Below are 72,089 nucleotides of genomic sequence, written 5' to 3' on the forward strand. Positions count from 1 at the left end.
CTTTTAATTTGAAGGAGTGCAACTTAGAATGGAACTCAAAGACTGGGTTCGAAGAATATTGAGAAACGACTACTAATGATCGATGTTATTGGAACAAGGCTCCGTAAGGAGTTGACAAAGAATTTAAGAAGTGACTGATCGATGTTCTTGGGATAATAAAGAAAGAGGAAGCGGAAGAAGAAGAAAGATCTTGAGTCAGTGTAAGATCAAGATTAAGAGTCTTTGTCTGAGTGAAGGAGAATCCTAGAGGAGAGGAAATTCGAAGAAATGAGAGAATGGGGTTCGATTCAAGAGGTTAAGGAATGAAAGAAAGGGATCGGGAGTGCATGAGAGACAGGGAAACCCTCGGGATCTCAAGATTAGCTTATTAATCCTGAGCTTGCTTGTTCTCAAGTCTTCCTCTTCGTTCCAGAGAGGTTACAAGCGAGAGGGAAGAAGGAGCGAGACCGGTCCAGAGGACTCTCAGAAAGAAGAAAGAGAGGAGAGTGAAGTCACAAAGTTGAAGGTTAGAAGCAGCGTTACCGAGTGAAAGAGGTTAACGAGATAAAAAGAGGAAGACTGAAGGTTGAAGGAGGGGAGGACTCAGAGTCAAGGAGAGAAGGAAGAGTGAAGCAACGAAGCCCTAAAACCATTGTGATTCTCTGAGCCTTGAAAAGGGCAATGCCCAAGATAAGACCTCCGAAACGAAGGGCTAAAGAGCCCTTGTGATTCTCTGAGCCCGGACAAAGGGAAATGGAAAAGATAAGAAAGCGAGGCTTTCATTTTCATCCTATTGGAATGTGTACGGCTAAGATTGTCGTAATATGAATTTCTTCATAGCAGAAGATAGACTCTTGTCCTCTGTTGAGGTGCACTAAGCTCAGTGCTTCTCGGATCTTGAGTCAGAGTTCAGGATCTGAGGAAGAGGCAGAGTAAAGCGCAACAGCTACTATTTTTGACTTTACCGATGAAAGAAAGAGGGGAAGCAGAAGAAGAAGAGGAAGAGTTCCGGATCTCAGGATCAGCTCATTAATCCTGAGCTTTCTTGTTCTCAATCAGAGTCAGAGAATTAAACTACCACGGACCGGTACTCGGGTTTCTATTAAGGAGAGTTGCGAAGTGCGAGACCGAAGATGCTTAGCTCCTTTACTGAGAAAGGAAAGATTAGAATCGACCGATGAAAGAGGTTAAGCAAAGAAGCTCCGTGGATTCAATAAAGGGAAGACTTCAGAACCCAAGGCCTAATGACCCCTACTGATTCTCTGAGATCGGAATAAGGCTCAGGTTAATATGGATACTCCTTCGGACTCCGGACCTCTTTTATCCATAGAAAAATAAGACCTTGTTCACGCAAATTCTTTGCGCCTTTGTTTTTCCACTGATCTTGTGCTAGTGAATATGAGACTAGTCCTTATTCCTTCCTAACTGACATGCTTTGTTGGAATACAGTTTGAGAGTGGGAAAGAAGGACAGATTGCAGGGCATCTCACTTCTTTAACCAATGTGATATAGTTTTGTGTTAAAAGCCCTATTCTGGACGAATCAGCTAGGTTAGTCGCATATCGGTTTTTCACCAATGAGATTGAAATGGCTTGGGGCTCCTGTAGGAAGTCGTCTCAAAGGACAGGCTTGATCCTAGCTTGACTGCTACCCTTTTCCTTAGACCGTTAGGAAAGGAATGATAGAATAGCTCGACTGAACCACAGTAATCAAGTAGCCAACCTACTTCCTCTTTCAAGAAGATAGGTCTTGTCCCGCTTAGTTTCACTTCAAAATAGGAAGGGGTATTTCTGAGATCTTTCCCTAATTGTCAGATTCAGGTCTACATAGTCAGACTGAGTTTCATGAGTCAGATTCAGTAGTTGGATTCCGGATTCACTCCCAACTGGCATTGAATTCGATCGGAAGGGGGAACTCATTTGATTAGGGTAGCTTGAAGGAGACGGTCTCGGATATGCTTTCCCTAGTTTAAAGGTTAGAACTAGCATAAAATTCAAGTCTCAAAGACTGATTCCGTTCATTCATCACAGTTCCAAGGGAATGAATTGAATAAGAGTTCGAGTCGGATCGATAAGAAGAAGAAGAAATCCCGTACGGGAACAAGAGGTAAGGAATTCTCATGAGCCCACTGCCGCTCGGGTGCTTTTCATTCAATCAGAGATCCATGCTACAGAAGTGCTTTCATTCGTATCATGCTTTTTCCTTTGATAATGGAAGTTGCCGAATCCATCCCCAAAGAGTCTTATTTCTTTCTACATCACATAAATAGACATCTTTCGACCAGTCAAGTCCAGAGGACTCATATAACAATGTGGCCCCACTCCTAGGTTAGGCCGACGGAGATCGTTAGGAGATACCGATTTGATCGAACCGCTACGTGGGCGAGAGCATCTTCAACAGACCACCAGTCTTATGCCTCCATGAGGATAGAGTCTGATGAAAGGGCAACTGAGACTGGTCCCTTCCTCACTGGAGAATTTGAACATCTTTTCCCTCGTCACTTTTCAACTCAAATCCCTCTCCCATCGGTCGAGTGATTTCATCCCTCTCCCTCTACACCGCTACGTGGGAAGTTGATGTCAAAAGAAGCAGGAAAACCATGAAAGAGGGACGGGAGGATTTGAACCTCCTAGCTTTAGCGGGCTGCCCACGCCCCTCCTCTCCTTCCTAACCTCACTCGAGTGGCTTTCGCACCTCTCCTTCGTTGGTTAGCATATTGTGTCGAGACTAATCACCTTTGGTGTGTCCTATTCCGGTTCCACTTATTTCATTTATTTCTTCTTACTTCTTCATAGAGGAAAGATCAGAATTTCCATAAAGCAACTTCCCCACCTCTACCGCTACGTGGGCGGGACTGAGGCTTTTGAAGAGAAAGCAGAATCTGTTTTTACAGTAAGGGAGGGATAGGAATGGGATCGACCAAGATGATATGGATCTCAGCGGCTTACATACAAATAAGACGATCCGTGTGAACCGTATCTTTGGATTGGTAACTGTATCGACCTACAACTGAAAGAGGAAGTCAGTTGAATTAGGGAGAGTCGAGTGGCCCGCTCAAGAGTGACGGGTCTAAGATGTAGGATTACTCGTTATTCTGGTATTTTGATGAAGCCCACTACTAGGTATTATAGTATATCAGAAAGAGGGTATATTTCTTTCCCGAGACACAGGATAGGTTACCACTTGACAACAAGAGTCAGAACCATCCGTACTTTTTTCTATTAGTCTCAGGACAGGGGAGAATAGGGTGAATTGGGTTCGTTGCTGGATAAGTTGTAGGACTCATCTCTCACGTCTAATTATAGGACTCAAAATCAAGAGAGAATTTAGTGGAACTTGGACCGCTCCGAATGAGTCTGAAATCCATATGAACCTGTGGTCTCATTGATAAGGACATATTCATATTCCACTTCGGACCAGTGGAATTATCAAGTCTAAGGAATCTAGTGGAACCCCCATAAAAGATAGGGGGGACCGGGAACATGAAAGTGAAAGTGGAATTCAGAAGAGGCTCAAATCTATGGCTTTAGTCTATAGTTTCAAAGAACTTGAGAACATCCATAAATCAGAATTGAATTATTATGCCACTACTTTCAGTGAATAGGTCGGATAGAAGTTTGAGTTCCATGAATGAGTCCGACCAGATATAAAGGTTAGGACTCTGAAAGCGAAGGACTCATAATTCCACTCAAACAAGTCCAGAGGACGTCCTTCGGAGTATATAGCGTAGGAGGCTCAAAGATCAAGGTTAATATGGATAGTCCTTCGGACAGGTTCATATTTCATTGAATGACGACTGTAGGACGGAGGGAGGACTCCTAGAAAGAAGAAGAAAGTACGGATCATGAATTCCATTAAAAGGGGTCTTCTTCTTGTCTTTGAAGCTCTTGTGCTACTTGACTGTTAATAAAAAGCTTACGTAAAAAGGGGAAGACTGAAGTATGTAAGGTAACCCTCTCCTACGCTACTGGGGGACTCTTGCACAGAAAGGCCGAGAGAAGCAAGGTTTCTTAGCGTGCTTTTCAAGTGCTTAGCTTCTGTTAGCTAAGGGCGGCCATCAATTTCAGTTGGAAGCCTAAACCAAGAAGGTACGAACAAAGGGCCCTTTGAGCTCTTTATGAAATGGGTAGGGGCTTGATTTTGATAGTAATTTCTTTCATCTCTCCTTTTCTCTTAGCGTGCATATTACCGACTTTGTACTTGATCTCTCTTGAGGAGTTTCACACTGGCCTAAATTCTGATATTCGAAGACTATTTATGTTAGTGTATAAGCAATTCTTTAGTGGACGGACCGAAAGGGCGGGATAAGACAAGAAGGCGGTGGAGGTTGGTTGAAGATGATCTTACGCGGCATTCAGAACCAGCCTTGAAGTTCATTCATTTGAAAGAAGGAAGAAGTAAGGAAATGAGACAACTCTTTCTTTCACTATATCATAAACGGATCTTCCCCTCCACACCAATCACGAGTTTTTCTCCATTCCTCTCGTATATCGTCGTCACACCCTTAATGCTAGGTTTTGAAAAAGACTTTTCATGTCATTCCCATTTAGGTTCGATTCGGATCCCTCCGTTGTTTCCTTTTCCTCCCGCACCTTTTCCTCGAAATGAGAAAGAAGATGGTACACTCGAATTGTATTATTTAAGTGCTTAATGCTTGCCAACGATCCTACTTCTACAATTGGTAGGTCACCGGGTTATTCAAATAAGTTGTCTTTTCTGTGGTTTTTCCATGTTCAAACTTACGTACCAATTCGGTCGATCCGAAATGGATCGGTTAAACATTCTATTAGGGAGTCTGGTCTTGACTCTTCTGTGTGGTATTCATTCTCGTTCGGCTCTTGGAATCACATCCAGCCGTGGTTGGAACAGCTCGCAAAATCCAACCACTTCACCTATTTCATTGCCCCCAACCCTTTCTCGTACCTCTATTGAAACATAATGGTTTCATGTTCCTTCATAGATTGGTTATTCCTCCCATTTTGTATCTCTTTTTCCAATTTCGATCTCTCTGAGTTTACAAGATTGAATGGCTAATTTTGGACCCTCGATTCGATTCTTTTCCAAGAATGTTGAGCCGGGTATGTAAGCCGTGTATCTGGGAGGAAATGAAAAGAAGGGCTTTCGCTTTAATCAAATCATTAGAATGATAAGACTTTGGGACGACTTCTCCTATTGAAAGGAGGACGAAAGAAAGAGAGTCAAAGGCATAATCCTATCACTCTCTCTTTGTCTAACTTCTTCAAAAGAAAAGAAAGAAAAGAAGGATATACCATTTTTTAGAACAGAAGGACTACGAAGGAGCAGAGCCAAGTTCGGAACTAATGGAGTGGAGAAAAGGCGAACTTTCAATCGCTTCTCTCTTTATTTAATGATCGTCTAGTTCCATCTTTGACTTAGTGGATAAAAGAGCTAGCTAATTTCATGTGACTTCTTCTCTCTCCTTTCAGTCGAGCCTTTGTTTTTTAATAGCTGAGTCCTTCCTCTCCTTTCAGTCGAGACCTCTTGTGAATATGTCCTTATCAATGAGACCACTAAAAGCCTAGAACTGATTTTTGAACATTCTTTGAGCCCGTAGTTAGGATCATAATTAAGCTACTGAGGCCCAAAGAATTTGCGAAGAGAAGCGACTGAAAGTTTGCCTTTTATCATCTGGAGCTTTATTTTAGCTTTCCACTAAAAAACTCCTTCGGAGCAGTCCTCAGTCCTCATTCATTCCACTAAAAGGAGAGTCAGAAAGCAGACAGAAGGGCATTCGATTCCCACTCCACGGTCCCAGCTCTTCCAGTTACAGTGGGTCCAGTTCTTGCTTATCTATGCTCGATCGCCACATATTTCCTCTTTTGATTTTTTGTCTCAATGCTTAGCCTGGGACTTGAATGAGATGATTGAATACGGGATAAATCAATCCCTCAGTCGTAGAGCACGAGGCATCGATCATGGCTTTCCATGAAGCCCTTTCTTTTCATCCAAGAAGGCCAGGGAGATAAGGAAAACAATGAATGGGTGCCCTTTCTAATCAGTCTTGAATTGGAAGGTGAAGGCTCAAGATCCCTTTTCAAGGAAAGATCCTTGGACATCAACGGATGAAACTCTAAATGCCCGACCCATGGAGCGGTAAATCCGGGAGGAAACCTACTACCTCTTTCCTAGCTGACTCATGGAGCAGTTTATCTTGAATTAGATGTAGATGTTGTGTAAAGCGCTATCAAATGAAAGAGAATTGGGGTAAAGACACAGAGGCTAGGCCAGTTTATAGGCGCTAAAGGTGCCATCTTCCTCATTCCAAGGCTGGGATTGAATCCAGACATAGCTCAAAGATCTAAACCTCGAAAACCGATGAAAGCACTTCCTTAGGAGAAAGGAAAGAGTGAGGTTACGAACGAGAGGAGGTCTTCGGGTCCAAGGTTAGGCTTTCCTCGTGTCGAGTTCTTTTAGTCTTCCATTGATCCTCGTTCATATAAAAAAAAAGAGAATCTTATCTTTGAAAGAAGCGACTTCCTAAACTCTTTCCACTTCCATTTCCATGTCTGCCTATTCTCGCTTCCTCATTAACGGAATAATAAGGGTTTGATCCATCTTCTTTCATTACGGAGGATTCTCTCTGCAGCTCAGCTCGATCAGTTAGAAAGGAAGCCACCCAGAAGAGGCCTATTGGTTCGGATTGGGAAGATCCTCCCTCCACACCTTGTTAGTCTTACGATTTGAGGTTAGTCTTTGAATTGTAACCCCCATAAAGACATAATATCGTCAGTCCGATCATGGAACTTGAATGTTCTTAGACTTTAGGCTTTCCTTCCAAATCGACTAAAAAGAGAAAGCCTATGAACTAAAAACAAAGGTCCAGATTAGCTTAATTAGTCGAGGACGCTCCCCATAAATAAGAGGTTAGGAGGCCCTGTTCATTGACTTTATTTCGCTCCTCCGAAAGAAAGGATATGATAAATATCCAGTAGTTGACGGCTGTCTGCTACGCGTAGCTAGGCTTCCGCTCCTGAGAAAGAAAGGAGAAAAATACGGTAGATTAGGTATCAATCCAGAGAGTACTATCACAGAAATATGCAATCAAAAGTAGGACAATGAATGAATATGAAAAGAAAGAAGAAAAATAACTAAAGAAAACCACATCCTCAGGTCGAAAAACCTCCACGGGTACTGGGTCCCCTCCCCTCGTGAACTCGTGTGCCAATTGAAGTAATGAACTATGGCATCGCAGTACCTCATTAAATTAAGAGTTTGCTGGAACCATCATATAGATAGGGATCCCATCCAAACTTCTTGAATTACGAAAGAGAGATCGAACCTATCGATCCAATCCCATTGCAAGAGGAGTCTGGAGATTCTATCTAATGGCTAGTTCACACCTATCCCTTGTACTGACCCTCTTTGGCTCGAGCTCTCTAACCTCGTTCTGGTCGATCTAAGCTCTCATCCTCTGACCTTTTGCAAAGACCGAGGTAACGGTTCATTGAGGGAAGGGGAGAATGAAGCCGATAAAAACCTATGGAATCTTCCCAGACAGTAGAGTAAGCATAGGATTCGATACTTGGAAGGAATTCCTCTTCTTATATCGAGTCAACTCAGCACTCCACTCCGATATAGGTCCTTGCTTCCGATTCCTCTACACCGCTCCTTTGGTCTCAGATTTCATCCTCTTGACTTGAGGCCTAGTCTCCCTCTGCCTTGGGTGCTCGAACCTTTCTATTCCAATGCATAGCCATAATGATAGTGGGGGAGAAGGATCAGAATGGGGAATTGCATCATCATGATGCGCTACTCAATGAAAGTGCCTCTCGACATAATGCGAGAACCTGAATAAGAGAGGTCTTCCATGAGTGGGAGGGAAGAGAATGCGGTGTAACCTTTCATAAAGGGTGGAGTACCCTCTGCGGCTATGTCACTAAAGAGAATAGAAAGCCTTGAGTATGGGGGAAATTCAGCCTGAGCGAGATTGGAAGGGGATGCTTCTAGAAAGCACAGAGGGTCGAATGCCATGACGATGGTCCTCAAGCTAGAGCGCACCCAAAGAATCTTTAGTAAGATCGATGCTTGTGATGATTTCCTTCATCTAAGAAAGGATCCGGAGATAGCACAACTACTGCTAACCAGATATACTACGATAAAAAACCTGTGGGAGGACTCACAGCGCATGAAGATGCAAGGAATATCAACGATGAAGCTACTGATGGACTTTCTAGAAAAGAGAGGAAGGCCAAAGGAGTACACTTTTGAGACCTAAAAACGAAGGCGCAAAGAATTTACGAATTCACTTTTTCTCGATTGGCTGACAACGAACTTTTTGGTCGGCCAATGAAAAGGAGTCTTCGTTTATGGTGAAGCGAGCACACAGAAAACGTTGATGATCAGTTATTGGAAAAGAGTGGTTTCAGAATTTCTTCGGTCGGACAAAGAAAAAACGACTATGCGGGAGCCCCTGATTTCTTTGATCTTTGGGTGATTGATGAGTTCATGGAAGGTAATTCACAAAGCTTATATGAGACAGAGCAGCGCAGCGCATACATGAAGGTGATACTCACTCTACTTGATGGCCAAGAATCTAGGTTGGACGAAAAGTACGAAAAAAGGTTTCTAAAGAAGGCAAATGTATCGATCATTTTGATGATTCCATCTGCCTTCACAAATCTTTCCACTCCCTGGTGGAGTAAGCGAATCATGCCCTTGAGGTTCTACTCCAAAGGAATTGAAAGGAGAAAGGGTTGCAGCTACTATGTATGGATGCATGTGTAGAAGAGCCGAATATGAGTGCATCCTGAGAAATCCCAACCTGAAAGACTCTTCTCTCAAAGGGATAGAAATCAGGGTGAGTGACCCCGAAGGAAGCATTTATTCTCTCTTCGAGATTTAGGGCAGGAAGGAAAGCCTCTTGCTTGACTCGCGGGGAAGGATTTCCCACAGAGTTAAAAAAGAAAGAATTAAGGAAGAAAAAGAAGAGAAGACGAGAGGAGTGGGGAGTGCAGAGGCAAGGAAGAAAATCAAAGCCTGTCCTTCGTAGCCTCAGAGAGTTAAGGAAGAAAGGTCAGACTCCTTCTATGCGGCTGGGCTGGGTTCTTTGACTGATTTTTGTCTATCTCGCCTAAGCCCATCATGAAATTCTTTCTTTCCCCTAAGAAAGCGAAGATTCTTACTTTCGCATAGGCCTCATTCTTCATTTTTCACATCCCACATTCAAAGAAGAATCAGGTTTAGAGTTCATACGACTGGATAGTATGAAATATCTTTAGCGCAATCCATCTGCCAAGCTTAGTCACGAGCCATGAGGAAGAGGAGGTAGGATTCGGTCTTGAATCAGAGTGAAGAGTTAGCAAAGGCTTTGTAACTCCTTCTACCACCCCTAGGTATTCTCTCTTTCATTATGAAGGCGCAAAGCTGCGAGAGCTAAAGGCGAGAGGTTAGACCCAACTCTATCTTCGCATAAAGAGTAGTTGCTCGACTTGAAAGGATGATTGGGCCTAATTCTTCTTATCGTATCTGATATGTTTACTCGAGATCAAAAGTGTATTCTGTATCGAATCGGGAACTGAGTGACACATTATCACTTTTATTCAGTAATGGAATTCAGAACTATTTAGTGGATAAGTCACCTGGACCTTTCTTTTTGCTTCGGACTAGAAATCCATTATTTTGAACTTCTTCCTATGGATTTTCCCTTTTTCTTAGACTTTTCTACTGATTTGACCAAGAAGATTCCCGGTAAGTAAATCAGAATACCTCTTCTAGCTCTAATGTGAACTGAACTTCCCGTGGAATTCTCCTTCTTTGATCTTGTGGAAGGGAGATTGGAAACTCAATTCCCGAGGTGGAATCATAAAGTGAAAGTAATGCTCCATCTTAGAAGAAGAGAGAAAGAAGATAACCTACTAAGAAGAGATAAATAAAGAGTTAAGGAGAAACCTATTTTCGGATTTGGATAGACTATTCAAGCGGACATGCCCTAGGAATGAAGCTGAACCTTCGCTTCGATAATTCTTTGAGCAAGGCATCCTTAATCTTGGTCAGACACCCTTGAATCCCACTCCGCGATAAAGGTAGCTCTTTTCTTCTGTCCGAAGGAGGCTTTCCTTCCTATAAACAAGTCAAAAGGTTTCATTCAAAGTCTAATCTTTCTTTTTTGCACTCCTGTAGTTAGGGGCAAAGAATTTGCGAAAGACTTGTTTTCTCTTCTTAGATAAATGCGCTTCGCTTCGCGCCTTTGTAGATTGCGAGAAGGTTTTATAACCATTCAAATAGGAGACACTGATTTTCTTTCCCATGCCTTCTACGGTGGCTTCGCCCTGAATATTTGCTGACTTCTTCTCCACAAATTCTTTGCGCCTCATACTGACTTGTTCTTTTTGACTTGCCTCTTTTGTAGGGCTTCGCCCCCTTATACTTCCTCTTCCTTAGACTTTCTTACCTCTTCTCAAATTCTTTGCCCCTCAAACTTGTAGTTTCTTTCCTGCCTCTTCTGTAGGGCTTCGTCCCTCATACTTTTCCTTTCTTTCCTGACTGACCAGTGCTCTGAACTCTGACCTGTACTGTAGGGCTTTGCCCCTTTATACCGATTGACTTCCTCTTCCTTATCTCTTCCTTAGACTGACGGGCTTCCTTATGTTCTTGGTGTTGGGGTGTCGTCAAATTCTTTGCCCCCTTCCTTATACTGACTGACTTCCTTATACTGACTTAGACTGATCTCTTCCTTATACTTCCTTATACTGACCTCTGACCTCTTCCTTAGCTTACCTCTTCTTCTTCTTCTTCTTGACTACCATACTTCTTCTTCTTGCTGTTGTCAAATTCTTTGCCCCTTATAAAGACTTCCTTCCTTATACAGACTAACCTCTTGTACTGACTGACTTCCTTATATTGACTGACCTCTTCTCAACTCCTACTCTGCCTCACCTCACACTTGTAGTTTCTTTCCTTCCTCTCACCTAAGACAAACTTGTAGTTTCCCTAACACAGACCTATTCTGTTCTTTCTTTCCTGCCTGTTCTGTAGGGCTTTGCCCCTCACACTTTTCCTTTCTTTCCTGTTCTTGCTCTTGGGTAGAGCCCATCATATTTTCTGAGTTGACTTCTTGCAATATTCTTTGCACCTGCCTCTTCTACTTCTTCTTTCTTTCCTTCCTCACACCTAAGACAGACTTGGACTTTCTTTCTTTCCTTCCTCTTCCACTTGGACTTTCTTTCCTGCCTCTTGTTCTTTTTGTTGTGGTGCCTTCTTGTTCTCGGATCAAAACATGTTCACGCTTTTTGTATGCTACCCGCTCGCTCCCAAAGTACGCTCGGGCTAGCTTCTACACAGCGCAAGATTCTCTTCCTCAAAGATTCCCCACATTCCTCAGTGAATTCATTAAGTGAGAAGTTCTGTCTATGTACTATCGCTCTTGCAATTTCCTTCCCTTGACTCGTGAAACCTATTCTTTCATTCTTGCAAAAAGAAAAAAGAAAGGCTCAAAGAATATTGAGGTACAAACGGATCTTGCAAAAAGAAAGGGATGAGACGGATGTACCGAATCGCTAGATCCTAAGATAAAGAGAATGAGCCCGCTAAACCCAGAGAATGAAAGAATCCACAAGTTAATATCTTTCCTTATCAATGATCTTTGCTCCGAAGGAGGAGCGTAGCGGACAGCCTGAAAACACTTTCTCCTGTCTTTCTCAGGGCAATATTCTTTGTGCCTGTCTTTCTCACTCAGGAGCGGAAGCGTAGCTACACGTAGCGAACAACCGTCAACTACTTTCATTTTATCCTATCCTTTCTTTCTTTTACTGAATCCACTGGACTTCCCAAGATCTGAAACAAGGTCTCCTTCCACACTTCAGCTTGAAATTCGCTAATCTAAGGAATCAAGATGGATGTCTATGCTTTCACCATTTGGCTTGGGAAATCCCGTAAGCAAGTGGATGACTTGGGTATTTCATTTTCAGCGAAGCAAGACTTGCATCGTGTGCTGCCACGGGACATTCTGGTAAGTCGGGTGCTGGTGACCTTAGAATGTAAAGGAACATAGATCTGTGGGTATACCCTTTCTAGCCTAGAAGCTTAGCTTTGGTTTAGCTTCCAAGCTCAGGGAGTTCCCGGGATTGAGTGAAGGATTTCATAGCCTCGTAGCCCACCGCTTATTTATATCAATGTCTACGATACCGAAGCATTCTCGGGTTCTTGCACGCAAATCTATATATCCTCCTCTCTTCATCAAAATCAATATCTCTCCGATTCTAGATTAAAAAAAGATTGCAAAATCCACTTGATCAAGCCAAGGTGTCGAAGCAAGGTTCAATCCAATAAAGGGATTGGTCAGCCGATGTTCTGACTTTTCTAGTTCCTCACAAATGGGAGACCAGCGACCACGAGGGTAGTCTCTTTCATAACCTATCCTGATAAACAGACCACGGTCAATCCGCCAGCTCCGCACCCTAGCAAGAGAGAGATAAGACTATCAGAAAGCAAAGCGCGGAGAAAGGGTCGGATTAGGAGCTCCTGGGAATGAGATGAGGGATTTTGAGTCATAAAGGTCAGGAGAAAGAGTAGGATCGGGTAGAAGTCTCGACCGAGTAGTAGTCCGAAGAAGCATCCGTCTCAAGTCCCATCAGTCCCAGTCTGAGTTAGAAAGTAGACTAGCTCTCCCCTTATTCCATTAAGAGTCATCAGTCTTCTTTCATTCTTTCGCTTCGGGTAGATATGATATAGGACAGAGAGGCGAGCCAGTTGGATATCCTTGACCCGGGGTTAGGAGTCGGATTCGGAAGTGAGAACGATCTTCGTAGGACTAGCCGAAAAGAATAAGACAGTGGGGTCGAGATTAGATCTTGAGGAAAAGTATGGGACAAACAAGGGTAGAAGCCAGCTGAATGGGAATGATCAATTTCCCGAAGCTAGGTAAGAGGTAGACAGAGTCAACTACACCGGCCGAGTTGGCGAGAGATTACCTAGCCTCAAGCAAGAAGTCATCAGACTTTCGAGGAGTTTCTTATGATTTACTCAAGAAAGAGTATAAAGATAGGTTGATAAAAGTCAAAGAGCAAGAGGAAGAAGAAGTTGAGAAAGAGATGAGGCTCAGCAAGGATAACTTCTCCAGCAAGGAGAAGAACAATTAAGCTATCACGGACCGGTGTGAGGCATCCTCCTCTTCCTCAGGTCTTTCCTTTCTCCTTCAATTCCCTTTCAAGAGCTATCAGATCGGTCTCTTTCGAAACTGGGTCGGTTTATTACTTTGCTCCTTTTGCTCCGACCCCTCTCGTCTTCTTCGGTTTCCTCCTCTGGCTTTGCAGACTTCTACCGCTACGTGGGCTTCCTTGTGCTTGGATTCAAAGGTTGAAGGATTAGACAGAATGCTCGAATAGACGGACTGATATCTTTATTGGCTACCGGGTAGTTTTGAGCGTGGAAGTAGCTCCTCGAGCTCTCTCGCACACATGGAAGAGGGTGTAGACTCTTCCTAGAAGAGAATCCTTCTTCAATGATCTACGAGAGCGAGGATAGAGAGAATCAAGGTCGAGATCCGAGATTTAGAAATAGAAATGAGTTTAAGGATGCGAGGGGAACCTGACCCCGAATCAAGGATGTCTTCTTCCAAGCAAGTTCAAGATCCCGGAACCCAAAGCCTTCAATGGGAACCGCGATCCTACTTTCAAATTTCACTTTAGATATGGAAGAATACTTTTAGGCCAGTGGAACCACGCCACGTAGCAGTGAGATTAACCTCCATGCATCTGTCTGATGATGCGAAGGTGAAGGTCGAAAGTGAAGGAGATAAAAAATGTGCAATGTGCCATTGAGACTTGGGAAGACCAATTATAAGGAAAAGGGAGCGGGCTCAGTTCTTCCATCTTGAATTTCTTACAAAAACTGCTCGAACTTAGATATGGGGAAAGGAACTAGGTTAAAGAGTTCATCTTGGACATTCGAGAGATGTCGAAAATGGATCAAGTATTCTACTTTGTAGAGGGGCCGTGGGCCAAGACTAAATTATACTTAGAGAAAGTGAAAGATCTTACCTCTGCTCTTGTTGCCGTAGAGAGGGTCGGCGACATCAGTGGGGATCCTTGGTCCCAAAAAATGTGCCAACATCGAATCTCGGGAAGAGGACAGCCTAATCTCCCAAGTCACTTCGGGAATGAGAAGAAAGCGCAAACCCTAAGCACTGGTACTCGAAGATATCAGTCAAGTTCGAGCTGATGTGCTCCTTCTTATGTAAGGGCCCCCACTGAGGACATCGGGCCTCGTTGACAGCGCTACAAGCCTCAGTGCAGTATTCTATCCGAGGCAGAAATTGAAGTTGAAAAGGAAGACGAGGGCTCGACTGAAAGGTTATGAAATAGCGAGACTGGTCGTCCGAACCCTTGTTTATCCACAGGTTAATATGGTTTTCTGACTCCTTCTACTACGCAAAGTCTTTGACTTTATTCATTGCCTTGTTGGGCTTAAAGAATGAGACGAGAAATAAAGAGCAAGCCTAGGCAAGGCTCAAAGAATTTGAGCTTCTTCCTAAGAAAAAAGCCTAGGTTTCAGTTGTTGAGGAATAGGAAGGAATGCTCTATCAGGAAGTACCACCATAGGGGGAGGCTGAAGCGCATTTACTCTATCTTCGATCTGGCTTAATTCAAAGAAATCTGGAATTCCTTTGACTTTCTTTTTGATTGAGGGCTTTGACCCTCCGTCCGTTGGTCAAAATCGAATCTTTCTTCTCTCAAATTCTTCTCAAATTCTTTGATCCTGAACAGTTCCTTCAATGAGCCTTTGTTCATTGACTCCTTATCAGTCGAGTTTCTTTGAACCTTTCAAATGAATATGGATTCAATTAAGGGTCCATCCGTATGTTATGGAATAACAATTAAGCTACCACAGACCGGTTCAAAGAATTTGAGAGCGAATTCCTTATTCTGCCAATGTTCAGGAGTGCATTATGAAATAACTCGACTCAATAAAAAATAAAGACTCATTGAATAAAGAGAAAGCGAAGTCCTTATCCCTTATTAGGAGCCTCAATGAACAAGGAAGGAGTTGAGAGGTCGAAAGGCCAGCCTAGGGAGGGCTCAAAGTGAGTCAATCCCCCCTCCTATACCAACAAGATTGCCTGGATGGAAAGAGGGATCAGGAATAAGGAAGAAGCCACTGGGTAGACGCCCACCAAGTCTGAGGCTCAAGGGCTGTACATCTTCTTCAATCCCATGTAGCGGTACAGAGAGAAAGGAGTTCTAAAATAATGAGAAATTAGGTTGAATTCAAAATTGAGTGAATATCCTCTAGCTTATCTCATGAAAGACAAAGAGATCAAAGACAAAGCTAAACTACCGATTAGAAAAAGGGATGAATCTATCTCATTTATCCATGATATTTCTTAGTTGTCGGCTCTTGCTAAGTAGTTGAGAAACTGAAAAAGAATGCATGTGTGAAGCAAAAAATCAGCTTGTTCTTAAGCAGAAAGAAAATGGATTTACGCCAGTTCAATTACTTGAAATCAAGTGATTTATTACCATCCCATACCTTCCTTCCTATCGCATCCGAGACTGGAACAAGAAAGAGGTAGCCCAAGAGAGTGGACTCTACCGACGTAACTGGAAAGGTTATGAAATATCGAGAGACCAAAGGTTCGACTCGACCAAAGGTTCTCTTAAGATCGACTGTTGAAGGAGAGAGAAGAGGATCAAGTCATGGTTAGAATTCCTTTGAAGATAGGATATGCTAATGGGAGCAGGTATCATAGGATCGACTGTAGAGTGGCGATATCAGAAGCTTGACTTTTGGGTCCGATCTTCATGTCTTAGAGTACAACCTCGACTTCCATTTTTTCCCCTGAAAAGATGCCATCGGCTCCCTGACTGATGCCTAATCTTCCCCAGTTCCTTTACTGAGTTCTCATTTTCCCAGACTCCTATTAAGCTCAGTTGAATCAGTACTCAAGAGTTCGTGTATGATCCGTAAAGGAAGGCTTGAATCTTTTCGTGAAATTCTTGTGAATCGCTGAGAATTGGGAATGGAATGTGTTAAGCAAATGTCAATGGAAACTTGGAGAGTTTTCAAGGTTTCCCCTCGCAAATTCTTTGCGCCTTTGTTTTTCTCCTTATCAACTCAACTCCTCGCATATTTCATTGCGCCTCTATCTGAATTGGTTCTACGTAGCTTAATTAGTCCGAAGGCTCGACTAAAAGGAGTCCAAGATTCAAGTTGAAAGGTGCAAAGCAACTCGACTAAGAAGGAGAGGCTCGACTGAATGGCGAGGAGTTGATAAGAATTTGAGACAGGAGTGCAACTCAGAATGGAACTCAAAGAAAGATCTCGCGGTAGATAAAGACAAGTTTGCATACGCTTAACATAAGCCTTTCGTACAACTAGCCTTTCAATTAGGTCAGGAAAGAAGCTTCCTCAGTCTTGTCTCAAATTCTTTGAGCCTTTGCTTTCCTACTCATTCGCAAATTCTTTGCTCCTTGCTTCCGATCGGATACTGGGGCTGATGCGACAGATTCTAGAGGCCTCGCTTCCAAACTAGCCATCCTGCGATCCTTCAACTGAGAGTTTCAAGACTAAAGAGCTTCCACGACGGCCTCGTCCCGATTCCTACGGTCAAGATCCGAGATTCTCATTCTGATGAATGAAAGGGAGAAAGCTCATAACGTAGAGATCGATCCCTAATAAGAGATTTGAACCGAGAAACTATAAGTCGATACTGAGCTCAAGACCCGAAAACCCGCTCTCCATGCCTCAATGAACAAGGGTCGACTCAATTAATCTTCGCCTTGATTTGGACAGTCAAAAGATAGGAAAGCCTAGAAGAAAGAGGCAATGGAAGGACCAGCCTTCACCTTAAGAGGAAGACAAGAAATCTTCTTTAACCTATCAAGATATTCTGATCTTTTGATTCCTAGGCTTTCCTCTTTCTTCCTTATATCTTATCTGAAACTGACTGAATTTTCTTCTTGTTGGACTTGTTAAACTCAAAATAATACGAAAGCCTAAGTTCAGTTCCATTAACAAGTCTGAGGCCATAAGTTTGAGTGGAATTCATGATCCTAGGTTTTCTATTACATATTCAGTAGCGGAGTCGTCTTATTCCAGTAGGTTTAGTAGGTTTGGAGAAAGCCTACACTTTCACTTTCTTTTCTTCTGCCCCCTCTTCCTATGGTCGAGCTACTTCTGTCCCTCCTTCGTAGTAGTCTGAAAACCTTTGTGGCTCTTAAGAGATTGAACTTTCAGTGGTTAGAAGGTTGGATATAGGTATAACTATATAGGTCTGAAGGGATACCTTATTTATATAGTAGGAAGTTAAAATAAAGCAGGCCATCTCTATCGAGCCCACTACGCGGTACTTACCCTTGATTGGAAAGTTCTTCCTTATAGCGATGAGCCTTAACGCCCCGGGACGGGAGTGGGGGCCCAAATTCCTCAGCCTGGACTGGCTCGCTAGCAAGATAAAGATGCTCATACTAGCTCCAAGAGCTCAAGCAACTCTATCAGTGGACGGTGCCTTACATCTCCCTGTCTTACTTATCCCGCTTCTCCAATTAGCAAGAAAGTAGGTCTACGAAAGCAAGCATAAGAGCAGATCGATCTATCCTCAACGTAAGGGGAATTGTTTCCTTTCCTTTTTCATCTTCATTCAGAAGGTGAATTCGGTGATCTCTCTATAGAACCTTTCTCACTTCGACTTAGGAAAAGAGGCCAGGTTCGGTATATACCCTCCAAGTCTATTCGCTTGGAAGCTTGAGGAGCCTCAAAAGCCTTGACGAAAGAAGGCTTGTGGCTATGGTTGTCATAACTTCTGTCTATCGGCTGTGAATTTCGTCAGTCCTAAGGGTAGTCAGAAATTAAACTACCACGGATCGGGATTCATAAGTCGTATTAGTTTTTTTTAGCTGTCCCAGGGAAAGGAGTCAGTATTAGCTGTTGGCATGTTCGAGCCTCAATCGGTTGAGGCGGGTAAAGATGGTTGCCTAGCGGTAAAGGACTCCTTTTGTTTAGCAGTCATGGATCGATTTTAGGTGGTTCACTTTTATACCCCTATTCTCAGAGTGAACGTTCTGATCTAGAAAATCGACTTTTCAGATGAGTTCCATAGTTTTGGACAGGACAAGGTGGAGGTCAAGCTTCTCTTAAAGCAATCGGGCAAATGCGTGTATACTAGCTTACTAGCTTGAGTAGCTTGATAGCTAAGGAATCAAAACCTTGATTTGGGTTGCTAAGTCTAAGTAGAAGCTATTGAAAAGACTTCTTTCGCGCCTTGCTGTTCAAAAAGGGGGAAGCTAGCTACTTGCTTGTGAAAGGTGCTTGCCCGCGGCTATTCGTGGATCTGGAGTTCTATAGCCGATTGTGCTACTTTCAATCCTTAGTAGCGGGTATTAGGTGAGAGGGCGCCTATCTCATAGCTGTGACTGTGCTTTCTGGATACCTTTCCATGCTTTCAGATAAGGGACGACGGCGGGGAACTGAAGTGAAACAAATTAGTCATCTAATCTTAGGCTTCGCTACCTGACTTATCAGCCTGCAAGTAAACTACCCTAACCCCTCAAACAATATCAGTAAGGAGTTCAATTCAGGCTAGGACTTGAACCAAGGTCGATATTTCGGACTTAGATCTAGTAGTTCCCAAGTATGATATAGGAAGGCAGAGAGTCAAGGCCTCGTCTAACTCTAATAGAAGTAAGTAGCTAACGCAACTTTCATCCCCTTCAGTCTGTGAATCTGAGGAGCAAGAGTTTGGCCAGGGGAGCTAGTCCCGTAACTTCGGGCAGTTCTAGTTCTTTACAAGACAGATGGGAACTGTAGCTAACAAGTGTGCCCTGAGTGGAATCCTACAACTACTCTTTCTACTATATTGGCAGGACGGGTGCCAAGTTATTAGTAGCTAGGCAGCTAAGCCAGTAGTAGTTCAGTTCAGGCGCTGTTCTCAAATCTAGTTGACAAAGATAATGAAACTACCACGGACCGGTACGGGACAGGAAAAGAAAGCGGTACACTGAACACAAAGAAATTGGATAGACATATTTTGAAAGGATTGGTTCGACAAGTAGCACTAATCTACTATCAGTAGTGATTTACAGAAGTTGACTCGCTTAAATGAAGAGAGTGAACAAAGCATAACGGAGTGAAGAGAGAATGAATTAGATAGCTCTCTCGATGTCCTTGTTATCTTTCCTAGGTAGATTGTGACTTATTCATTTTTTCTCGCCGACTCTGCTTTCCCCACTGTGGATCCTTTCTCGGTTAGGGCCTTCCCTATCCTTATTCATTGATCGCTCTCTTTGCCGCGAATCTCCCTCTCCTTTCAGTTGAGCCTTTGCCTCGCAAATTCTTTGGTCCTCTTTAGCTTAATTATGGCTTGATTGGTACATCAAGCATATCGACATCTTGCTTCTTCGATATGGTACACATATCTATCAATGAAAAGAAAGTAATAGAATTCATTCCCACTGTCCCAGTACGCGGTGAAGAATTGCCATTTGATGAGCTTGTCAGACCCAGAAGAAGTTCAGAAAAAAGCCTAGGGGAAAAAGAGGGCGGGTGGGCTATAAGTAGGTCGTTTACTTTTGCTATAAGGGTTGCTTGCCTTTATACGGCTTGGCTTTGATATCACTCATGACTTGTATTGTGGTCGGCCTAAAAAGTAGTATAGTCTTCTTTATTCCTACCATCAAAAAATGCCTCTTATCTAGTTCGTTAAGCTTTGCCAAAAGCAAGACGAGGGCGCTCTGCTTCGTAGACAAGGCTCATCTAGTACTTGACTTACGAGTTCGTGTAGGACTCCCCTCTCTCTCTAAAGGGGCTTATGCACGAAACTCCTTGTCTACTAAAGAAGCGTTAGAGCGAACGAGTTGAGCCTGAAATTGAGTGGTCTCCCTCCTTTTCCCTCACTGAGATATTCTTTCTTTCATTTCCACTTAAGCTTCCCCATGGATTAATTGATTGGATACCCGAGAACCATAATCTTTCCTAGGAACTGCTTCTACGACGATAGGCGTAAAGGCATGATTAGTTCCACAAATCTCACTACACTGACCATAGTAAACTCCTTCTCGTTGTACCAAAATGGAGATTTGATTTAAACGACCAGGTACAACATCACATTTGACACCTAAGGAAGGTACAACCCAACTATGAGGTACATCAGCAGGTGTTACAATAATACGTAGATGAGTTTTGGCTGGTAGAACCACTCTATTGTCCACTTCTAATAAACGTGATTGACCCAATTCTAGATCATCTTCTGGAATCGTATAACTGTCCAAAGTGAGTGACTGTTCATCGGAACTGTTATAGTCAGAATACTCATAAGTCCGATACCATTGATGTCCAATAGCTTTGATAGTCATGGCTGGATCTACTACTACCTCGTTCATTGAGTATAAGAGAGCAAAGGATGGTATAACAATGAACATCGGGATGATACTAGGAAAAATGGTCCAAAGAATCTCGATAGTAGTTCCATGAACAATCCTTTGCGGTATTTTCTTTTTTGAATAGTGGAAATGCCATAAAGCGCGAACCAAGATCCGTGATACGAAAACAAAAATCAGAATGAGGAAGAAAAAGTATCGTGATGTAAGTCTATTATTCCTTGCATCATAGGTGTTGCTGCGTCTTGAGATCCTAATTGCCATGGTTCCGCTGCATCACAAGGAGCAATTGTGAGGAATAGCCATTTGAGAACAATCATTTTCTTTGCTTTCTTCTTTGACTGCTCTGCTCCCCTCCCCCCCCCCCCCCAAAAAAAAAAGAGAGAGACTTGTTCTTGCTCTCCCAATGAAGGAAGACGAAAATCGCCGGTTGGGTTGATCCAACCAAGGAAGGCATGGGATGGGCATTGCTTGCGCCGAGTGAAGTATGGTATGGCTACCTATTACTCCTCACTGCACACTTGAAATCTCTCTTGAGACTCCCCCCTCTTTCTTACAACTAGTTGCTGCATGCTATGGGATCTCGAGAAATTGGAGGTTACAATTGAGAATCCACACTCTCATTACATTACATTTTGATGGAGATGAAAAGGAAGAATCTCAAATGGAATAGACCAAGATCCAATTTCGGGTCATTTCTTGGTGAACATGATCTGCCATAATCTCTTCGAACCCTTCCTCTTCGAAAGAGCCAATAACATCGATCATGAATAGTCGCTTCTCTCTTCTCCCCTCTTTGTTCATTGATTCAGTCTCGTCTTCTTGTTCCATCTTTGACTTAGTGGATCAAATCGAATATGGAAACTCCTCCGGTTTCTGTACTTGCGCTCCTAAAAAGGAGCAAAGAATTTTGTAACTCCTTGCAACCCTTCTTCATTGACTCCTTCTTAGTCGAGCTGCTTCTCACCTTTCAGTCGAGCTATTTAAGTGTGGAATTTCATGACTCCTTCGAAGCGGTCAAAGAATTTGAGAGACTTCCGAACGTCTTTCATTTCGAGCCTTCAATTTCTAGGTCAATGTTTCAATTATCAGGCGCAAAGAATTTGCGTGAGATGAACCTCAAATTCACTAATTTTTGAATATGGATTTCGATCATTTTTTGATAAGGAGTTCGCAAATTCTTTGCTTTTCTCCTTACATTTTGAGTTGAGTTATTTCAAAAAAGAAAGGGCGATAAATAAGGGACAATTCCTTAACTTTTAGTCGCTTCGATCATTCTTTGAGCCTTATCATTTTGAGTCGAGTTATTTCAAAAAATAAAGGGCGATAAATATAATGACTTTTGCTCTCGAATTCTGAGATAATTCTTTGATCCTTTCGTTTTGAGTCGAGTTATTGAATAACCTCCGGACTGGTCGGATCACGAACGAGAAGGCTAGGCATAATTGAGTGTGTTTACGAGTCAGCAGAATTAGAGTTGAATTCGATCTTCATTCTCCCACGTAGCTCTCTCATTCTTGTGTTGTATTATCTTGTAGAAGGAGAGAGAGAGAGAGGGGCGAAGAAGCGATAGGCACAAAGTAGCTCATCCGGCCGAGAAGAATGAATCAGAGTAAGGCCTAAGGCTGAAGGGAAAGAGGAAGCGTCAGCAGTTTGTTCATTAAGGGACTGGTGTGAATAAGGAAAGAGAGTTTCTTCGTTCTTTCTGTTTGAGATCCCAATAGTGGATCTCGAAGGAATAGCCTCTACAAAAGAAAGGGGACATCCAGGTGAAAGAGATAAGTCTGAGGCTGTGTAAAAGATCTTGTGCTGCCATTATCATCATCAATCGGCACATAAAGACTACTAAAGAGAAAGCAATCTAGGAAGCAAGGTCAGAGATTCTTGCTTAGTAATTAGTTAGTAAGCAGCACAGGGGAATCAACAGCAAAGGAGAGGATAAAAATAACTAGCGCAGATGAGGTTATCGAACGAGAGGGTTCGCAGATGCCAAGGGTGGTTTTTTCCTAATAGGGTCTTGACTTAGGAGGTAACTGAGAGTAGGACGCGTGCCCTAGCAGAACGATTTGAACTATTAGGTACGAGGAGTGGAAGCGGTGGCTTTACCGCTCCGTGGGATTCTTTGAGCCTGCTGATGTCATTTTAGCATAAAAAGTTGAGATTTCTTCCATGAAAAGAGATTCGGGAAAAAATGGAATAGGAAGACGTGTTTCCAAAACGAAGAAGATATGGGTTGCTAAGGGGAAGTTAGCAAAGTTCGACAAGATTGGAATGGGCATAGGAACATGTATTGATGTACCAGATCCGCTAATGCTCCTAGGTTGATGTGATGTATTCCACCAGTTGACTGAAAACTTGATTATTGGTATATCGATCAGTCCAAGACGGATTGAAATAGAAGCCAGTTCGATTGGAAGCTTTTGAAAACGCAGTGCACCCAGGTAAATAAGGAACGAGATGAATACAGAGGTTAAATGAGCATCCCACACCCAAAAGGTGCCCCACATAGGTCTTCCCTGAAACCCTCTAGTCACTAAAGTCAACAAGGTAAAAAAAGCACCCATTTATGTACCGGTTCCGAAAGAGCAAAGAAAAAGGGGATGTTTTGTTAATAGGAAGGAGAAAGTGTTGATAGCCATAGCAATATAAACAAGAATACTCATCCGAGCCGCAGGAACATGTACATACAGAATAGGTGAATTTCCACCTTGTTAAAGATCTAGTGGTGCTACTCGAAGACTTAAATGAATAGCCATCGCTGTTAAGAACAACCGAGATCCAATGATAATTTGCGCATAGCTTCTGGTCTTTGACATAAAAAATGAAGGTTGTAATAAGGAAAGAGACATCTTCGAATTTGGTCTTAGCTAGTGGAACAAGAAAGACATCTATATTCAATAGACAAGAAATGAGAATTCCCCCGCTTTTGTTTGTTTTCGCGGAGCTCGTGCCTTCTTCTTTCCAGGGTAGGGAGCGACATACCAAAAAAGAAAAGTTTGAAGTGAAGAAAAAGCCCATGTCCGAAACCCCGCAAAGAATGAAGCAGAGCAGAGTCTGACAATTCCATAGATTCTGAAAAGCTAAAGAAAGCCCTTGAAGCATTTCTTCCATTATAGGGCTTTAGCTTTGAATAATCTTAAAGATGTAATAGGATTTTTCTCCATGTTTTCGGAGATCCTTGAAAACTTCTTGCAGGAATTCTATTTCTTCTCTCTGTCTTTCTTCTATCGTCAACCCGGGGATTCTGGACATTTCATGGTCCCACTACTCCAAGAAATCGAGAAAACACTCCCTCGGGCCCCTTCACTTAGGTGTGGGTAAAAATTCAGAAAGAAAGAGAACAACGAATAAGAGGATTTTTTTAGCTCCCTAATTTCGAGATATCTTTTCAAGAACTCTAGATAGTGATCGTATTCCTCTTGAGTGGGATACAAATAAAGCTGACTCTGGATGAAGTCAGTCCATAAAAGCCCTAGGGCTTTTCCCAAGAGGAAAATGGAATTGTCCTCTTCCAATCTTCAGATTCGATTCTGAAGGGAGGTTTCCTCTGCCGTATTTGGAGTCACGGGCCAAGGTTTCGAGAGGACTTGGAGGGCGAAGGAATCCTCCGAAGAAGAAGGATTATCAAAATAAGTGATAAGAAAGCCCCCACACAAAAGACTATAACTATAAAAAAGAGTAGAAAAATGGAGACGTAGCAGGTAGAGGAAGAGCGAGATGAAAGAAAGAATTAGGAAATAAAGACAAAGAAAAAGGGAAAAAGATCTTTTTTTCAAATCTTTTTCATAAAGATGAAAGATCCGAATAAAGAGAACAAGACAAAAAAAGCTCAGTCCGAGAATCCCCCACCCCCTATACCCATGATGAAATCTTTGCCTTCAGGTCCCAAAAAAGAAACGATAATTGTTGGAAAAATGGATAGAATCCTCTACTTTAACTTTAACATCGAAATTTAAAAATATTGTCTTGTCCAACTCCCCTCTGTCTTTTTCTTCTTCATTCATGCGATATTTTATTTCAAAATCAGATTTTTTGTATGATTGGGCCTGGTAGAACCTAGTGAACCGGGCGTACTACTTCCCAACTCCTAACGGAGCCTTGCTTTTCGTATGATAAAAGCTCTTTTTTTTCTTGTTAGTGGATTAACCTCTTTCCTTTATCGATTTGATCTTTCTTTCTTAAGAGAATTATCTTAATCGATTGTCTTGATCAATTTGAGGAATCCCACATCTGGATCTCTTTTCTTAATCGATCTGTCTTAATCAATTTGTTCTCTCTCTTAATCGATCTGTCTTAATCGATTTGTTCTTCTCTTAATCGATCTGTCTTAATCGATTTGATCTATCTTTCTTACGAAAATCTATCTCTTTTCTCTTTCTTTCTTAAGAGAATTATCTTAATCGATTTTCTCTCTCTTTCTTACGAGAAAATCTATCTCTTTTCTTTATCAATTTCTTTCTTTCATCCCTCTTCATCTCTTTTCTTTCTCGATTTCATCCCACATCTGGATCTCTTCTCTTGTTTATCTTTCTTAATCGATTTGATCTCTCTTTCTTACGAGAAAATCTAAATCTATCTCTTTTCTTGTTTATATATGATAATCTCTATATCTTTGATCTCTTGTATTAATCTCTTTCCTTTAGAGATTTTCTCTTTCTTTAAAAAGAGATTTGATAGCTTAATCGATCTGATAGCTCTTAAGCGTAGCGACTGAATCTGCTCTTTCAACTGAATTTGCTTTCCCGGATCTTTCTTCTTCTTTCTTTTATTAGAACTTGGATACTACTTTGGAGGCACCCGCTTTTCTCAAGTATGAATTCATATTGAATAAATACACAATCAAAGTAGAAGAAGAGATACGGTCTTCGCTGCAACAGGTAGGTAGAGTTTCTTTCTTTCCCTTGCACCCTCGGAAACCTAGACTCTCTAACCCTAGGCTTTTTTGTGGCCCTAGAGAGACTGATTTTGACCGGTTGGTATGGTATAAACTATCCCAAGCCTATTCCTCACTGAAACTGCCCTTCCTTCGTTGAGACGGATGGATATGAGTCTTCAGCCTCTACTAAACTAAATGAGTTCGCGCGGACTCTGATGAACCAGAGACTGGATCCCTATTATTGGGAAAGCTTCTTGCCAAAAGAGTTCAGGAAAGAAACCCACTACGCGGGCTTAGTAGTGGAATTCCCGTTATTATCTACTTTTTTGCTTCACTGAATATATCCTATTAGATTATCAAGAGATAATGAAAGAGAGAGAGTGAGAAGGTTCCTGGGCACCCCACTCAATCCGGGCGAGCCACAACTCCTAAGGAGCCTTAGACTCCTTCTGATGATTGGTCTTACGGGCAATAAAAGGAAGAAAAGAAAGAAGCAAGCCTCTCGGGTCATATCCTGAGAATGAATAAGGAATGAAATGCCCTACCCATTTCACCTCTCTATTCCATTGAATTCTTATGGGACTTGTTTATGGAAGGAATCGAAGAATGAATGTCTTAAGCAAAAAAAGATGAAAATTCATCCAAAAAAAAGAAGCAAGAGAAGACAAGACTCCATAGCTACTTTCATCCGGCTATATTCCCATGGGGCGGTCGGAGAATTCCACTAAAAAGTCATCCTTCAGTTTCTTCCTTTACCTTTCATTCCTTGGACTAATTTGAGATTTCTCTAATCTTAGATCCGAATACTATTGATCTTATATTCAAGCCTATCATGTTCCCGGTCCCACTCCTTTTCAGTCGCTTCGCTTCATCAATATTCTTTGAACCTTCGGTTCCACATAGAAAGGACCTCTTTACTCCACCGGCATAAGAAAGGGTTTTCTCCTTCCTTTCTTCTTAGTAATTCCTTTTCAATAAATAAGAAAAGCTAGGCTCTGTAAGGAGTTGACCACTACAGCGAGAATCAAAGAAATAACGACTGAAGAAAGAGAAAGACCAAGAACTCAGACAGCTACAGCCCTTTTCGCGGATGCCCCCCTGTACGAGCCTTTCTCTCCCTGGTCGTGCCTAACTCCTCTAACCCAGAATTGAGCCTCACATCCTCTCCTTCGTAAACTCACTAACTCACTTTCTCCAATTCTTTGAACCTCTCCTTCTTTTTCTTCCAGACAATTGTGCGTGGAAAAAGACCTATTTTCTAACTGGCACCTATGGGGAAGAGTTACGTAATGAGCCACGATTTGACATCTTTGCCCAGGGTGAATAGACAATGAATAAGGCTTTGGCCCCTATGGTGGAAGTTTTGTGGTTAAATCTCTCTCTTGACGAGCTCCTTCTATCCTTATCTTTAGTGGAATCACGGAACAGTCCTTGTCCCGGATCCAGGATGAAGAGAAAGAAGCAAGCCTCTGGTCATAGCCTTATCATTCATAAGTAAAGTAAGCAAAATCTGAGATGAAAGAATGAAATACCTTCCCCCTCAGAGTGAGAGCTCTCATTCATGAAATACCTCTGATGTCAGAGTAGGGGAACTAGGTTATCAGCCTTTAAGAGATGATGAACTAAAGGGAGGATTATCTTGGTTCCGATCCAACTCTTGATAGCAGCTTCCTAAGCGGATTATGCTACCGCCCCATGGGTAGGTTCTTCTGGAATCAGAGTTCAGATATTCTACCTTCCTCCTACTGTGATTGCTTGAGCTGTCTTTGACCTCTGCCGACTAAAGAAGAGACAGATATTCCAGTGTAGAAGCTTGCCTCAATACATAGGTGTACTCAAGGGCATCGATCGGTCGCTTCTCAAAATTCTTTGTCAACTCCTTACGAAGCCTCTCTTCTTCTTCTCAATATTCTTTGATTGCGCTCCTATTTTTATTTGTTCTCAAATTCCTAGGCAATTATAAGGGGTCCAGATGCATAGAAGGAGTCAGAAATCCATATTCACCTGTCCTCTGGCGCGAAGCGAAACGACTGTGAAGGAGCCCTTGATTTTTAGAAATAACTCGACTCCAAATGATAAATAGAGGTTCGAAGAAACTCGACTGATAAGGAGAGGAGAGGGTCAAAGATGAATAAAGAAAGCGAAAGGACTGAATTATCATAAAAGAAGGAGCCCTTTATTTTAAGAAATAACTCGACTCAAAATAGAGGCTCCGTAGGAGTTGAGAAGAATTTGAAAGCTCATTCCTTATTTTGCCGATGTTAAGGAGTTCAAGTTGAGCTACTAAATAAGGAGTTGAGAAGGAGTTGAATTGCTCTCTCCTTTCTGATGATATGAACAAGATATAATTAGATAAGAACGCTAATCCTCTCTTCTTTTCTTTCTGCCTCTTTCTCGCTTTGTATCTATACTTTTTGATCTCTTTATTGAATAACCTTTCCGGTCTCGCTGCTTTGCTCCTGTCCTTTCTAATGGGAACTCTCATTCATGATTCATGCATGATGGATCTAGCTAAGACGCCCTCTTATAGGCATCTCTCACTCATTCGGATTGAGATTCATCCAAGTCTAAGGTAAGGGCTGTCAATCCCTCCCTATATCACTCTTTGAAGGGTGGGAGAGTAGTGACAAGAAAGTCTATTGCACTGAGATCTATCCTTCGCTTTAGTCATTCCCGAACCCCAACTATCCTCTCTTATATCGAGTGTATTAGTTATAACCTCTCCCTCTTGCTTCCCTAACGAGGAGAATTTCATAGTGAGTTTCCTGTTCTTAAGCGAATGCGGTTGAAGCGAGAAGCGGTTGAAAGCATTCCCTTCAGTCGAAGGAGCTATTTGGGTCTTAGTCCTAGGCTTCCTCCTTCTAGTTCTATTCTAGTGGCAATCCCATCTAGTTGGTGTACTAAGCCCATGGAAGCAGCTAGTTTTTCCTATCTAATAGGAGGAGGGCTATATATATCCATTTCCCTTCTCCTTCGATTCCACACCGAATTCACTATCCTTCTTCATCATGCCCTTTCTGATCCTGGGACTCCTCAGAAGACAAAGCAGCGAAAGCTAAGAAAGAAGAAGCCCTCTTACGCGGATACCACCCCTCGGTAAGGGCCTGCCATAAGCAAGCAGGAAAGAAAAGAAGGCAACCAGGATCAGGAGCTCAACTTCGTAGACAAGGCGGCTCGCTCAGTGCTTACGAATGAAAAAGTCTTTGTCGATTAGGTACGGGATACCGGCCCGTGGTAGTTTAATTAAGGGCCACAGACATAGTTTTTGACTTTCTCACTAACCTTGGCATTCCCCTTTCTTGTTCTGTTATTGACGTATTTTGCTGCGCTGGACCATGGACTCTTACTTGGCCTAATTAGGTCCTTCAAGAAATCACCCACTTATTCCCGATTCAACCTTCTTAGATCTTCGGGCATGGCATATAAACCCATCATTTAGTGGAGATGCTTTTTTTCGTCGAAACCCTTGCGATAAGGTAGCCGAAGTCTTTCCCACGTTCCAAAAAGCCAAAGGGAAGAGACCGTTTTTTCAAAACTCTCGCTCTTCTATTTTTACCTTAAGACGAGGAACCGCGTAGTGGGTAGAAGTGTGGTCCTCGGTAATTCTTAGCCCTGGGATTCGACCTTGATGTTGGATATCATAACATCGATGGTCTTCTTTTCTTGTTTGAGTTGCCAGATCCTCTAGTGGTGGGGAAAGGAATTCGAAGAAGACTCTCTGGCCTTTCATTCTTCCCTCCCTTCCATTAAACTGAGAGTAAAGCTGAACAAGTTTACTCAGCTTGCACTTGAGCTTGAAGCCTTTTTTCATCCTAAAGTAGCATGAAAAAATCCCCAAAGCTAGAAGAAAGCGAGAGACCTTCCGTGGTACAAGGGAATTCCGAATCAATGGGAGAGCATGCGCCCAGAGAAGATAAAGGCTTAAGTTAAGCAAAGAAGGTTGACTTGGAAGTTTCTCAGTTAGAGAGAGGACGCCCCAAGCCTTTTTGGAAAGAGACCTTCGGTCCCTCGTCTTATAGTTACAAGGTATGGCTAAGGCTCTTTAGAGGACAGATAAGCTTCCCTAGGCGGGAGCACCCGGGCTCTATGAATAGCTCCGGATCTTGGTCATAAAAGGAGTGAGTACAAGCCCCCGTGGTTCTTAGTCCCATAGGTCTAAAGCACGATCACGCCAAGAAGAAGATAGCCGATTGATTCACTTTTCTGATTCGGTATGTAGGCACAGAGAAAGTGTTTCGGCTTGAGCCGAGAGAGGCTCACCCTTCTATGTACATCCACAACTTCTCAACTCTTTCATTGCAACTCACCACCCAAGAACGGCCACCCTCCCTAGGTGTCAGATAATAGGGCTTGATTGATGGATCAGAGTTCTTTCAATAAAAAGCCCTCGTCGATCGAGAAAGTATATAGATCTGAAACCCCAACCGCGTAGTGGGGTCAAAATCGTCTAAAGGCTCCGTAGGAGTTACATAAAGAAAAGAAAATGAGCTCAGGTTAATATGGATGTAAATAAGTCTAGAGGACGTCCGAAGGACTAAATAGTCCAAAAACTCCTCTCAACTCCTTGCCTTTCAGTCGAGCCTCAATCCTCTTTAATCTATCATATTCACGAGCCTCTCCTTGGAAAGAAATCCCTTGATTCCGCCTAAGCCCAAGCTAAGTCGAGTCTGCCTCCTTGACCGAAAGGGATCTCTGTCGGCTTAGTCTATACGCGTGCTTCCGAGTTTGAGATGATAGAAGTCTCCTCTCGTCTGAGTATTTTGATCTTGAAGGATACGAAAGATCAGTAGAAAGAAGCTTGGGATAGACAGGACATCTCCTCGGATCGATCGAAATTTGACCAACCGCGGAGATTTGGTTGCTGACTCTGTAACCTTTATTAGCGGAATCTAGCCGAATTTCACTCTTTCCCCCGCTTATCATCTTGGAAGATCCAGAAGGGGAATCAGAAAGTTGTCAGCATTTACGCATTCAGCAGCCACAACCCATGAAAGAAGAAGAACTGGGACTAGGGATCCCCCTATGTGGGCTTCTGGAACTAGTGGGGCATATTACTAAAAAAAGAATACCCCCATTCCTAGTCAATGCCCACTCCGTGAGAAAGCCTAGGTGTCAAAAGAGCTTGGAGCTCATCTTTGGGGCGCCCAACTTCCCTACTTTTCATTAATTTACCTGGGAACGATGTCAAAAAGTCTTTTTTTCCCATGTCTAAATGAGTCAAATCCGTTGATGGTGGAGAGACCTCATTCCGATCTCTCTCGTTCTCCTTCTTAGTCTCCCCTTCTTAGTCGACTCTCCTTTACAACTTCTCCCGTGAAACTGCTCATTCTCTATTTGATTCTGAATCAAACGAATAAGTAGTCAAGAAAGCTAAGAAGAGAATGGCGAAAGTGCTCAAGTATATTTTTCAAGTGCAAAAGAAAAGCAAGCTGAAGCTAGCATCCCGTGCCTATGCTTGCCCGGTGAGTATCCTTCATTCTCATGTCTTTGACCGATGGGATGGTACAAGCGCCGAGTTGAGAAAATGAGAAAGTCAGGCACAAAGAATATTGCCCTGACCAAAGCTCATTCGTAGTAGGTGTTTCACCAAGCCGAAGAAAGAATGAAGATCTGATAGCGCCGAGATGACTCCTGGCGCCTCCTTACCGCTACGTGGGCGGAAAAGAAGGAGAAAGGGAGAACCTCCTTATGAGAGGCCGCCTCAATGAACAAGGGAGACTCAAAATGATGAGAGGGGAGAAGTCGCCGCTACGGGTAGGATAGGATCAAGTGCTTGTTGAAAGGCGTAGTGGATCACTGACTTCATATTCTCATGAACCTCAAATGCAAATCATGAAAACCAAAGAAAAGAATGATCGAAAAAGAAAGTCACTAGACGAGCGAAGGACTCTCTCCACTGACAAGAAAAAAAAGAGCTTTTATCATCAGAAAAGCAAGGTGAACCTCCGTCTTCTTTTGTCTAACATTTAGAATATCAAGAAAAAAGTCGAGAAATTACCAAGTTTGAAAGGAAAAAAGGATAAAAGATCATTTGCTTAACACATTCATTCCTTGCCTCCCTCCTTTTGAGCCTCAATCATTGATTGTAATAGTCTTAGAAATCATCAAAACCTTCTCGTAGGTTCGTCTTGTGTCTCATTCTTTTCTTCTTCTTCCTTTTCTCATATTTCATCGAACCTTTATCGTCTTCTTATTTATTGCATTATCAAGCCTTTCTTCCTTCATCGTTCTTTCCAACTTCCTCTTTTCCTTTGGGCGAGCTATTGCTGACTTTGGTCGAGCGAGTCAACTCCTTCTCCGCCTCTCATCCTATCCTTTCTGGTCTTGGTCTCTTTTTCTCTTGCTTCTTCGAGAATTCCCTTTTTTAGTTCTTCCCTAGTTGGGTTGGGAAAGCTTCCTCTGAAGTATGACTCCAGATCTTCCTATTATTGCGCCCCATCAAAGAATTGAGTTCTCATTCTTCTTTCTTCTATGAATATAGAGTGAATTGTGATTATTGAGTTGCTCGCTTCGCCACTCTCCCTCTTGGCTGCTTCGAGCCTGTCCTGAGAATGAAAGAGGAAGTCTGACTTTTGACTCCTGAGCCAACTCTGCTGCTTAAACTGGGAATGAATACTCCTCTCCAACTCTTTCTCTAGCTTAGCTTCCTAAACTGCCACTTCTTTGATCCTATTTTATCCTATGCTACCTGCCCCTTTAAAGGTCTAGCTTCAGCAATAGATAATTACCTTTCAGCCGAAAGAGGGACGACTGGGACGAGGGATTCCTTTGATTATGGAACCAAGGAGGCTCCTATCCGATATCGCTTTAAGTTACTCATGCGAAGTGGAAGTCTGAGAGTTCCCTTGAACATAGTGATGATCACTCTGATTCTATAATAAGAGAGAAACTCCCTCTTCGAGTCATATTCTACCCTCTTTGGCTTCCTCTCCGTCTGTTTTGAGTACTTCCTGCTTGCTGCTTTCTTGCCGATGAAGATGAATTGGGATTAATTTCAATAGTACAAATTGAGTTCTTTATCAATAGCCCTATTCAAATCACTCCGTGGGACCTATTGGTATAGCAGTTCAACTCCTTCCCGGTTAGCAGCTTTCTTTGGACCCTACTCTTCTAAGATTGATTCCGATGATCCCGTAGTAGCTCAAGCAGCGTCTTTGCCCTTACCCTTTCTTTTAAGTGATTTATTTCGTACCTAAGGAAGTCTTCCGCTTATTATGGTATCTCGCCAACTCAGTTTAGACGTTCCACTCCTTGCTACTTTGCTCCACTTCTAACCCAGGTAGAACCAATGTCGGAGAATCGGTATCTTGGGAGCTTTTTTGGAAGATTTTATTCTATCAAAGTGCTCAAAACCAACAGATTTGGGACCGATCTTGCGCAAAAACTGCGTCGAAACATCAGTACCTTGTCGAAACATCAGTACCTCTAAAAAATTCTATTGGTCCTTTCCTCCTTTTTTTCTTCTCCTTCTTTCTGCTTTTTCTTGTGGCTCTGTCTGGCTCTTGCCTGCTGTAGTATCTGCTCTCTTGAGAAGTTTCCCCAAACATAGGGTTCCTTGTCTTCCTTAGTAACATAGGTACAGATGGAATTCCACGCCTTGTGAAAGGAGATGTTGCACTGTCTCCCTTGCCATTCTAGAAAGCTTTCCCTTATCCTTTTGGTGGCATTCGTTCTGTGAGTATTCTCATTCAATACACCTACGTGGTGGTGTCTCTCCTCCCCGTCTTGGTGCTTCTCCTGTGCTATTACTATAACGTTACATCGAAAAAGTGCTTGTATTCGTTCACTGATCTCTTATGGTTGTATGTTCTTTCTTTCCCCCCTTCCAGATTGGGCGAGTGTTATAAGAATAAATCGTCTAAAGTTGTCCATATTTTTCCTTTTCCCTATGAAACTCTAAGCACAGTGTTCTGCTTGCCCTTCTCCCTGTCCAAGTATCTAAATAAACTTCTAGAGTTTTTTCTCTAGCAAGGCTACTTTCTAAGGAATGCTTCTATATTAGCGCTTATTTGTTTTAGTATAGGAGGTCTAGCACATTGAAATGCCTTAAATATAAAAAAAAACAACTACTAAAACCCCTACTAAGGGAGATCCGACAGCCGGTCCTACCAAGAATTACCTTGAAGAATGACTGAGCGGCACGAGGGCTAGACCAAAAAGAGAATGAAGATTATTTCAGAAGAGAGGTAGGTTCCACTTGCTCTACTTCCGGACTGAATTTTCTTACCCCCTTCTTTCGTATTCTAAGAAATTGTAGGGAGAGCGCATATGATAAGCGGTCGAGCTGGAGACCGACGGAGCGGTTAAACAGCCCGGTTAGACAGCTCCCACTTAATCCGACTCTGATTCTTCATCTCATATTCAGGTTCTGCATCCTCTGATGAAAGGGACCTAGACGATCTTCAACAAGGCTAACCTTCGTGAACTCTCTAAATAGTGATATAGAGCGGCTAGGGTTAGTCATACTTTTTTCCTTCGAGTACTTCTTGAGGAGCTAATACTTGATCCTCTGACTTTGATTTTTCTATCTCCTTCATCATCTATTACTCAATTTCATCCAGCCTACGTCTAAAAGAAGAAAGCCTACTGGCTTTAGAAAATGTGAATTTTTCACTAATTCATTGAAAAAGAAATTCCCACGAGTCAACGGGTCCGCTCGGTCCTTTTCTCATTCCATTTTTTATTGCATGAGAGATTGAAAGAGGACTTTCCGAACCAAACTAAGTCGACCCCATAAAAAAGACGCCTTCCTCTCGAGCTAAAGAGGATGAGGCGATGGTAGTTTTACCAATCCGCGTATCTTACAAAAAAGGTTTGAGATCCCCTTCGAGATCTTTGAAGATGAGGAATAATCGACCCTAACGCACGAAGCTCAGCCAATACAGCCCGCCCTCACTTAATGAAAGAGAATTCCTAGTCCTTCCCGAACATATTAATGGATAAAAGAGGCTCAAAGGATTTGATTCGCCTCAATCATTCTTTCTCAACTCCTACGAAGCCTCTCTCCTTTCAGTCGAGCTTTATAGACCAAAACCATAGATTTGAGCCTTTGCATGAATTTTGCTTTGATTCCATTTATCTTATAATAATGGATTTTCTCGAGAATTTCATCTGGGAAAACTAAGGAAAGATCTACCCACGAACTTCGGCCCTTATCGGACATATACTTTTCCTTCGAGATGGAAGAAAGGAAGATCGATCCTTTCCACAAATTCTTTGCGCCTCGCCTTTCAGCCTCAACTAGGACCAGATCCTCTTGCTTCTGCCTCTGAATCGAGGACTCCTCTTTATCTTATTAAGGAAATGACTGAGAAAGATGATCAGGCGGTCGAAAATCAACTCTTTTTCTCTATTGGAATGAATTCCAACTTCTTCTTCTTCAACGACAGGAGGTCTTTCAACTCCTACGGAGCCTTGTTCATTGACTTCTTTATCCGCCTCTAAGATCTGGCCTGGAAGACTGGAGAGAGAAGATCGGGAACCCTTTTTTCTCTATTCCCACTTGTATTCATTCAATACCGTGTAGTTGGGCTCTTTATCGGATAGCTTTCTTTTTCTTCCTTTTCAGATGAAGGCCTTTCAGACTGAAGATCTCTAAGACGATCCTTTGCTCACTTCTAACCTTTATCCGAATCTGTTCAACTAGTCCTCATAAAAGAGATGAGAGATGAAATGCCTATGAGGAATGACTGAAACTAATGAAAGAGGAGAAAGCTATTCAACCGTGGGCTTCACCCGAAGACTTTCTTTTCTCATTCTCCGAAGAGTTGCTTTGCTTCTGGTCGACGACTAGGCTCCGAGCAGCTTTCCTTAAGAAGGAAAGAGAAAGGGGTCTTAGACTTCTATTATAGTAAGGAAGTTTACTCAGCTTGCACTCTCACTTGCTCCTTGAAGAAGTGGAAGTGTAAACCCGATATTTTCTTGGTTTAATTTCTTTAAATGTGGAAAAAAAAAAGAAAAAAAAATTAAAATTAAGTGTAAATATAAATATATATATTTATATATTAAATAGTTTTATTAAATTAATTAAAGAAAAGAAAGAAAAGAAAGGACAAAAAGAAGAAAAGGAGAAGAAAATTTCATTTTCTCTTTTCTTCTTCTTCTTCTCTTCCCTTCACCGCCAAGTTTGAAGACATCCAAGTTCCCTTTATTTTTTTGTTCTTTTTCCTTCTTCAATTTGCAGAGAACTTCTAAGAGAGAGTTTGGAAGAAGAAGAGAAATTTTACTAGAATTTTTAGGTTGAAGAAGAGGAGGAGAACTCAAGCAAAGTGTATCAATGGCTGAATTTTAGTTCATTCTGCACATCACTGGTTTTTAATTCGGTTTGAACTCTTCAAAAGGAATTAAGAGGTGAGATTTACATTTACTGAAAGTTAACTCATTTTTAAACAAACTTTATGAAGAACGTTGGAGCAAATTCGGATTTTCATTTGGTGCTTTTTGATGAAGAAAACAGGGCAGTTGGTTTTCACTCGAAATCAGGAGGTCTCTGGTTTTTCTTGTATTTAAGAGTGTATCGGTAGAGTTAGAATTTCTATTTGGTATGGTTGGAAAGCTTATTCAATTTACTACAACTTTCATGAAGAAATGGTAAACCAAAAACGACTAAAAATTGGTTAAATTGTAGGAACAAGTTAAAGAGGTCGTGTGCGCGCGATTCTGGAAGTGGTTCTGTTTTGAGGGTTATATGTGTTTATGCACGGGGAATCAGATTTATATGTCTTCAAGTAAGTTTTAGAGGATCTCAAAATGAAGAGTTTGATATAAAGAACACTCATTTTGGTTAAGTATTGAGAAAGTTATAGTCCTTTTAAGTTTATGTTTGAAATCTGGAAATTTTAGAATTTTTGAATTAGGATTTTATTTCTTAAGCTTTGTTTTTGTGAGCGTCATCTTTGGTGCGACATGTTATGTATATCTTTAGGAAATCAGAATGTTTAGGGTTTTAATACTCGGTTGGGTTGTTGGCAGGCCGAGAAGAATTAATCCGAGCTTATAGACCAAGGATCTAGCCCAAGACTGTGAGTGACAAAACCAACTTTGAAATATTTTCCATAACTGTTATTATGATTGAATGCGATAAATGTTTATTTACGAAGCCATGAAAGGTATTTGAATTTCATGACTATTTTCAAGTATACATTTGAAGACTAGATTTCTTAAAGAAATTTATGCTAGCACGTAGATATTAAATGTTTGGAAAGTATTTAAACCACAATATTTTAAGCAAAGCATGAATTAGTATGAAGTTTTGTTTTAAGAACTACAATTTTCCACGAAAGAGCTGAGTAAAGTTCGAGCTTTGTGTAAAATTTATAAGCAGGCATGTTTTAATATTTTATGATGATTTATGGAATTTTCATTAACTACATGACTGAGATCTTGAGCCTGAGGCTAGAGATTACCGTGTGCACACTGGTTAGATTTCGTTGTTGACGTTGAGTGTACTCCGTAACAACGATGCTGTCGTGAGTGCTGGGCGGGCCCCACTACGACAAAGACGATGGGAGTGTTGGGCGGGCCCCACTACATCGTAGTGCTTGTAAACGTTGTTGTACTAGGTGTACCCTACACAACGTAGATTCGTCATGTTAGTTAAAATGCTTCGATATACTTGATATGCCTTGCTAGATTTCAATGATGAACATGCTGAGTATTTAAGGAAGCTATTCTTACTATTACACATTTACATTTACGACTTGTATAAACAGATTTATATGTGTAAAGTTTTCACGTGCTCTTATCTTTAATTCATAGTTTTAAACTGAGTCACTCACTGAGCTCCATAGCTCACCCTTTCCAAAATGTTTTACCCATTTTCCAGGTAGAGATCGACTTCCCGGTGCCTGATAGACTGCCTTAGTCTGCGGAAGCTTCATTATCGATTGCCAGTACGTGTTTTTAGTTGGGCATAAAGTCTGTTGTGTTGTGATGTATTCACACCCTTGTATGTTATAGATACTCCACAGTTTGTATAAGCTTTAGGAGCTGTGGTTGTGTAAATTTTGTTGGTTATATTTTGATTAAGGTGTCTTTAGGTTTACTCGTGAAATCAGTAAATTTTGAGGTACACTTCATGTGTGTGTTTGACTAGCTGTGTTTGACTAGCCTAGGATCCGCTGTGTTTTGTGGCATGTACAATAGTTTATATACTAGATTGGCAAGTTCATCACATGAAAGTTTTAAGCAGAGTCGACGGATACAGGTACAGAAAAGCGTTGTTCGTCGGCTTCACGCCATCTTTCGGTCTAAGGTAGCAGGTAGTCCGGGAGGGGGTGTGACAACTTGGTATCAGAGCAGTTTGCTACATGGGAATTAAGGTAGAGCGGTTAGCTCTAAGGAGAAACTGGAAAGTAAATAATTGAAAGTCAAGTTAGCTTAAAGGGAACTAGTGGAGTATGGTCTAGGTAAGGGTAGAAGTGAGTCCAATTATTATTAATACGTGAGTAGACATTTAGTATCATGCATTTGAGTTAAGTATTTATAGTATGTCTAATGTGTTGACATATTATAGGAGTCATGCCACCACGTACTGGTAGACGACGCCGGCAGAATCAGGACGGGATGCAAGGTCCTACCCAAGGTCCATCTGTAGGGGAATCTAGTACCCTAGGGGTTCGAGGTGATGCAGGAAACGAGCAGTTTGCGAGAACAACACAGGAAATAGGAAAGCCAGATAGAGCAGAGCCTAGTGATTCAGAAAAGGCATACGGAATTGAACGGCTGAAGAAGTTAGGGGCTACAGTGTTTGAAGGTTCCACAGATCCAGCTGATGTAGAGAACTGGTTGAATATGCTTGAAAAGTGTTTTGATGTGATGAATTGTCTTGAGGAGCGGAAGGTTAGATTGGCCACATTTTTGTTGCAAAAAGAGGCTAAAGGATGGTGGAAATCTATATTAGCAAGACGCAGTGATGCACGTGCTTTAGACTGGCAGACTTTTAGAGGCATATTCGAAGATAAGTATTATCCCAGCACATACTGCGAAGCCAAGAGGGATGAATTTCTGGGGTTGAAACAAGGATCACTTTCAGTGGGTGAGTATGAGAGGAAGTATACCGAGCTTTCACGGTATGCTGACGTTATTATAGCTTCTGAGAGTGACAGGTGCCGAAGGTTTGAAAGAGGGTTGCGTTTTGAAATACGTACCCCAGTTACAGCCATTGCTAAGTGGACGAATTTCTCTCAGTTAGTGGAGACTGCCCTTCGTGTGGAGCAGAGTATAACAGAAGAGAAATCGGCAGTGGAGCTTAGTCGTGGGACTTCAACAGCTAGTGGATTTAGAGGCCGTGAGCAGCGGAGGTTCACGCCTGGGATAAATATTTCAAGCCGTCAAGATTTTAAGAATCGCTCTGGAGGCCAAGCATCGAGGAACGTGAGTTATGGTAGTGTTTTTCAGAGACAGAGCCAAAGAATACCTAGTCAACCCATTAGATCAACAGTAAGATCGCAACCAGGTCAGGAGTCCATTGCTAGTACCGTCAGGCGAATACCATGCACGAGTTGTGGCAGGAACCATCGGGGTCAGTGTTTGGTAGGTGCTGGTGTATGTTACCAGTGCGGACAACCAGGACATTTCAAGAAAGATTGTTCGCAGTTGAACATGACAGTTCAGAGAGATCAGGGAGTTGGGTCCCAGACAATTGAGCAATCGAGAGTTTCAGTGGTTCCAACAGAGGGCACCAGTGGTGCAAGGCAAAAGTGAGTTGTTGGAAGACCGAGGCAACAGGGAAAAGTCTATGCTATGACTCAACAAGAAGTAGAGGATGCACCAGACGTTATTACTTGTACGATTCTTATTTGTAATGTACCTGCAGATGTTTTATTTGATCCAGGTGCTACGCATTCCTTTGTTTCTAGTATATTTCTGACTAAGTTGAATAGGATGCTAGAGCCTTTATCTGAGGGGTTAGCTATATACACTCCAGTTGGTGACGTTTTACTTGTTAATGAGGTGTTACGTAATTGTGAAGTTTTAGTAGAAGGTATCAGTTTGCTAGTGGACTTGCTACCACTAGAGTTGCAGAGGTTAGATGTAATTTTGGGAATGGATTTCTTATTTGCTCATTATGCATCTATGGATTGCCATAGGAAGGAAGTGGTTTTCAGAAAACCAGGCTTTGATGAAGTGGTTTTTAGAGGTATGAGGAAGGCCGTTTCTAGAAGTCTAATCTCAGTTTTGAAAGCTGAGAAATTACTGAGGAAGGGTTGCACAGCGTTTCTTGCACACATCGTAGTAGTGCAGAGAGAAAAGCTAAAGCCAGAAGATGTTCCTGTGGTGAAAGAGTTTCTTGATGTATTTCCAGATGATCTGTCAGGTTTGCCACCTGATAGAGAGATTGAGTTCACCATTGAATTATTACCAGGAACAGCACCTATTTCACAAGCCCCGTATAGAATGGCTCCAAGCGAGCTAAAAAAATTGAAGATGCAGTTACAAGAACTAGTTGACAAGGGATACATCAGGCCTAGTGTTTCGCCGTGGGGAGCACCAGTGCTTTTTGTGAAAAAGAAAGATGGTACCCTCAGATTATGTATTGACTATAGACAGTTAAACAAGGTTACAATACGTAACAAGTATCCTTTACCACGCATCGATGACTTATTTGATCAACTAAGGGGAGCAGCGTTGTTCTCTAAGATTGACTTAAGGTCAGGATACCACCAGTTGAAGGTTAGAGAATCAGATATTGCTAAAACAGCATTTAGAACGAGGTATGGGCATTATGAGTTTCGAGTTATGCCATTCGGTTTAACGAATGCGCCAGCGGTTTTCATGGATCTCATGAACAGGATCTTCCATCGGTATTTAGATCAGTTTGTGATTGTGTTCATTGATGATATATTAGTTTACTCAGTTGACAGAGAATCTCATGAGGAACATCTGAGGATTGTTCTACAGACTCTACGTGAAAAACAGTTATACGCTAAGTTCAGCAAATGTGAGTTCTGGTTGGAACAGGTAGTATTTTTGGGGCATGTAGTTTCAGCAAAAGGAGTTAGTGTCGATCCACAAAAAGTAGAAGCGGTTGTCAATTGGGAAAGACCAATTAGTGCGACAGAAGTACGTAGTTTCCTGGGTTTGGCAGGATACTATAGGCGTTTTATTGAGGATTTCTCTCGATTGGCATTGCCTTTGACCGCTTTGACAAGGAAGAATGTTAAGTTTGAGTGGTCAGATAAATGCGAGCAAAGTTTTCAGGAATTGAAGAAAAGACTAGTTACAGCACCTATTTTGGCACTTCCTGTAACAGGGAAGGACTATGTGATTTATTGTGATGCTTCAAGGCTAGGATTAGGTTGTGTGCTTATGCAAGATGGGAATGTAATAGCTTATGCTTCAAGGCAGTTGAAGGAGCATGAGTGTAATTACCCTACCCGTGATCTTGAGCTAGCAGCAGTTGTTTTAGCACTAAAAATCTGGAGACACTATTTGTTCGGGGAAAAGTGCCATATTTTCACAGATCATAAAAGTCTGAAGTATATTTTTGATCAAAAAGAGCTAAATCTGAGACAAAGGCGATGGCTAGAACTGATTAAAGATTATGATTGTACTATAGAGTATCATCCAGGTAAGGCCAACGTAGTAGCAGATGCATTAAGTAGGAGGTCAAGACTTCCGAAGAGTGCCTTGTGTGGTATTCGAGTAGCTTTGTTGAATGAGTTAAGAGGTTCCAAGGCAGTAGTAACTACAGAGGATTCAGGAAGTCTCTTAGCTCAATTTCAGGTTCGGTCTTCTCTAGTAACTGAGATTGTAAGAAGACAGTCAGAAGACAGTAATTTACAGAAGAAGTTTGAGAAATCCAAGAAAGGCTTAGAGGTGGAGTTTGAGCTGAGAACAGATGGAGCCATTGTTAAACAAGGAAGATTATGTGTTCCAAATATCAGTGAGCTTAAGAATGCTATTCTAGAAGAAGCTCACAGTTCAGCTTACGTTATGCATCCAGGTAGCACCAAGATGTACAGAACTTTAAAGAAGACTTATTGGTGGTCTGGAATGAAGCAAGAGATAGCTGAATATGTTGATAGATGTTTCATTTGTCAACAGGTTAAACTAGTAAGACAGAGGCCAGGAGGATTTCTTAATCCTTTGCCAGTGCCAGAGTGGAAATGGGAGCATATTACTATGGATTTTCTATTTGGATTACCTCGTACATCCAGTGGACATGATGGTATATGGGTAATAGTAGACAGACTCACCAAGACGACACGATTTATATCGATTAAAATGACATCTACGTTAGACCAGCTAGCGAGATTATATGTTGATAAGATTGTGAGTCAGTATGGAGTACCAGTGTCCATAGTTTCAGATAGGGATCCGAGGTTTACTTCTAAATTTTGGCCTAGTTTACAGAAAGCAATGGGAACAGGGCTAAAGTTTAGTACATCATTTCATCCCCAAACAGATGGTCAGTCCGAGAGGACCATCCAAAATTTAGAGGACATGTTGAGAGCATGTGTCCTACAACTTAAAGGAAGTTGGGATACCCACTTGCCACTTATGGAGTTTGCTTATAATAATAACTATCAGTGTAGTATCGGTATGGCACCATATGAAGCCTTATACGGGAGACCATGCAGAACTCCTGTGTGCTGGAATGAAGTGGGAGAGCGGAAGTTAGTAGGTTCTGAGTTGGTTCAGATTACGACAAACAATATTAAGTTGATCAGAGAAAATCTGAGGAAAGCCCAAGATCGACAGAAAAGTTATGCGGATAAGCGACGAAGAAACCTAGAATTCCAAGTTGGAGATCAAGTTTTCTTGAAATTATCTCCATGGCGAGGTGTTATTCGTTTCGGAAGAAAAGGTAAGTTAAGTCCTAGATATATTGGGCCATATCAGATAACGGAACAAGTGGGGCCAGCAGCGTATAGACTTGAGTTGCCAATAGAGCTTGCACGAATACATGATGTTTTCCATGTATCCATGTTAAGAAAATATATACCAGATCAATCGCATGTGTTGCAAGACCAACCAGTTGAATTAAAAGAAGATTTGAGTTATGTTGAAGAACAAGTTCAGATTCTCGACAGAAAGGAACAAGTTTTGAGAAACAAAACGATTCCACTCATAAAAGTTTTGTGGAGACATCATGGAGCGGAGGAGGCAACTTGGGAACCAGAATATCAGATGAAGAAGAGCTATCCGATACTTTTCAGTTAAGGACATTCTAAATTTCGAGGACGAAATTTTCTAAAGGGAAGGTAAGTTGTAAACCCGATATTTTCTTGGTTTAATTTCTTTAAATGTGGAAAAAAAAAGAAAAAAAAATGGAAATTAAGTGTAAATATAAATATATATATTTATATATTAAATAGTTTTATTAAATTAATTAAAGAAAAGAAAGAAAAGAAAGGACAAAAAGAAGAAAAGGAGAAGAAAATTTCATTTTCTCTTTTCTTCTTCTTCTTCTCTTCCCTTCACCGCCAAGTTTGAAGACATCCAAGTTCCCTTTATTTTTTTGTTCTTTTTCCTTCTTCAATTTGCAGAGAACTTCTAAGAGAGAGTTTGGAAGAAGAAGAGAAATTTTACTAGAATTTTTAGGTTGAAGAAGAGGAGGAGAACTCAAGCAAAGTGTATCAATGGCTGAATTTTAGTTCATTCTGCACATCACTGGTTTTTAATTCGGTTTGAACTCTTCAAAAGGAATTAAGAGGTGAGATTTACATTTACTGAAAGTTAACTCATTTTTAAACAAACTTTATGAAGAACGTTGGAGCAAATTCGGATTTTCATTTGGTGCTTTTTGATGAAGAAAACAGGGCAGTTGGTTTTTACTCGAAATCAGGAGGTCTCTGGTTTTTCTTGTATTTCAGAGTGTATCGGTGGAGTTAGAATTTCTATTTGGTATGGTTGGAAAGCTTATTCAATTTACTACAACTTTCATGAAGACATTGTAAACCAAAAACGACTAAACATTGGTTAAATTGTAGGAACAAGTTAAAGAGGTCGTGTGCGCGCGATTCTGGAAGTGGTTCTGTTTTGAGGGTTATATGTGTTTATGCACGGGGAATCAGATTTATATGTGTTTATGCACTGGAAATTTTAGAATTTTTGAAATAGGATTTTATTTCTTAAGCTTTGTTTTCGTGAGCGTCATCTTTGGTGCGACATGTTATGTATATCTTTAGGAAATCAGAATGTTTAGGGTTTTAATACTCGGTTGGGTTGTTGGCAGGCCGAGAAGAATTAAACCGAGCTTATAGACCAAGGATCTAGCCCAAGACTGTGAGTGACAAAACCAACTTTGAAATATTTTCCATAACTGTTATTATGATTGAATGCGATAAATGTTTATTTACGAAGCCATGAAAGGTATTTGAATTTCATGACTATTTTCAAGTATACATTTGAAGACTAGATTTCTTAAAGAAATTTATGCTAGCACGTAGATATTAAATGTTTGGAAAGTATTTAAACCACAATATTTTAAGCAAAGCATGAATTAGTATGAAGTTTTGTTTTAAGAACTACAATTTTCCACGAAAGAGCTGAGTAAAGTTCGAGCTTTGTGTAAAATTTATAAGCAGGCATGTTTTAATATTTTATGATGATTTATGGAATTTTCATTAACTACATGACTGAGATCTTGAGCCTGAGGCTAGAGATTACCGTGTGCACACTGGTTAGATTTCGTTGTTGACGTTGAGTGTACTCCGTAACAACGATGCTGTCGTGAGTGCTGGGCGGGCCCCACTACGACAAAGACGATGGGAGTGTTGGGCGGGCCCCACTACATCGTAGTGCTTGTAAACGTTGTTGTACTAGGTGTACCCTACACAACGTAGATTCATCATGTTAGTTAAAATGCTTCGATATACTTGATATGCCTTGCTAGATTTCAATGATGAACATGCTGAGTATTTAAGGAAGCTATTCTTACTATTACACATTTACATTTACTACTTGTATAAACAGATTTATATGTGTAAAGTTTTCACGTGCTCTTATCTTTAATTCATAGTTTTAAACTGAGTCACTCACTGAGCTCCATAGCTCACCCTTTCCAAAATGTTTTACCCATTTTCCAGGTAGAGATCGACTTCCCGGTGCCTGATAGACTGCCTTAGTCTGCGGAAGCTTCATTATCGATTGCCAGTACGTGTTTTTAGTTGGGCATAAAGTCTGTTGTGTTGTGATGTATTCACACCCTTGTATGTTATAGATACTCCACAGTTTGTATAAGCTTTAGGAGCTGTAGTTGTGTAAATTTTGTTGGTTATATTTTGATTAAGGTGTCTTTAGGTTTACTCGTGAAATCGGTAAATTTTGAGGTACACTTCATGTGTGTGTTTGACTAGCTGTGTTTGACTAGCCTAGGATCCGCTGTGTTTTGTGGCATGTACAATAGTTTATATACTAGATTGGCAAGTTCATCACATAAAAGTTTTAAGCAGAGTCGACGGATACAGGTACAGAAAAGCGTTGTTCGTCAGCTTCACGCCATCTTTCGGTCTAAGGTAGCAGGTAGTCCGGGAGGGGGTGTGACAGGAAGAGTAGAAAATAGTCATATTCGCACTCAGCTGTGGTCTCTGCTAGTCCTACTTTCTTGATCATGCTTAATGGAATTCAGAAGTTTAAGAAAAGTGGAAGTTGAATTATACATAAGAAAAGAAAGAAAGCCTACCATAACAAGAAGAAAGGGAAGGATTACTATAATCTTGAGTGGATCAGTCTGGAGGACCCATAAATCAGTTGACGCATAGTAGTCGTCTTATTCCGTAGGTTAGGAGCAACTGTCTCGCCGAAGGCTAGAAAGAGGGATCGTCGGGCTCGCCCTTTATCAGTAGGAGAGAAGGGAAGAGTAGTTTCCGCTTGCGTAGCAGTGGCCATTCTTGTTTAAGCTCTTTCTGTAGCGGCTTTTCTTCTTCCTGTAGAAAAAGTAGAAATATCGATTGGATTACATTGAGGAGATCGTCAGGCCTTCTTTCTTCATTCTGAGACTTCCCAACCTATCTTTTGACTGTCTTTTCTTCTCACGAAAAGACCCCTTCTTGTTCACAAAGCAAATTCTTTGCGCCTTTGTTCATTTTTGGATGAAACCCTGGAGTACTCTTATGTTTCATATCGAACTCACTTCCCACTCCTAGGTGCTCACTGCTCGAGCTACGGGATCAAAAGAAGGGGGCGGTTGAAGCAGGAGATGGAGATAAAGAAGCAGGGGAAGAATTTCTTTAGTTCTTGCAGCCTAAGCTGCTTCTTTAGGCCTATAGCCTTGAAACTGGATTGATTGACTTCTCAACTGATTTGACTCTTCTCCACCCTGGGAAAGATGACAACCATCAAAGTAGGGGAATTCGCCACCAGGATGATCGGGAAAAGAGTTGAGTTCAGAATTCATTCTCGTGTGGAGACTAGAGATAGAGGAGTAGTCCGGACGAGCTGCTTTATGGTTGTTCGCTTCCTATACGTACTCGTCTTCTCAATCCGAAAAGTACTACCCTATGAAGAATTACCTTGCTGCAGCAACTGCACTTGTATTCATTCAAACCCTAGCTTCCAACCCGACTAAATGCAAGGGTTGAAGCCAAAATGGTCTTTCTTTTCACTCTTTCGAGTTGGAGAGTTTTTCCCACTCCATGGTCTTGCAGCTGAAAACCTAGCCGATCAGAGCTACTTCCAACCATATCTACTTGGTCGACGACCAATGGTTTTGGGTGAATTAAGTCTTCCAAGAATGGAAGTTTTCCATGAAATCAAAGTAAATATGGAAAATCTTTTTTTTGCATTTCGCAAATTCTTTGATCCTTTATTCTGAAATATTCTTTGAACCCTGAATTCACAAGTCCTCCTCCGTCCGAAGGACTATCCATATTTAAAACCTTTGTTTTTGGTTCTACGTAGTTTAATTTCCTCTTTCTTGACTCTGAAATCCATATGAACCTGTAGAATGAAAAGCTCAAATCCTGAGATAATTCTTTGACTTTATTCAATGATCGTCTAAATCTAATGGTTCTGACTTGCACTCCTGTCTCAACCCTTGTTCATTGATTCAATCTCGCCGATCATTCTTTGAGCATCTAGACCCCTTATAATTGCTTGAGCCTCCGCTAGGAGCAAAGAATTTGCGAAAAACCTTGTCACTCTCCTTTCAGTCGAGCCTTCTTCATTTCTTTCTCCTTAGCTCCAGCGTAGCGGACAGCCTGAAACCTTTGTTTATTGATTCTTTATCCTTTCTTTAGAAGGAACGAAAGCGGAGCGTAGCGAACAGCCGCCAACTACTTTCTCCTGTATTTATCTCCTGTCTTTATCCGGGGAACTACTTGATATTTATCCTACACGTAGCGACTGAATCTGCTTGGCTTGGAGAGATAGCTACCCCGGAGTGAACAACCTGAAACCTTTATGCATTGATTCTTTCGAAAGAGCGGAAGTGGCTCGACTTACAGGAGAGGAGCCGTAGATAAAGTCAAAGACTTTGCGAAGGACTTGTTTATCCATATTAACTGTCTGAAACCCTTGATCTCTGCTTTCCCCTTAGGAATAAAGGAGAGAAATAAGAAGATCCAAATCTTTTTCTTCTTGTTCCAGTTCTAACTGGACATTATATCTTCTTACGAAAAGGAAATTGTACCAAATCGCTGGATTTCAAATCAAGTTCTGCGTACAAGCTCTGATTTCTAAAGCTCTCCAGGCTGAATGGGTTCAAAGAATATTTTTTTGTTCATTCAGCCGGTTCTTGCATCCCTTGAATCTTATAGAATAAGGAGAAGTATAAGTTCTTAACAAGTAGATGCTTTCATTGTCGATTCTAGGTTAGACCTAAAGTCAGACTCCATATGAACTAGATCAATCATACGCGCGAACAAAGAAAGCCCTGAAGCGAACCCTAGAAAGATCGGAACCTTCTCTCTCTTTTCTATCATGAATAATGAGAAAATCACTCTCCCCATTCAATCATCATACATAATCCCCTAACTTAATAATCCCAGCAGCGAGAGCCGATAGAGAAGGTATTTTAGAAGATGTAGTTCTCTCAGCGAAAGGTCCCACCCAAGCGAGGCATCACTAATTAAGCTACCATGGACTGGGAAAGCCTAGGATCGGGGAAGCTAAGTCAATGTTACGGACGAAAGGTCATTCAATAATAGTCTATCTCTTTCAGTTCTTCTTTCAGTAGTAGCGGAGGATGCTTCATCCGTGGATCGATCAGATCCTATTTCCGTCGGCCTGTCTTATTTGTTAATTGATTGACTCCGCGCGCACCTTGAATGTACAAGGGAAACTGCCCCTTCCCCTCCCTCCCCCTCTTGACTCCCATAACAAAATAAGGATGCCTTGGTTTCAGAGTCTCCAGTAGTCTTCCTTTGCCCAGTCGGTTAGAGATCTATCAATGAAACTCATCTAGAGCTTTCTTTTCCTACCTCGATCATCTTCTTCGAGGAGGGGAGTCAATCAATCCAGTTGTCAGCGACTTCTTCAATAGGCTAGAACTGAGGATGAGGATAGAGGAAGCTGAAAAACCGCCTCAATTAACAACTCTCCGCCTTGACTTTCATTCTTTTGGAAGCTCATTTGCCTCTCGGACTCCTTTGAATCCAGCAAGAGAGAGGAATTCACTCCTAATGAAAGAGATGAGTTTCGCATGATCACTATGAAAATACAAGAAAAGAATAAAGTCGTCCCTCTTCCTATGGTCGAGCTACTTCCGTCCCTCTATTTCATCCATTTCTTTATCCTACCCAAATAGAATAATTGCTTTGAAAGAATCTCATATTGCATTAAGCCTACACTCTATAAAAAACAACGACTTCTGCCACAGAAAGAACAAGAAAAGCAACCACATCCACAGGTCGAACTGCCTCTGGGCGAATAGCCTTTTGGAGTCTAGTCTTTGGTTTGGTCCACTCCGAAAAGAGAGTTGATGTCCTCCCTAGCTTAATTAGGGCTTCCTCAGAGTACGTAATGGCCTGGCCTTTGTGCTCCTTTGTTCGATGGGTTCTTTTCATACTTTTTTATCAAATTTCATGACTTTTCACCATAGATAGGGTGGATGGAAGATTTCGTGTCAAATCAGCCATTTTCCACTCGATTGGAGAGTTTGATCCTTTCCTTTAGCGCTAATTTTCTAAATAGAAGAAAGAGTGCTTTTAGAAGCCAACAACCCGAAAAATAGGGCCGACGGGAGAAGTTGTTAATCAAAATACCCTGAATGAGAGCATTCGATCCCTCTCCTCAATTATATCAAGCCTTGCTTTCGTTTCAATTGAAAGGCTCCATTGATGGGGTACGAGAACAAAATGAAAGAAAATCGCTCTAGCGGATATTGCAACGGATAAGGAAAGAGGGACAACTACCTGATCTCATATTCAACCGTTCTTCAATCTCAAACTAGGGAAATCAGCTTAGCTGCCTATAGGCATGCTTCTCTCTCCTCGTCAGTCTCAACTTCTTAGTCATTCACTCTACGGTCTCGTTCTATCCACGATCCTCCTTATTCTGAAGAGAAAGCTGCATTCGTATCTATTACAATAGAATATAGAATAATGTCTTTACTGGAACAAGAACAACCACTTCCTCATGGAGGAGTAACTCATGAAAGAAGACTGATAAGAATTCCCGATCGAAGAAGTCATATTATTTCTCAATCGAGCCTATCGGAGAAAGGATGGTGCATCGCCTATTTCTCGTTCTCGCTCTCATATTCGGCAACTTATGACTGAAACTTCTGTGAGTTCGCCTCTTTCTTTTCATTCAGATTGAAGAAATGGCACAACAGATCCTTCTACGGGGAAACTTCCTTATGGAGATTGAAAGAGAGAGCTTCCTGGGCTGGGCTTTTGACTTCTCGCCCTCCTGCTGAGAGCTATCCCCTGAATGCCAGTATATATCTCGCACCACCGCCCCAACGAAAAGGGTCTTTGACCACTCGAGGTTGTGGCATCCGCACTTGTTATTGAAGTGGCAGCAGAAGTGGAAGGTTTAGTTGCAGCTTTAGTAGATCGCTAGATCGTAACTCTTCATTCTTTGACTTTGACGACGTTTGTGACACCACTCTTTTGCAGAAGAAAGGTCAGACTCTGAAGTCTGCAATAATCAGCCAGAGGAGACGTAGTAGGAGGGATCGAAACTATAAAGCCCTTATCCCTAGTTGGAGAGGGAGCCGGATAGGGAAGGAGTTCTTTGAGGCCGAAAGCAAGGGAACTCTCAGCTTCGACAGACAGGTAGCTTATAGAGTCTCTTTCGGGTAGGTTCTGTCTTTCGTTATGAAGGAATGAATTTCATAAGTTCAGATCTTGGAGTTCAAGCTCAGCTAGAGCTCTTCCCCTTTATTGTCGTTCATCCTATACAATAGTAGAAAATCTGATTAGCTTTGAAAGAATGGCTGCAACAAAGACTTTTTCAATAACCACTTCCACAGCTACTGCAAAAGCAAGAACATAAGAAACTTCTTCAGAAACTGAAACTTCAGTCAGAAAGTGCTGCTACTTCAACGGAAATTGGAGCCTCACAGGAACTCTTTCTCTTGCTTTCAGTTTCAAGTCTTCTAAACCTACGACACTACAAAACAATATGGATAAATAAAAAAGTCATTTGAACCTCTCCGTTAGAAGTCTAAAGAAGCTGAGTCCTGAGATCATTCTTTAAGCCTCTCTTTGGAATGAGTTGCACTCCTGTCTCAACCCTTGTTCATTGATTCAGGTTCATATGGATTTCTGACTCATCCGGAGGTTCATATGGATTTCTTTCGTTCCACTCCTAATAAGGGATAAGTCCTTATTCAATGAGCTTCGATAATTCTTTGCACCTTTCAGATGAATATGGATTTCAGACTCGTCTGGAGGTTCAAATGGAATTGACTGAGTTCCACTCCTTATAAAGGAGAAAGGTTGAAAGGTTGAAAGGCATAGTGGATCATTGACTTCATCTTCTCATGAACCTCAAATGCAAATCATGAAACCCAAAGAAAAGAAAAGAATTTGCGAAGGACTCTCTCCACTAACAAGAAAAAAAAAAGCGAATATCATAAATAAGAAAAGCAAGGCGGAGTAGGAGCAAAGAATTAGTGAAGAAGCTCGACTGTCAGAGAGGTCCAAAGAATTTGAGAAGCATCTCTTTTCTTATTAGTTTCGGGATAGGCTTTCCTCTAACTTTCATCCTTAAGCCCACTACGCGGTAAATCCAGGAGAACTACTCCTTCTTGGGCAAGCCTATATCGAACCTATCGGATACATCCACCCTTATGGATGAGCTACTGATAACCTATCCTGGGCCTAGCCTGGTCCCCCTTCCCTTCGTCTTCTCGGTAAAGTAGAGAGTCTCCCACGGGGCGTGAGTGGAGGAAACTTCTTCGAACCCTACTAAACTAAATAAAGAAGCTTCCACTCTTGATCGATCCGACGAGAACTGTTCCGAGACGGATTCCTTTCAGTCGTTCTAGCTGATTCGAAAGACCCTAGGCTCCCTATGACTATAGGCTTATCGTACTTATTCCTATGAAAGAGAATACTCGTATTCATACCAGTCCGTGGTAGTTTAATTGTGGGTTCAAGGCTCTTCCACTGGTTGGCAAATTAGTTATCTCTCTTTCTAGACTGGGATCTATATCTTTTGATATTGCCCCTAGCCTTGCGAATAACCCCGTCTTAGCCTCAATCTTGCCTAAGATTCACACCCTCAGCTTTCTTCTTGTTGTAATGCACTAGTCAGAGAGAGTAAAGGTACGACTTAATTCAAATTACTTACTCAATTTCTTTCGTTCAATGAATGAATGTCTCTTCTTTTTTGGCTGCTCCCACAACAAGTTTGTTTCGGTATTTACATAATGAAACTTATCGTAGTGGCACTCTTCGGTCTTGCCGGAGAGTCTGGCAATGCATGGTCCAGCAAGTATCGTATACCAAGCAAGATCCTCCTCGTACTAGACTTGATAGAAGGCTAGCTTACTCGACTATACATAGTATTTCGTAGGCAACGTATGCGCTATGCTTACCTATCGGCTAGTCCATTGGCATGCACAACTATAGTCAACTCTGTCTGTCTTGCAAGACGTAGCCAAGAGTGTGAAGCAAGCACATGAACGCTCTATCCTAGGAGGAGCTCGAGCATCCCTAGATCCAAGGCTCAGGATAGAGGAACTCCGATCAGACGATCCGGCATCAGCCCTCCCACTCAGGCGAGCAAGAGGCTTCCCTTAAAGCTCAGAATCCCACACTCTGGCATAGCTACATTGCCATAAGGACTCACTAATCAGACAGACGCATCTCTACGCTCAGCTCTTTCAAGGTCTCAGTCATTCGAAAAAGCTTTTCACAACCATAACAGCCATAGATCAAATTAGACTTCCTATACGCTCTATAGTCGTACTCTGGCTTGCCATCGTCAGGCAATAGATGACTTATGGCAAGTCTCACCTTTGGTCTGAGATCAAGATGTGAGGGTTCCCTCTCGCTATACTCGAGACTAATCCTCTCCCGTAGCGTAGTTCTTTCCCTATAGCTTAGTTGTGTTGTTAGGATTCCCTCATGTCAAATGGAATGTTTTCGTGAAAGATGTGAGTCTGGCAAGCCGTGGGACGAAGATATAGCGCTTGGAAGTCTGGCAAGTGCTATCGGGTAGGCAACGTATGCGCAATCCTTGCCTTGTCAGATAATCTGAATCTACGATACGATCTAATATCAGATAATCCATATGCGCGACTCATGATTAAGCTAAGGAGGACCAGCTCTTTCTTCAGTAGCTCTCGTTGTGGCAAAGCTTATATTCAAGAAGACTCTCTCATCTCATTTATGAAAATCCCGAACCTTTCTAACTCAACAAATAGGGCGCAACCCAGTAACTGAGTCTTCCTTATCGCTTTCAAAATAGAAAGAAGTTGAAAACAAAGATAAGAGGTGCGAATATGTGAGACTGTAAAGGAGAGGTTTCATACGACCCCCAAAATAAAAAGAAAAGATCGGCCGAGCGGCTTCTTCTTGCTTGAAGTTACTCAGCCCCACCAACAACTACTGCTTCGCTTCCTATTGAGGACGTTAACTGTCTTTCTTAGAATTCCATCAATCTTCCACTGATCTTTACTAATGATAATAGTGGTTTTTTGACTGCTCCGTTAGGAGATTCTTTGCCATAGGTAGAGCAGCCAGCTATAGCCAAAAGTGACTAAACTGGCATCCATGTAGCGGTACTAAACTATATGAAATAAAGAAAAAGAAAGATAAGATTGAAGAAAGCTAATATTTAAATAAGGGTCCGTTCGAAGGTTATGAAATAACAAGACTCCCACGGGGCGATGAGAAGAATGATCTTTGAATTTGAGGCGAAAGGACTAAATTATCATATTTGAAGGAGTGAAGTAGCTCGACTAAGAAGGAGAGAGGAGTTGAGGCAAATTCCTTCATTATCAAAGGAGTGAGTGCATTATTTTTATATGGATTTCTGAGTCAAGAGGACGGACCCTTAATTTAATCCATATTCATCTAAAAGGATCAAAGCTCATTGAATAAAGAGAAAGCGAAAGTCCTGATCCCTGAACTATTTGAAGGAGTGGAACTCAGTCAATGGAATATTCTGAGCTTTGAACCTTGTGAATTTCATTTTCTGGAGTGCTTCTACTTCGTACGTGGATCACTGAAAGAATCTTTTCATGAACGTCCAATGAAAAGAATGAAAACCAAAGAAAATCGAAGAATTTGAGTCAAAGAATGATCGAAATCCATATTAATTCATTAGGCAAGGAGCAAAGAATTTGCAAAGGAGAGAATTTCTCGGTTCTTGCATTTTGTGAGTCCGATGGACTAGACTTTGATTAAATAACGAGAAATCAATGAACAAGGGCTTGACTGAAAGGAGAGGAGGACATCTTCCCTATGTTAAAACCTTGCAAATTGTTCATTTTCGCTAAGAAAAAGAAGAAATTAAATATGGATAAATCAGTCCCATCAAATCAGTGGAATAAAAAACAAGTCCTTCGTCTGCAACTTTGAGCCACCTCATGGATAAGGATATATCCACGAGCCTCTCCTTTAAGTAGGTTTAGAAAGAAGAATCGCTTCGCTAGGCTTTCATCCGTGCCTTTCGGCCAATAGAAAGGAATTTCACTCTCAATCCTTGGATTGATATCGCCTAGTGTCGACCAGTTCATCTCCTTGCTATTGGTCCGAGTGATGTCCCCGATCGACCCGAGGTGGAATCTTCTTCATCTTCGATTTGTGAGGGTCGATGAACTCCATTTTCATGGTTTATATGTATATGGTGGATGAAAGTTTGAAAGTCAAATCCCTTTTCTTCTTCCAGTTGATTAGACCTCGACCTAATTAGGCTACGTAGGACGAGTCAGAAATCCATATTCATCTGAAAGGTGCGAAGCAGAATAAAGCTCCGAAGAACAGGCGGAAAGAATTTGTGGAATGAAAGCGAAGGTCCTTATCCTTCAAATTCAATTCAAAGGAGTGGAACTCAGTCAATTCCATATGAACCTCCGGACGAGTCAAAAATCCATATTCATCTGTGAAGGCTCAAAGAATGATCAAATTCTTTCGAATTCCACATTCAAATGTTGGAGAAGCGACTTCACAGGTGCGAAGGAGCTCAACTAAGAAGTAGAGGATCAAAGGAGAAGAACCATTAGATTTGAAAGAAGCGTCTTCACTTTTTTTATTGCTTTCTTCCTTTTATTTCCAGGTAGACTTTTGACCTATGACTCAGTTTCAGTCTTTTGACTAATTCAATCAGTCTCGCTCCAAATTTTTCTGTCTACGAGCGCTTCTGCCTTCACGAACGTCTAGTAACTCACTAGCCCTAAACCCTAACTTTATTTCCAACCCATCCAGATTCAGAAGCGGAAGCGGAAAGAGCTCGAGGCTTGAATCTACTCCTTTATTAGAAAGAGGGGATCAAAAAAGCTTGAAAGGAGTATTGCCTGACTCTCAGAAGTCAGCTAGTAAACCTACCTTCAGCGATTACTGATTCAATTTCTTCCCGGTCCATGGTAGTTTAATTCTTCTTCCATATACTTTTCTTTTCCCTTGTCCTTCTTCTTCCCCACCTCAAGACGGCAGCTCAGCCTTACGAGTTCCCTTCTTGAAATAGATGTGTCAGTTCGTCAAAGTTGTGCATCTAGTGATAGTAGAGTAGATGCCAAACTAAGATAGCTAAGTATAAGGGAAAGCAAGAAGTTTGCAGAAGATATCTTTGTCTCAGAATCAAACCAAGTCTCAGTGCTTCCTTGGAACGGGTTGTGCCTAAGAAGATCAATATCTTCCACTCTCGAATAGACTATTTCTAAAAAGTAATACGAAAGAAAATTTCGGCTTGACTGGAGGACTATAGGGACTAAACCACTTTTTCTGGCTGACTTCTCAAATTCTTTAACCCTAAGACTTCCCATTGCGGTTTCAAAACAACTTTGCTACTGGTTCGCATGAACCTTGAGTTACTTGCTTTACTTACTACTTTTAACTATCTACTTTTGACATCAGATTATCGAGCCAATGGGTAATAGAAAGGAAGACAGAAATCGTGAACTCCTTAGTGGATTGAGAGCAGGCCCCCCATGGAGCGGTCAGACTTGATGACGTGCTTACTTACCACAACTTGCGATAACTCGCTTGACTCACAAGAGAGAACGAGGGCAGATCTAATCTGCTTTTCGTTAGACAGCCAACTCTCTAGGAAAGATGACTAGCTAGATTGTCAAAGAAAAGAGTCAGAATTCTAATACTATTGTTGTGAGCTGAGAAAGTCGCCTTAGAGGATGGGATAGCGTTTTTGCTGATTGGACCTTTTCTCCTTCTAACCCTTGGTTCACATTTCATCTATCAAGGAAACCTACAGCAAGGGTCAAAGAATGATCGAAGGAGTTGACTTGTTCATTGATTGCTCGGACTCTTTTGATCACCACTTGGAAGATCGCGGGAAGGGCTCAGAACTGAAAATAAGGCAAGGAAAAAGCCCTGTCTCCAAATCCAAGGTCAAAAACCCACCGGCGTAATACCCAATCGGGCAATTGGTGAATCAGGTGGTAATTGGAAAAGGCTTGCTTAATGGAGTTTTGGCTCAAGGCCCATTCACTATGGGTGCCAGCCCTTGCTACCTACTAGATCACTACGGCACGTGAGGCAAGGTCCTCTCTTATCAATCAGTCTCACCTTTCATTTCACAGTAGGTTTGGAAAGAGAAAAAGCCTAGCCTCAATGAGAATAAAGTCAAAGACTTTGAGAAGAGATTAGGCAGATTAGGCTTGACCTTCAGTAGTAGGGTGCGGGGAAGTTCATCCTCTCCACAAAGGTACCGCCCCGTGGGAGAGTCAGTTTGTGCCATTAGAAGCAGCTGAGGCAACAGAGTTGACGAGATAGGTTCTCATATGCTTTCCCGATCAATGAACAAAGAATAAGAAAATCAGTACTATTTGAATTAGTATGATCAATTTCTATTGAAGAAGCAAGATCCCTTATTTCATGAGTAACTTCAAGATCAACTTCTTTGAATTGTTGTTTCCGATCTTGAATCAGAGGCGGCAGAAGTCTATCCAGCAAGGGAATGGAATGAGATCTTGAGTCAAGTCTTTCTTCTTCTTTCTCCTTCTATCCTTCTACGCCTCAAAGCAAAGCTTACGGCAACTCAATTTCTTCGAGCCTTGGCTGGGATAAAGAAGGTTCTTTATGTAAATCAAAAAATAGGCCACCATCTCAATTTAAGTGGATTCATTCACCCCCAGAGTGAGAAAGAAAAGGCCTTATTGTACACCCTCCCGCCAACCTTATGCTTTCTTCTTTGCTTTTCAATAAAGGAATCAGACTCCTTCTACTACGCCGTAGGATAGGCAAACCTTCCTTGAACTTTTTTTTTTTGATTCCCTAGTGGATAGTCGGACCATAAGTTTGAGTTCCATCTTTCATATTCAAATCAGTGGAATTCATAAGTCTGACGTATGTCCTTATCAATGAGAGGCTCAAAGAATTTGAGAAGCGACTGAAAGGAGTCCAAGATTCAAGTCGCTCCTCTTCATTATTTCATAATCAGATAGAATATAGAAGAATAATATAATCAGTCCTTTATGAATCTTGGCTCGCTGCAAATGAAAGAGGATAAGATTTCAGGGCTTTATCAAGCTGAGCTTGGGCGTACTAAGCTTTATAGTCTTTATCGTCTATGCTTAGGCCTTGAAATTCTAATAGGATTTCCTTATCATTGCTCTTCATTCTTAATGAAATATAAGAAGTTATAAAGCTCTTCAAGCTCTGATATTCAATTCATTGAAGATGCTCCGCACTTGCACTCCTATTCCCGGTCCGTGGTAGTTTAATTCCGCATAGGATAGAGTAGTCTTGATAAAAGAGAAAAAGGGCATGAAAATCTTGAATACCTTGCACTCCCGCGAAAGTCAGAATTCCTTTCATAAAAGGGGTGCAAATATCTTTCTATAATAAGTAGTCGATAAGAGACGGGCAATCATCAAGAGCTGGAGTATGATATTGAGACTTTTCTCAGTCTTCTTTCCTCTTCTCAATCCCTTGTAAATAGTCTCTTTCATCCACACTTTTGAATGATAAACTATTAATCACTCTACGCTTTTGAATGATGAAACTATTAATCACTTGATTGTGCGAACTCTTCGGATCGGTCTTTAGGTCAGTGAATTCAATCTTCACTCTTTTCGGGAGTAGGGCAAGGCCAATGGCAGTGAATAAGAACTTTTCTTATTCATACGAGGATAGCCTGGGAACATCACCCTCTCATACAAGATTTTCGGACCTTGCCAAGCAAGGATCTTTCTTCTATTTAGAAAATTAGTGCTAAAGGAAAGGATCAAACTCTCCAATCGAGTGGAAAATGGCTGATTTGACACGAAATCTTCCATCCCCCCTATCTATGGTGAAAAATCATGAAATTTGATAAAAACAAAGTATGAAAAGAACCCATCGAACAAAGGAGCACAAAGGCCAGGTCATTACGTACTCTGAGGAAGCCCTAATTAAGCTAGGGAGGACATCAACTCTCTTTTCGGAGTGGGACCAAACCAAAGACTAAACTCCAAAAGGCTGTTCGCCCAGAGGGAATTCGACCTGCGGATATGGCTGCTTTTCTTGTTCTTTCTGTGGCAGAAGTCGTTGTTTTTTACAGAGTGTAGGCTCAATGCAATATGAGCTTCTTTCAAAGCAATTATTCTATTTAGGTAGGATAAAGAAATGGATGAAATAGAGGGACAGAAGTAGCTCAACCATAGGAAGAGGGACGGCTTTCTTCTTTTCTTGTATTTTCAGAGTGATCGCCTGAAACTCATCTCTTAAATCAGGAGTGAATTCCTCTCTCTTGCTGGATTCAAAGGAGTCCGAGAGGAATATGAGCTTCCAACAGAATGAAATTCAAGGCGGAGAATTATTCATTGAGGTGGTTTTTCGGCTTCCTCTATCCTCATCCTTAGTCCCAGCCTATTGAAGAAGTCGCTGACAACTGGATTGATTGGCTCCCCTTCTCGAAGAAGATGATCGGGGCAGGAAAAGAAAGCTTCAGATGAGTTTCATTGATAGATCTCTGACCGACTGAGCAAAGGAAGACTACTGGAGACTCTGAAACCAAGGCATCCTTATTTTGTTATGGGAGTCAAGAGGGGAAGGGAAGGGAAGGGGCAGTTTCCCTTGAACATTCAAAGTGCACGCGGAGTCAATCAATTAACAAATAAGACAAGACGACAGAAATAGGATCCGATCGATCCACGGATGGAGCATCCTCCGCTACTACTGAAAGAAGAACTGAAAGAGATAGACTATTATCGAATGACCTTTCATCCGTAACACCGACTTAGCTTCCCGATCCTAGGCTTTCCCGGTCCGTGGTAGCTTAATTAGTGCTACCTCGCTCGGGTGGGACCTTTCGCTGAGAGAACTACATCTTCTACAATACCTGCTCTATCGGCTCTCCCTGCTGGGATTATTGAGTTAGGGGATTATGTATGATGATTGAATGGGGAGAGTGATTTTCTCATTATTCATGATAGAAAAGAGAGAGAAGGTTCCGATCTTTCTGGGGTTCGCTTCGGGGCTTTCTTTGTTCGCGCGTATGATTGATCTAGTTCATACTGAGTCTGACTTTAGGTCTAACCTAGAATCGACAATGAAAGCATCTACTTGTTAAGAACTTATACTTCTCCTTATTCTATAAGATTCAAGGGATGCAAGAACCGCCTGAATGAATAAAAAAAAAATATTCTTTGAACCCATTCAGCCTAGAGATCTTTAGAAATCAGAGGTTGTACGCAGAACCTGATTCGAAATCCAGCGATTTGGTATAATTTCCTTTCCGTAAGAAGATATAATGTCCAGTTAGAACTGTATGTCCCCTTTCTTTTGTAGAGGCTATTCCTTCGAGATCTACTATTGGGATCTCAAATAGAAAGAACGAAGAAACTCTCTTTCCTTATTCACACTGGTCCCTTGATGAACAAATCGCTGACACTTCCTCTTTCCCTTCAGCCTTAGCCCCTACTCTGATTCATTCTTCTCGGTCGGATGAGCTACTTTGTGCCTATCGCTTCTTCGCCCCTCTCCCTCTCTCTCTTCTTCTATAAGATGATACAACACAAGAATGAGAGAGCTATGTGGGAGAATGAAGATCGAATTCGAACTCTAATTTCGCTGACTCGTAAACACACTCAATTACGCCCAGCCTTCTTGTTTGTGATCCGACCAGTCCGGAGGTTATTCAATAACTCAACTCAAAACGAACGAATCAAAGAATTATCTTAGAATTTGAGAGCGAAATTCATTATATTTATCGCCTTTTCTTTTTTGAAATAACTCGACTCAAAATGATAAGGCTCAAAGAATGATCAATGCGACTGAAAGTTAAGGAATTATCCCTTATTTATCGCCCTTTCTTTTTTGAAATAACTCGACTCAAAATGTAAGGAGAGGAGCAAAGAATTTGCGAACTTCTTATCAAACAATGATCGAAATCCATATTAAAAAATTAGTGAATTTGAGGTTCATCTCACGCAAATTCTTTACGCCTGATAATTGAAACATTGACCTAGAAACTGAGGGCTCGAAATAAAAGACGTTCAGACGTCTCTTAAATTCTTTGACCGCTCCGAAAGAGTCATGAAATTCCACACTCAAATAGCTCGACTGAAAGGTGTGAAACAGCTCGACCAAGAAGGAGTCAATGAACAAGGGTTGCGAGGAGTTGCAAAATTCTTTGCTCCTTTTTAGGAGCGCAAGTACAAAAACCGGAGGAGTTTCCATACTCGATTTGATCCACTAAGTCAAAGATGGAACTAGAAGATGAGACTGAATCAATGAACAAGGAGGGGAGAAGAGAGAAGCGACTATTCATGATCGATGTTATTGGCTCTTCCGAAGACGAAAGGTTCGAAGAGATTATGGCAGATCATGTTCACCAAGAAATGACCCAAAATTGGATCTTGGTCTATTCTATTTGAGATTCTTCCATTTCATCTCCATCAAAATGTAATGTAATGAGAGTGTGGATTCTCAATTGTAACCTCTCATTTCTCGAGATCCCATAGCATGCAGCAACTAGTTGTAAGAAAGAGGGGGGAGTCTCGAGAGAGATTTCAAGTGTGCATTGAGGAGTAATAGGTAGCCATACCATACTTCACTCGACCCAAGCAATGCCCATCCCATGCCTTGCTTGGTTGGACCAACCAAACCGACAATTTCCGTCTTCCTTCATTGAGAGAGCAAGAACAAGTCTCTCTTTTTTTTGGGGGGGGGGGGAGCAGAGCAGTCAAAGAAGAAAGCAAAGAAAATGATTGTTCTCAAATGGCTATTCCTCATAATTGCTCCTTGTGATGCAGCGGAACCATGGCAATTAGGATCTCAAGACGCAGCAACACCTATGATGCAAGGAATAATAGACTTACATCACGATATCTTTTTCTTCCTCATTCTGATTTTTGTTTTCGTATCACGGATCTTGGTTCGCGCTTTATGGCATTTCCACTATTCAAAAAAGAAAATACCGCAAAGGATTGTTCATGAAACTACTATCGAGATTCTTTGGACCATTTTTCCTAGTATCATTCCGATGTTCATTGTTATACCATCCTTTGCTCTCTTATACTCAATGGACGAGGTAGTAGTAGATCCAGCCATGACTATCAAAGCTATTTGACATCAATGGTATCGGACTTATGAGTATTCTGACTATAACAGTTCCGATGAACAGTCACTCACTTTTGACAGTTATACGATTCCAAAAGATGATCTAGAATTAGGTCAATCACATTTATTAGAAGTGGACAATAGAGTGGTTCTACCAGCCAAAACTCATCTACGTATTATTGTAACACCCTCTGATGTACCTCATAGTTGGGTTGTACCTCAGGTGTCAAATATGATGTTGTACCTGGTCGTTTAAATCAGATCTCCATTTTGGTACAACGAGAAGGAGTTCCTTATGGTTAGTCTAGTGAGATTTGTGGAACTAATCATGCCTTTACGCCTATCGTCGTAGAAGCAGTTCCTAGGAAAGATTATGGTTCTCGGGTATCCAATCAATTAATCCCTGGGGAAGCTTAAGTGGAAATGAAAGAAAAAATATCTCAATAAGGGAAAAGAAGGGAGACCACTCAATTTCAGGCTGAACTCGCTCGCTCTAATGCTTCTTTAGTAGACAAGGAGTTCTGTGCATAAGCACCTTTAGAGAGAGGGGGGAGTCCTACACGAACTCGTAAGTCAAGCACTAGACGAGCTTTGTCTACGAAGCAGAGCGCCCTCGTCTTGCTTTTGGTGAAGCTTAACGAACTAGATAATAGGCATTTTTTTATGGTAGGAATAAAGAAGACTATATTACTTTTTAGGCCAACCACAATACAAGTCATGAGCGATAGCGAAGCCAAGCTGTATAAAGGCGAGCAACCCTTATAGCAATAGCAAACGGCCTACTTATAGCCCACCCGCCCTCTTTTTGCCCTAGGCTTTTTTCTGAACTTCTTCTGGGTTTGACAAGCTCATCAAATGGCAATTCTTCACCGTGTACTGGGACAGTGAGAATGAATTCTATTACTTTCTTTTCATTGATAGATATGTGTACCACATCGAAGAAGCAAGATGCCGATATGCTTGATGTACCAATCAAGCCCTAATTAAGCTAAGGAGGACCAAAGAATTTACGAGGCGAAGGCTCGACTGAAAGGAGAGGGAGATTTGCGGCAAAGAGAGCGATCAATGAATAAGGATAGGGGAGGCCCTAACCGAGAAAGGATCCACGATGGGGAAAGCAGAGTCAGCGAGAAAGAATGAATAAGTCACAATCTACGTAGGAAAGATAAAAAGGACATCGAGAGAGCTATCTAATTCATTCTCTCTTCAGTCCGCTATGCTTTGTTCACTCTCTTCGTTTAAGCGAGTCAACTTCTATAAATCACTACTGGTAGTAGATTCAGTGCTACTTGTCGAACCAATCCTCTCAACATATGTCTATCCAATTTCTTTGTGTTCAGTGTATCGCTTTCTTTTCCTGTCCTGTACTGGTCCGTGGTAGTTTCATTATCTTTGTCAACTAGATTTGAGAACAGCGCCTGAACTGAACTACTACTGGCTTAGCTGCCAAGCTACTAATAACTTGGCACTCGTCCTGCCAATATAGTAGAAAGAGTAGTTGTGGGATTCCACTCAGGGCACACTTGTTAGCTACAGTTCCCATCTGTCTTGTAAAGAACTAGAACTGCCCGTAGTTTCGAGACTAGCTCCCCTGGCCAAACTCTTGCTCCTCAGATTCACAGACTGAAGGAGATGAAAGTTGTGTTAGCTACTTACTTCTATTAGAGTCAGACAAGGCCTTGACTCTCTGCCTTCCTATATCATACTTGGGAACTACTAGATCTAAGTCCGAAATATCGACCTTGGTTCAAGTCCTAGCCTGAATTGAACTCCTTACTGATATTGTTTGTGGGGTTCGAGTAGTTTACTTACAGGTTGATAAGTCAGTAGCGAAGCCTAAGATTAGATGACTAGTTTGTTTCACTTCAGTTCCCCATCGTCGTCCCCTATCTGAAAGCATGGAAAGGTATCCAGAAAGCATAGTCACGAATATGAGATAGGTGCCCTCTCACCTAATACCCGCTACTAAGGATTGAAAGTCGCACAATCGGCTATAGAACTCCAGATCCACGAATAGTCGCGGGCAAGCACCTTTCACAAGCAAGTAGCTAGCTTCCACCTTTCTGAACCGCAAGGCGCGAAAGCCTGACCCTTTCCTATAGCTTCTACTTAGACTTAGCAACCCAAATCAAGGTTTTGATTCCTTAGCTGTAGAGCTACTCAAGCTAGTAAGCTAGTATACACGCATTTGCCCGATTGCTTTAAGAGAAGCTTAACCTCCACCTTGTCCTCTCCAAAACTATGGAACTCATCTGAAAAGTCGATTTTCTAGATCAAAAAATTCACTCTGAGAATAGGGGTATAAAAGTGAACCACTTAGAATCGATCCATGACTGCTAAACAAAAGGAGTCCTTTACCACTATGCAACCGTCTTTACCCGCTTCAACCGATCGAGGCTCGGACATGCCAACAACTAATACTGACTCCTTTCCCTGGGACAGCTAAAAAAACCTAATACAGCTTGTGAATCCCGGTCCGTGGTAGTTTAATTTCTGACTACCCTTAGGAGTGACGAAATTCACAGCAGATAGACAGAAGTTATGACAACCACAGCCACAAGCCTTCTTTCGTCAAGGCTTTTGAGGCTCCTCAAGCTTTTAAGCGAATAGACTTGGAGGGCATATACCGAACCTGGCCTCTTTTCCTAAGTCGAAGTGAGAAAGGTTCTATAGAGAGATCACCGAATTCACCTTCTGAATGGAGATGAAAAAGGAAAGGAAACAATTCCCCTTGCATTGAGGATAGATCGATCTACTCTTACGCTTGCTTTCGTAGACCTACTTTCTTGCTAATAGGAGAAGCGGGATAAGTAGGACAGGGAGATGTAGGGCACCGTCCACTGATAGAGTTGCTTGAGCTCTTGGAGCTCGTATGAGCATCTTCATCTCACTAGCGAGTCAGTCCAGGTTGAGGAATTTGGGCCCCCACTCCCGTCCCGGGGTGTTAAGGCTCATCGCTATAAGGAAGAACTTTCCAATCAAGGGGAAGCACCGCTCCGTCTTCCGCGTAGTGGGCTCGATAGAGATGACCTGCTTTATTTGAACTTCCTACTATATAAATAAGGCATCCCCCAGACCTAAATGGCTATACCTATATCCGACCTTCTAACCACTGAAAGTTCAATCTCTTAAGAGCCACAAAGGTTTACAGACTACTCCGAATGAGGGACGGAAGTAGCTCGACCATAGGAAGAGGGGCGAAAGAACAGAAAGTGAAAGTGTAGGCTTTCTCCAAACCTATTAAACCTACTAGAATAAGATGACTCCGCTACTGAATATGGAATAGAAAGCCTAGGATCAAACTTATGGCCTCGGACTTGTTTATGGAACTGAACTTAGGCTTTCGTATTATTTTAAGGTTAACAAGTCCAACAAGAAGAAAGTTCAGTCAGTTTCAGATAAGATATAAGGAAGAAAGAGGAAAGCCTAGGAATCAAAAGATCATAATATCTTGATAGGTTAAAGAAGATTTCTTGTCTTCCTCTTAAGGTGAAGGTTGGTCCTTCCATTGCCTCTTTCTTCTAGACTTTCCTATCTTTTGACTGTCCAAATCAAGGCGAAAATTAATTGAGTCGACCCTTGTTCATTAAGGCAGGGAGAGCGGGTTTTCGGGTCTTAAGCTCAGTATCGACTTATAGTTTCTCAGTTCAAATCTCTTATTAGGGATCGATCTCTACGTTATGAGCTTTCTCCCTTTCATTCATCAGAGTGAGAATCTCGGATCTTGACCGTAGGAATCGGGACGAGGCCGTCGTGGAAGCTTTTTAGTCTCGGAATTCTCAATTGAAGGATCATCGGGATGGCTAGTTTGGAAGCAAGGCCTCCAGAATCTGTCCCATCAGCCCCAGTATCGGATCGGAAGCAAGGAGCAAAGAATTTGCGAATGAATAGGAAAGCAAAGGCTCAAAGAATTTGAGATGAGACTGAGGAAGCTTCTTTCCTGACCTGATTGAAAGGCTAGTTGTACGAAAGGCTTATGTTAAGCGTATGCAAACTTGTCTTTATCTACCTCAAGATCTTTCTTTGAGTTCCATTCTGAGTTTCACTCCTGTCTCAAATTCTTCTCAACTCCTCGCCTTTCAGTCGAGCCTCTCCTTCTTAGTCGAGCTTCTTCGCACCTTTCAGCTTGAATCTTGGAGTCCTTTCAGTCGAGCCTTCATACTAATTAAGCTACGTAGAACCAATTCAGATAAAGGCGCAATGAAATATGTGAGGAGTTGAGTTAATAAGGAGAAAAACAAAGGCGCAAAGAATTTGCGAGGGGAAACCTTGAAAACTCTCCAAGTTTCCATTGACATTTGCTTAACACATTTCATTCCCAATTCTTAGTGATTCACAACAATTTCACGAAAAGATTCAAGCCTTCCTTTATGGATCATACACGAACTCTTGAGTACTGATTTAACTGAGCTTAATAGGAGTCTGGGAAAATGAGAACTCAGTAAAGGAACTGGGGAGGATTAGGCATCAGTCAGGGAGCCGATGGCATCTTTTCAGGGAAAAAACGGAAGTCGAGGTTGTACTCTAAGACACGAAGATCGGACCCAAAAGTCAAGCTTCTGATATCGCCACTACAGTCGAACCTATGATACCTGCTCCCATTAGCATATCCTATCTTCAAAGGAATTCTAACCGCGCCTTGATCCTTTTCTCTCTCCTTAAAGAGTCGATCTTAAGAGAACCTTTGGTCGAGTCAAACCTTTGGTCTCTCGATATTCCATAACATTTCCAGTTGCACCGGTGGAGTCCACTCTCTTGGGCTACCTCTTTCTTGTTCCGGTCTCGGATGCGATAAGAAGGAAGGTCTGGGATGGTAATAAATCACTAGATTTCAAGTAATTGAACCGGCGCAAATCCATTTTCTTTCTGCTTAAGAACGAGCTGATTTTTTGCTTCACACATGCATTCTTTTTCAGTTTCTCAACTACTTAGCAAGAGCTGACAACTAAGAAATATCATGGATAAATGAGATAGATTCATCCCTTTTTCTAATCGGTAGTTCTAGTTTTGTCTTTGATCTCTTTGTCTTTCATGAGATAAGCTAAAGGATATTCACTCAATTTCGAATTCAACCTAATTTCTCATTATTATAGAACTCCTTCTTTCTCTCCGTACCGCTACGTGGGATTGAAGAAGAAGATGTACGGCCCTTGAGCCTCAGACTTGGTGGGCGTCTACCCAGTGGCCTCTTCCTTATTCCTGATCCCTCTTTCCATCCGGGCGATCATGTTGGTATAGGAGGGAGGGATTGACTCACTTTGAGCCCTTCCTAGGCTGGCCTTTTGACCTCTCAACTCCTTCCTTGTTGATTGAGGCTCCTAATAAGGGATAAGGACTTCGTTTTCTCTTTATTCAATGAGTCTTTATTTTTGATTGAGTCGAGTTATTTCGTAATGCACTCCTGAACATTGGCAGAATAAGGAATTCGCTCTCAAATTCTTTGAACCGATTCGTGGTAGCTTAATTGTTATTTCATAACCTACGAACGGACCCTTAATTGAATCCATATTCATCCAAAAGGTTCGAAGAAACTCAACTGATAAGGATTCAATGAACAAAGGCTCATTTAAGGGACTGTTCAAGATCAAAGAATTTGAGAGAAGAAAGATTCAATTTTGACCTACGGACGGAGGGTCAAAGCCCTCAATCAAAAAGAAAGTTAAAGGAATTCCGGATTTCTTTGAATTAAGCCAGATCGAAGATAGAGTAAATGCCCTTCAGCCTCCCCTATGGTGGTACTTCCTGATAGAGCATTCCTTCCTATTCCTAAACAACTGAAACCTAGGCTTTTTTCTTAGGATGAAGCTCAAATTCTTTGATCCTTGCCTAGGCTTGCTCTTTATTTCTCGTCTTTTTCCTTTAAGCCCAACAAGGCAATGAATAAAGTCAAAGACTTTGCGTAGTAGAAGGAGTCAGAAATCCATATTAACCTATGGATAAACAAGGGTTCGGACGACTAGTCTCGCTATTTCATAACCTTTCAGTCGAGCCCTCGTCTTCCTTTTCAACTTCCCTTTCTGCCTCGGATAGAATACTGCACTGAGGCTTGTAGTGCTGTCAACGAGGCCCGATGTCCTCGGTGGGGGCCCTTACATAAGAAGGAGGACATCGGCTCGAACTTGATTGATATCTTCGAGTACAAGTGCTTGGGGTTTGCGCTTTCTTCTCATTCCCGAAGTGACTTGGGAGATTAGGCTATCCTCTTCTTGGGATTCAGTGTCGGCACATTTTTTGGGACCAAGGGTCCCCACTGACGTTGCCGACTCTCTCTGCGGCAACAAGAGCAGAGGCAAGATCTTTCACTTTCTCTTAGTATAATTTAGTCCTGGCCCACGGCCCCTCTACAAAGCAGAATACTTGATCCTTTTCCGACATCTTTCGAATGTCCAAGATGAACTCTTTAACCTAGTCTGCTTCCCCTATGTCTAAGTTTGAGCAGTTTCTGCAAGAAATTCGAGATGGAAGAACTGAGCCCGCTCCCTTTTCCTTATAATTGGTCTTCCCAAGTCTCAATGGCACATTGCCCATCTTTTATCTCCTTCACTTTCGACCTCCACCTTCACATCATCAGACAGATGCATGGAGGCTAATCTCACCGCTACGTGGCATGGTTCCACTGGCCTGAAAGTATTCTTCCATATCTAAAATGCAATTTGAAAGTAGGATCACGGTTCCCATTGAAGGCTTTGGGTTTCGGGATCTTGAACTTGCTTGGAAGAAGACATCCTTGATTCGGGGTCAGGTTCCCCTCGCATCCTTAAACTCACTTCTATCTCTAAATCTTGGATCTCGGTCTTGATTCTCTCTATCCTTGCTCTCGTAGATCATTGAAGAAGGATTCTCTTCTGGGAAGAGTCTACACCCTCTTCCATGTGTGCGAGAGAGCTCGAGGAGCTACTTCCATGCTCAAAACTACCCGGTAGCCAATAAAGATATCAGTCTGTCTATTCGGGCATTCCGTCTAATCCTTCAACCTTTGAATCCAAGCGCAAGGAAGCCCACATAGCGGTATGTTTGCAAAGCAAGAGGAGATCTCGGAAACCGAAGAAGACGAGAGGGGTCGGAGCAATAGGAGCAAACTAATAAATCGACCCAGTTTCGAAAGAGACCGATCTGATAGCTCTTGAAAGGGAATTGAAGGAGAAAGGAAAGACCTGAGGAAGAGGAGGATGCCTCATACCGGTCTGTGGTAGCTTAATTGTTCTTCTCCTTGCTGAGCCTCATCTCTTTCTCAACTTTTTCTTCCTCTTGCTCTTTGACTTTTATCAACCTATCTTTATACTCTTTCTTGAGTAAATCATAAGGAACTCCTCAAAAGTCTGATGACATCTTGCTTGAGGCTAGGTAATCTCTCTCCAACTCGACCGGTGTAGTTGACTCTGTCTACCTCTTGCCTAGCTTTAGGAAACTGATCATTCCCATTTGGCTGGCTTCTACCCTTGCCGGTCCCATACTTTTCCTCAAGATCTAATCTCGACCCCACTGTCTTATTCTTTTCGGCTAGTCCTACGAAGACCGTTCTCGCTTCCGAATTCGACTCCTAACCCCGGGTCAAGGATATTCCAACCGGCTCGCCTCTCCGTCCTATATCATATCTACCTGAAGCAAATGAAGGAAAGAAGACTGATGACTCTTGATGGAACAAGGGGAGAGCTAGGCTACTTTCTGACTCAGACTTGGACTGATGGGACTTGAGACGGATGCCTCTTCGGACTACTACTCGATCGAGACTTCTACCCGATCCTACTCTTTCTCCTGACCTTTATGACTCAAAATCCCTCATCTCATTCCTGGGAGCTCCTAATCCGACCCTTTCTCCGTGCTTCGCTTTCTGATAGTCCTATCTCTCTCTTGCTAGGGTGCGGAGATGGCGGATTGACCACGGTCTCTTTATTAGGATAGGTTATGAAAGAGACTACCCTCGTGGTCACTGGTCTCCCATTTGTGAGGAACTAGAAAAGCCAGAACATCGGCTGACCAATCCCTTTATTGGATTGCACCTTGCTTCGACACCTTGGCTTGATCAAGTGGATTTTGCAATCTTTTTTTAATCCAGAATCGGAGAGATTGATTTTGATGAAGAGGGGAGAATATATAGATTTGCGTGCAAGAACCCGAAGGCTTTCGTATCGTAGACATTGATATAAATAAGCAGTGGGCTACGAGGCTATGAGATCCTTCACTCAATCTCGGGAACTCCCTGAGCTTGGAAGCTAAACCAAAGCTAAGCTTCTAGGCTAAAAAGGGTATACCCACAGATCTATGTTCCTTTACATTCTAAGGCCACCAGCACCCGACTTACCAGAATGTCCCGTGGCAGTGCACAATGCAAGTCTTGCTTCGCTGAAAATGAAATTCCTAAGTCACCCACTTGCTTACGGGATTTCCCAAGCCAAATGGTGAAAGCATAGACATCCATCTTGATTCCTTAGATTAGCGAATTTCAAGCTGAAGTGTGAAAGGAGACCTTGTTTCTTATCTTGGGAAGTCCAGTGGATTCAGTAAAAAAAGAAAGAAAGGATAGGATAGAAAGAAAGTAGTTGACGGCTGTCCGCTACGCGTGGCTACGCTTCCGCTCCTGAGTGAGAAAGACAGGCGCAAAGAATATTGCCATGAGAAAGACAGGAGAAAGTGCTTTCAGGATGTTCGTTGTGCTCCTCCTTCGGAGCAAAGATCATTGATAAGGAAAGATATTAATCTGTGGATTCTTTCATTCTCTTTATCTTAGGATCTAGCGATTCGGTACATCCGTCTCATCCTTTTCTTTTTCCAAGATCCTTCTGTACCTCAATATTCTTTGAGCCTTTCTTTTTTTCTTTTTGCAAGAATGAAAGAATAGATTTCACGAGTCAAGGGAAGGAAGTTGCAAGAGTGATAATACATAGACAGAACTTCTCACTTAATGAATTCACTGAGGAATGTGGGGAATCTTTGAGGAAGAGAATCTTGCGCTTTGTAGAAACTAGCCCGAGCATACTTTGGGAGCGAGCGGGTAGCATACAAAAAGCGTGAACATGTTCCGATCCGAGGGCGAGAAGGCACCACAACAACAAGAACAAGAGGCAGGAAAGAAAGTCCAAGTGGAAGAGGAAGGAAAGAAAGAAAGTCCAAGTCTATCTTAGGTGTGAGGAAGGAAAGAAAGAAGAAGTAGAAGAGGAAGGTGCAAAGAATATTGCAAGAAGTCAGCTCAGAAAATATGATGGGCTCTACCCAAGAGCAAGAACAGGAAAGAAAGGAAAAGTGTGAGGGGCGAAGCCCTACAGAACAGGCAGGAAAGAAAGAACAAAACAGGTCTGTGTTAGGGAAACTACAAGTCTATCTTAGGTGAGAGGAAGGAAAGAAACTACAAGTGTGAGGTGAGGCGGAGTAGAAATTGAGAAAAGGTCAGTCAGTATAAGGAAGTCAGTCAGTACAAGAGGTCAGTCTGTATAAGGAAGAAAGTCTTTATAAGAGGCAAAGAATTTGACGACAACAAGAAGAAGAAGTATGGTGGTCAAGAAGAAGAAGGACTAGGGTCAAGAAGAAGAAGAAGAGGTAAGCTAAGGAAGAGGTCAGAGGTCAGTATAAGGAAGTATAAGGAAGAGATAAGTCTAAGTCAGTATAAGGAAGTCAGTCAGTATAAGGAAGGGGGCAAAGAATTTGACGACACCCCAACACCAAGAACATAAGAAAGCCCGTCAGTCTAAGGAAGAGATAAGGAAGAGGAAGTCAGTCGGTATAAGGGGGCAAAGCCCTAATAGTACAGGTCAGAGTTCAGAGTACTGGTCAGTCAGGAAAGAAAGGAAAAGTGTGAGGGGCGAAGCCCTACAGAAGAGGCAGGAAAGAAACTACAAGTGTGAGGGGCAAAGAATTTGAGAAGAGGTAATAAAGTCTAAGGAAGAGGAAGTATAAGGGGGCGAAGCCCTACAGAAGAGGCAAGTCAAAAAGAACAAGTCAGTATGAGGTGCAAAGAATTTATGGAGAAGTCAGCAAATATTCAGGGCGAAGCCACCGTAGAAGGCATGGGAAAGAAAATCAGTGTCTCCTCTTTGAATGGTTATAGAACCTTCTCGCAATCTACAAAGGCCCGAAGCGAAGCGCATTTATCTAAGAAGAGAAAACGATTCCTTCGCAAATTCTTTGCCCCTAACTACGGGAGTGCAAAAAAGAAAGATTAGACTTTGAATGAGACCTTTTGACTTGTTTATAGGAAGGAAAGCCTCCTTCGGACAGAAGGAAAGAGCTACCTTTACCGCGGAATGGGATTCAAGGGTGTCTGACCAAGATTAAGGATGCCTTGCTCAAAGAATTATCGAAGCGAAGATTCAGCTTCATTCCTAGGGCATGTCCGCTTGAATAGTCTATCTAAATCCTAAAATAGGTTTCTCCTTAACTCTTTATTTATCTCTTCTTAGTAGGTTATCTTCTTTCTCTCTTCTTCTAAGATGGAGCATTACTTTCACTTTATGATTCCACCTCGGGAATTGAGTTTCCAATCTCCCTTCCACAAGATCGAAGAAGGAGAATTCCACGGGAAGTTTAGTTCACATTAGAGCTAGAAGAGGTATTCTGATTTACTTACCGGGAATCTTCTTGGTCAAATCAGTAGAAAAGTCTAAGAAAAAGGGAAAATCCATAGGAAGAAGTTCAAAATACTGGATTTCTAGTCAGAAGCAAAAAGAAAGGACCAGGTGACTTATCCACTAAATAGTTCTGAATTCCATTACTGAATAAGAGTGATAATGAGTCACTCGATTCCTGATCTGATACAGAATAGACTTCCGATCCTGAGTAAACCTATCAGATATGATAAGAAGAATCAGGCCCAATCATCCTCTCAAGTTGAGCAACTACTCTTTATGCGGAGATAGAGCTGCTAACCTCTCGCCTTTAGCTCTCGCAGCTTTGCACCTTCATAATGAAAGAGAGAATACCTAGGGGTGGTAGAAGGAGTTCCAAAGCCTTCGCTAACTCTTCACTCTGATTCAAGATCGAATCCTACCTCCTCTTCCTCACAGTCTCATGACTAGGCTTGGCAGATGGATTGCGCTAAAGATATTTCATACTATCCGGTCGTATGAACTCTAAACCCGATTCTTCTTTGAATGTAGGATGTGAAAAATTAAGAATGAGGCCTATACAAAAGTTGGAATCTTCGCTTTCTTAGGGGAAAGAAAGAATTTCATGATGGGCCTAGGCGAGATAGACAAAAATCAATCAAAGAACCCAGCCCAGCCGCATAGAAGGAGTCTGACCTTTCTTCCTTAACTCTCTGAGGCTACGAAGGATAGGCTTTGATTTTCTTCCTTGCCTCTGCACTCCCCACTCCTCTCTCGTCTTTTCTTCTTTTTCTTCCTTAATTCTTTCTTTTTGAACTCCGTGGGAAATCCTTCCCCGCGAGTCAAGCAAGAGGCTTTCCTTCCCACCCTCAATCTCGAAGAGAGAATAAATGCTTCCCTCGGGGTCGCTCACCCTGATTTCTACCCCTTTGAGAGAAGAGTCTTTCAGGTTGGGATTTCTCAGGATGCACTCATAGTCGGCTCTTCTACACATGCATCCATACATAGTAGCTGCAACCCTTTCTCCTTCCAATTTCTTTGGAGTAGAACCTCAAGGGCATGATTCACTTACTCCACCAAGGAGTGGAAAGATTTGTGAAGGCAGATGGAATCATCAAAATGATCGGTACATTTTCCTTCTTTAGAAACCTTCTTTCGTACTTACCGTCCAACCTAGATTCCTGGCCATCAAGTAGAGTGAGTATCGCCTTCATGTATGCGTTGCGCTGCTCTGTCTCGTATAAGTTTTGCGAATTATCTTCCATGAACTCATCAATCACCCAAAGATCGAAGAAATCAA

The 72,089-nt window shown here is 41.9% G+C and overlaps 1 long non-coding RNA gene and 3 pseudogenes across 1 annotated transcript; 2 read left to right on the plus strand and 2 right to left on the minus strand.

Annotated features, from left to right (window-relative positions):
• Positions 1-19,853: 19,853 nt before the first annotated feature.
• On the minus strand, positions 19,854-20,656 carry LOC127150078 (cytochrome c oxidase subunit 2-like; annotated as a pseudogene).
• Positions 20,657-22,411: 1,755 nt separating this feature from the next.
• On the minus strand, positions 22,412-23,158 carry LOC127150000 (putative cytochrome c biosynthesis ccmC-like mitochondrial protein; annotated as a pseudogene).
• A 12,364-nt stretch (positions 23,159-35,522) lies between these two features.
• LOC127150080 (uncharacterized) lies at positions 35,523-44,475 on the plus strand. The gene is made up of 2 exons (XR_007822033.1): positions 35,523-35,670; positions 42,980-44,475. It is a non-coding gene; the product is annotated as an uncharacterized LOC127150080 (long non-coding RNA).
• Positions 44,476-59,895: 15,420 nt separating this feature from the next.
• On the plus strand, positions 59,896-60,709 carry LOC127150079 (cytochrome c oxidase subunit 2-like; annotated as a pseudogene).
• Positions 60,710-72,089: the final 11,380 nt, after the last annotated feature.

This window comes from Cucumis melo, chromosome 6 (assembly GCF_025177605.1).
Source record: "Cucumis melo cultivar AY chromosome 6, USDA_Cmelo_AY_1.0, whole genome shotgun sequence".
Lineage (NCBI taxonomy): Eukaryota > Viridiplantae > Streptophyta > Magnoliopsida > Cucurbitales > Cucurbitaceae > Cucumis > Cucumis melo.